The sequence below is a fragment of the Phragmites australis genome, chromosome 15, assembly GCF_958298935.1.
Source record: "Phragmites australis chromosome 15, lpPhrAust1.1, whole genome shotgun sequence".
NCBI lineage: Eukaryota > Viridiplantae > Streptophyta > Magnoliopsida > Poales > Poaceae > Phragmites > Phragmites australis.
In genome coordinates, this window is record NC_084935.1 from 3,524,650 (window position 1) to 3,581,973 (window position 57,324).

The 57,324-nt window shown below is 43.7% G+C and overlaps 9 protein-coding genes and 1 pseudogene across 14 annotated transcripts in view; 4 read left to right on the plus strand and 6 right to left on the minus strand.

Moving 5' to 3' along the window:
- The first annotated feature begins 495 nt into the window (after window positions 1–495).
- On the plus strand, window positions 496–4,932 carry LOC133893549 (alcohol dehydrogenase-like 2). 2 transcript variants are annotated; one of them, XM_062334598.1, is made up of 10 exons: window positions 497–672; window positions 752–888; window positions 1,415–1,461; window positions 1,546–1,874; window positions 1,957–2,039; window positions 3,268–3,343; window positions 3,470–3,534; window positions 3,639–3,734; window positions 3,893–4,054; window positions 4,554–4,932. In XM_062334598.1, exons 1-10 carry the CDS (start codon window positions 630–632, stop codon window positions 4,686–4,688), a joined length of 1,173 nt encoding a protein of 390 aa, XP_062190582.1. In that variant the 5' UTR covers window positions 497–629; the 3' UTR covers window positions 4,689–4,932. The 2 variants fall into 2 exon arrangements, with proteins under 2 accessions (XP_062190583.1, XP_062190582.1); XM_062334599.1 differs by lacking the exon at window positions 3,639–3,734 and having other exon boundaries at window positions 496–672.
- On the plus strand, window positions 2,737–2,830 carry LOC133894196 (U6 spliceosomal RNA; annotated as a pseudogene).
- Window positions 4,933–12,498: 7,566 nt separating the features above from the next.
- On the plus strand, window positions 12,499–20,251 carry LOC133892640 (ATP-dependent RNA helicase DEAH11, chloroplastic-like). Of its 2 annotated transcripts, XM_062333532.1 has the most exons (4): window positions 12,499–13,464; window positions 13,884–17,016; window positions 18,920–19,096; window positions 19,190–20,251. In XM_062333532.1, exons 1-4 carry the CDS (start codon window positions 12,625–12,627, stop codon window positions 20,134–20,136), a joined length of 5,097 nt encoding a protein of 1,698 aa, XP_062189516.1. In that variant the 5' UTR covers window positions 12,499–12,624; the 3' UTR covers window positions 20,137–20,251. The 2 variants fall into 2 exon arrangements, with proteins under 2 accessions (XP_062189516.1, XP_062189515.1); XM_062333531.1 differs by having other exon boundaries at window positions 12,500–13,464; window positions 18,920–20,251.
- Window positions 20,252–21,737: 1,486 nt separating this feature from the next.
- LOC133892642 (GEM-like protein 1) lies at window positions 21,738–23,855 on the minus strand. Its single transcript, XM_062333536.1, has 4 exons — window positions 23,539–23,855; window positions 23,320–23,421; window positions 22,684–22,958; window positions 21,738–22,191 (listed from the first exon to the last, which is right to left on the minus strand). The coding sequence occupies exons 1-4, from the start codon at window positions 23,720–23,722 to the stop codon at window positions 22,009–22,011; spliced, it is 744 nt and encodes a 247-aa protein (XP_062189520.1). The 5' UTR covers window positions 23,723–23,855; the 3' UTR covers window positions 21,738–22,008.
- Window positions 23,856–24,357: 502 nt separating this feature from the next.
- Window positions 24,358–27,683, minus strand: LOC133892641 (pentatricopeptide repeat-containing protein At4g28010-like). 3 transcript variants are annotated; one of them, XM_062333535.1, is made up of 4 exons: window positions 25,385–27,683; window positions 25,029–25,160; window positions 24,715–24,791; window positions 24,358–24,626 (listed from the first exon to the last, which is right to left on the minus strand). In XM_062333535.1, the coding sequence occupies exon 1, from the start codon at window positions 27,338–27,340 to the stop codon at window positions 25,439–25,441; it is 1,902 nt and encodes a 633-aa protein (XP_062189519.1). In that variant the 5' UTR covers window positions 27,341–27,683; the 3' UTR covers window positions 24,358–24,626; window positions 24,715–24,791; window positions 25,029–25,160; window positions 25,385–25,438. The 3 variants fall into 3 exon arrangements, with proteins under 3 accessions (XP_062189519.1, XP_062189518.1, XP_062189517.1); XM_062333534.1 differs by having other exon boundaries at window positions 24,358–24,791; XM_062333533.1 differs by having other exon boundaries at window positions 24,358–25,160.
- Window positions 27,684–41,448: 13,765 nt separating this feature from the next.
- On the minus strand, window positions 41,449–43,891 carry LOC133893189 (cyclin-D2-2-like). The gene is made up of 6 exons (XM_062334160.1): window positions 43,329–43,891; window positions 42,928–43,014; window positions 42,711–42,809; window positions 42,418–42,619; window positions 42,177–42,301; window positions 41,449–42,082 (listed from the first exon to the last, which is right to left on the minus strand). The coding sequence occupies exons 1-6, from the start codon at window positions 43,608–43,610 to the stop codon at window positions 41,852–41,854; spliced, it is 1,026 nt and encodes a 341-aa protein (XP_062190144.1). The 5' UTR covers window positions 43,611–43,891; the 3' UTR covers window positions 41,449–41,851.
- A 2,497-nt stretch (window positions 43,892–46,388) lies between these two features.
- Window positions 46,389–46,808, minus strand: LOC133893002 (uncharacterized). The gene has a single exon (XM_062333982.1). The coding sequence runs from the start codon at window positions 46,806–46,808 to the stop codon at window positions 46,389–46,391; it is 420 nt and encodes a 139-aa protein (XP_062189966.1).
- A 3,248-nt stretch (window positions 46,809–50,056) lies between these two features.
- Window positions 50,057–50,389, minus strand: LOC133893191 (dolichyl-diphosphooligosaccharide--protein glycosyltransferase subunit 4A). The gene has a single exon (XM_062334164.1). It carries the CDS (start codon window positions 50,387–50,389, stop codon window positions 50,276–50,278), a length of 114 nt encoding a protein of 37 aa, XP_062190148.1. The 3' UTR covers window positions 50,057–50,275.
- A 2,361-nt stretch (window positions 50,390–52,750) lies between these two features.
- On the plus strand, window positions 52,751–56,256 carry LOC133893190 (uncharacterized). 2 transcript variants are annotated; one of them, XM_062334163.1, is made up of 7 exons: window positions 52,751–53,058; window positions 53,277–53,406; window positions 53,891–54,031; window positions 54,737–54,845; window positions 54,993–55,054; window positions 55,348–55,451; window positions 55,753–56,256. In XM_062334163.1, exons 2-7 carry the CDS (start codon window positions 53,314–53,316, stop codon window positions 55,853–55,855), a joined length of 612 nt encoding a protein of 203 aa, XP_062190147.1. In that variant the 5' UTR covers window positions 52,751–53,058; window positions 53,277–53,313; the 3' UTR covers window positions 55,856–56,256. The 2 variants fall into 2 exon arrangements, with proteins under 2 accessions (XP_062190147.1, XP_062190145.1); XM_062334161.1 differs by having other exon boundaries at window positions 52,751–52,997.
- Window positions 56,257–56,498: 242 nt separating this feature from the next.
- Window positions 56,499–57,324, minus strand: part of LOC133893188 (AP-4 complex subunit mu-like) — a 4,641-nt gene continuing 3,815 nt past the window's right edge. Inside the window, exons 11-13 of the mRNA XM_062334159.1 lie at window positions 57,318–57,324; window positions 57,152–57,225; window positions 56,499–56,827 (exon numbers count right to left, since the gene is read on the minus strand). The exon at window positions 57,318–57,324 is cut by the window's right edge and continues 54 nt beyond it. Of these exons, the coding sequence (XP_062190143.1) occupies window positions 56,729–56,827; window positions 57,152–57,225; window positions 57,318–57,324 (180 nt within the window). The 3' untranslated portion in view covers window positions 56,499–56,728. The remainder of the gene's footprint in view (window positions 56,828–57,151; window positions 57,226–57,317) is intronic.

Genomic DNA, 57,324 nt, shown 5'->3' on the forward strand with positions numbered 1-57,324 from the left:
CAAGCTAGAGAAAGACCCAATTTAACGGGCCCAACTGACTACTACTAAGAGGCTTTCCTTCTGTTTCTCAAGGAAGCTATGGGCCCTTTCCCAAGGCTGCAAAAATGGGACGAAAGGATGGACGGATGGTAATTGACAGGCACGGCTCCAAGGCTACAGTTTAATTTTAGATGAGATTAAAAAATAAATGAAATTATTCGTTAATTTCTCTCATAATTTTTTATAATTATTTTTATTAGTAAAGAAGATCATATATCAATAGTTGGTACCAAAGTAGTAAAGCTAGGAACGAATGTGGATAATAAAAATAAATAAATTATTCAAATTTTAGAGTTTTTTTATTAAATGAAAAAAGAGTAAAAATAGATAACGTAAGAACTAACTCATATTTTATTAGAGGTTTTTAATTACGCTTCATCCAGGACTTTCATAAAGTAGCGTGGATCACTTGCCTTCGTTTTCTAATCACGTAACGAGCCTGCTATTTGGTAGTGGAAGTTCGTAGGCAACCAACCTCAGCACAGCAGCATCGCGATCCCCATTATATAATCGACCAAGCTGCGCCCATCAGATCACACTCGAGCGACCGAGCGAGGGCGGGACAGGGACAGCGAGGGACTTGCTGTGCGATGGAGCAGAACACCGCGAGGCCGAGGCCCATCAGATGCAAAGGTGCGTACAAATGGCCGCTTTCGGCTTCAGCGTCTCCTTTCTTGGCCTGAACGCCATGTGGTCGTCGTCGATCCCGCAGCGGCCGTGAGCAAGGCGCCTGGGCAGCCGCTGGAGATGGAGGAGGTGGAGGTGGCGCCGCCGCGGGCGCACGAGGTCCGCATCAGGATCCTCTGCACCTCGCTCTGCCACACCGACATCACCTTCTGGCGCATGAAGGTACGCGTGTACACGCTCACCGCCGGCCGTCGGTTCCTTCCGTTCTCGCTTCATCGCCATTCGCGTGCTAGCAGCTAGCTCTGACCCATCTCATAAAAAAGCTGAATGAAAAGAATTCGTTGATTCAGTATCATCTACTACCAAACGCAATCTTTAATAAACAAAACCAAATAATAGTTCGATCGTTTTTACTTTACGAAAGCACGAGCATAAGAATCTGTTCCTGGCAGGGCCGATCCACTTGTGTCCATATGCTGCATATGATACCGTTCAATTTTCGTTTTCAAGTGATTCATAGTGCACATGAGACACTGGATTCTAACAGATCAGTCTGAGACACCCAATTATTTTTATTGTAATTCCACCACTGGTTCCTGACTATCTCTACGTAGAATGAGCATGATTGAGTTCACTTTGCTGAGCACTTGATGTGTTCAGATTTCAGACGCAAAAAAACAAGGTACACACACTTTATATATCTCGCAGTTTTTCAAGTAACGTGTCCTCTGTTTCTTCCTTCTCGCAGGATTTTCCGGCCATGTATCCGTCCATTCTGGGGCATGAAGCAGTCGGGTAAAAGAAACCATCTCTGCTTTATAGGCATAACTAATGGATTAATGGTGACTGATGGAGCTGTTAATCATGCCATGTTTCTAGTGTGGTGGAGAGCGTGGGGGATCATGTGCAGGAGGTGGCCATGGGGGACACGGTGGTGCCGGTGTTCCTGGCGCAGTGCGGGGAGTGCGCCGACTGCCTCTCCGCGCGCAGCAACATCTGCTCCAAGCTGACGCCCCGCGCCGGCGCCGGAATGCCGCGGGACGGCACCACGCGCTTCTCGCTCGCCGCCACCGGCGAGCCCGTCCACAACTTCATATACGTCTCCAGCTTCGCCGAGTACACGGTCGTAGACGTCGCGCACGTCGTCAAGGTCGGCCCCTTCATCCCGCCGGAGAAGGCGTGCCTGCTCAGCTGCGGCGTCTCCACCGGTACCAAACGTGTCGAGCTAGAGGATGGGCATCGATCGTCAAATGGATTGTTGCAAGCAACAGATGCTGATGCTGCATGCAGGGGTCGGCGCAGCTTGGAAGGTTGCGGCAGTGGAGGGCGGCTCAACTGTTGCGGTCTTTGGACTGGGCACCGTGGGATTAGCGGTAACAACCAGCAAATCTGATACTACCGATTTATGAATTTATCGTATGTGCTGTTTAATCTCTTAACTGTCCGGAAGTAAATATATTGTAGTATGTTCCATTTTGAAGGAATACAGTTGGGTTAAATATACTAGCTAAGTACGCGTTTATTGTTAAAAAACATAAATATTAAACACGATAATATCAAACACAAACTCAAGTTATAAAGATAGGGATACACCATGGAAGCACCGTCAAACGATTACGTCGGGAGTGATGCCGTAGTTTGATTTCAGCATCCGAAAAGGAGGAGGAGATTATCTGTTAATTTTTCTTCTAATTTTTTATTTATTTTTATTAGTAAAATATATTCCATATCCGTAGCCGGTAACGAGGCGGGAAGAATGATGGTAGATGGCAAATATGAATAAATTATTCAAAATTTAGAGGTTTTTATCAGATGGAATGATAATAGAAAAAGAAATGATAAAAAATCAACTCGTGTTTTATATAACAAATATTAAGAAAGAGGAGGAACAAACTGTACAAAAGAAAGAAGAAAGTGAAACTATACAGATGAGTTAATCCAAGCTGAGAAAAAAATCTCTAAGAGGGCTACTCATTCTATGTTTATGAAGATTTACAGTTTTAGATAAGTTACTTTCCTAATTAAGGAAAGAGGGACTAGCCTTGTTGAAGACATTAGATTTTCAGATTTGTCTCTTCGGAGATATTTGATAAATTGGAAGGATACAGAGAAGATTAACATATCTCTGAATGACACATACAAATCCAAAAATGGTTTTTTTTTTCTTTCAGAATTCCAGATTTCGATGGTTGGTTTCGATCGATCAAAGTCATCACACCGACTGCTAGCTACTCGATAAGTCGATAGTGACTTGAGAACCGAACGTTGGTTCGGTTGGGGCTTGGAGCGACGTGTTTGTCCAGTTAGTACGTGTCGCTATGTCTTTTTTCTAGTAGGACCCGCCGTCCGGACGAGTTCGAATTAGATTAGGATATATACGCGTGTCTATTCTTGTCTAGTGGAGGTCTCAATTCTTTTAATTCTTCTTAGTGTGTATAGATACGTATACGTGTGCATGCATGGTGTAAATGTGGAATGCGTGAGTATTGTACGACCTCTACTTAAAAAAAGTCGATAGTGACTTGATATTCTGGTGGTCGGTTCAGACTTCAATCGCCGGAGATTCTGTTTTCGTGACGGCGACTCCTGAACTAACTGTAGGTAGCGCAAGGGTCGACGATGCGTGGTGCTAAGAGGATCATCGGGGTCGATTTGAATCAGGACAAGTTCGAGATCGGTATGTCACTCGATAATTGCTCTTGCATCCTCAGTTCTTGGAAGAAGCTGAGCAATTTCAGTGCAGTTAGCACAAGCGTCTGAGCCTGAGTAACAGGCCGCACTGCTGTGTTTTCATTCCTTGCAGGTAAGAGACTGGGGATCACCGACTTTGTCAATCCAAATGATACCGAGGAGAAGACGGTCAGCGAGGTCTGAATCTGAACCGACGCATACAACTCCATCTCCGCGCGACTAATCATGCCATTCCTGCTCCTTGACGTACATTCGGTTGTCGTGCTTACCCGTCTCCCCAGGTCATCACGGAGATGACCGGCGGCGGCGCCGACTACTGCTTCGAGTGCGTCGGCTCGGCTTCACTCATGACGGAAGCATTCAAGAGCTCTCGGATGGTACGAGCGTAGGCTCGTGCCGAATACCTGCATGCGTATCACATACAGGCATCCGGCAGCTAGCTGCTGAATCCTGTGCAATGCCAAGTGACCAACTAACCAATGAATGGTTCAGTTCTTTTGTGCCCTCTGACTGGCAATTATTTGGCACGATGCAGGGGTGGGGGAAGACGATCATCCTCGGCACCGACGGCGGCGCGGCGCCGATCAGCGTATCGTCGTCCGACATCCAGAAGGGGAGAACGGTCGTCGGCTCGCTCCTCGGCGGGATCAAGCCCAAGGACGACATCCCCGTGCTGGCACAGCTGTACATGGACAAGGTAACCAGCCACAGGATCTGTGAGCTTCGTGCATGTTTGGAAATTGGAACGCGATACGTACGGCAGCTGCTTGATGGGAGAAATTTTGTTGCGTAACCAACAAACCAAAATCATATGTTAGGAGTCATAAAAAATTCCGGTAAAAATATAATAGTAATGATGATGCTGTCATCTTATAAAAATTGAGTTAAAACAACAAATCGTATATGAAGGGAAAAAAACAGAAAATTCAGCGATTCATACCAAGGTACTATCACAGATGATTTTTTTTATTTCTCCTTATATAAATTATCATTTGAGCTTAAATTTTATAAGATGACATATGAGAGCATGCTCTATACTATTATATTTTTATCGAAATCTATACTATCATATTTTATCAATTTTTTTATTATCCTAACATGGGATTTTTATTGATTGGTTACATAAATCAGTTTTGTGTAACGGTTGCATAATAAAATTTCTTGCTTGGTGTTTTCCCGTGTTGCTTTTTCCGCAGGAGCTGGAGCTGGACGAGTTCATCACGCACCAGATGGGCTTCGACGAGATAAACCTGGCGTTCGACCTGCTCACGCAGGGGAGGAGCCTCCGATGCATCGTCTGGATGGACGGCGCCAAGGAGAACGGTGCGTGATGCATGCCGCCGCCGTCGCGCGCGCGCAAGATTACGTACGCGCCGTGGCAAAAGGATGAGCGGGACATGCCGTCACCTGCTTGGTGTTAGTCTTCTTGTTGATTTGGACGTAAGATGAAGTGACACGTGCGCGTGCCCGTGCTTGAGTTGATTATCCTGCCATGGAGCCATTAGCTATGGAAGCATGTATTGTTGATTTCATTGTTTGTATTGAATATTGATGTACCGTGACTACAATTACCTACTTCTTGAAGACACGTACAAACGGTGATTGTTAACATTGTTGTTGCAATTGATGATCTCAAAGAGAAAAAAAAAATGTGCGAGAGCAAGCCACAGTAGAAAATAGAAGAGACGAAAGCATTACCTCCACTCAAGTAAACTTGACGTTTTAGACAGGAAATCAGGCTCATTTTATGTCTGAAACGTCAAGTTTAATTTCCTATCTAAAATTAAGTCTAAGCTCCTGAACAATTTTTTTGAGCAAGAGTATAAAGGTGTATTTGGTTAGCCTTGTCCGCATAGATCGTATATTTAAGTTGAGAGAAAGTAGGCTGAGTAGAGTTATATTTGTTTAAAAGAATAGTGTTTTATTGGTGGTATCTGTCTGAACAGTCCGAGCTAAGTTTCGTTTTGGTTGATCGAATCTAAAACCACATGAGCGGATACAAAATTTGAGATTGTGATAGGTTACTCACATAAAGATGATTTTATAACACTGTCAAGTAGGCTCGACTGCATTAGCAGATACAAGTACTTGCATCCGCCGGACCAGGATGGGGCTATATATTTTGGATGTATTTGGTTCTCTGCACGAGGTTTCGTAAAGCTATTTCGTATAAGCAGGCTAAGAGAAAGCAACCTGAGTGAAACTATATTTATTGAATAGAAGAATGTTTGATTGATAGAAATATTAGGTTGATATCATTAAAAAAAAATATATATTAAAAAATAACATCAGGAGTATGACATATAAATGTTGATATGTCTAGATCAGGATGGGTAAGATGCGAGAAACCAAACTAGAGATGACAACAAGACAAGACAAACCGGGATGACACCCACTCCTCACCCAACCCCCGAACTTGGAGCCCCGCCCTGACCACGAAACACAAAACAGGGCAAAATAAGCCCGTGTCCCTGGCCCCGTGGGGGAGACGACTGCAGGCTACGGTCCTCTACACACCGCCGAGGACCATCTCTGCCAGCTGCGTGCACACCTCTATGAGGACACGGTGTTGCCTCCTCACAAGGCCGACGCGCTATGCCCCGACAAGTGTGTTGAGGATTCGAGGGCCCGTGGAGTCCCGCAGGAAAATTTCTATCCCCAATCTCGCCTCGATATGGACTCAAGGGCCCTGCCCTGTGAGCCCGGTGAGGAAAAAAATGGAGGTATTGTTTTTTAAGGAAAAAATAGATGTGGGTTATTGGGCGTCCATTTATTCACAACCCAACTCAAAAAAGTAAGAGGATCTCAGCATTGTCGTAGGGGAAGCTGCATCTATCGGCTCCGCCTGAACTTGAGCTATCGACGTTCCCTCTAGATCTGGCCGTCTGCATTCCGAATCTGACCGAATAAGTTGCGGTCCACGCATAGCAGCCGCTGGCTCATGACTGAGACCGTGCTAAAGAAGCTCAAAATCCCGCCCAGATAGAAGAAGATGGTTGGTGGATCCATTGTGTTGAGGGGTGCGGATGCGGATATGAGCGAGGGAGGGGGAGATTGAGGTTGAATCTAGGGTTTTTTTTGGTAGTTTTTGGCTGTGGGGTGTCGAGATTGTGAGAGATTCCTAACGGCTCCATCTGTAAGAAAGTGCTTACGAATCCTTCATAACCTACGGTTCAAGATGATCTTGTTGGTTGCATAATAAAGTTTGAAATCTAATAGAATTGTTTTTTAAAAAAATGGATAAAAGCATCCAACTTTTACATTGTGAAATGCATACAGCTAACAGTAGGTTATTACAATATTCTAGCTACGTAGCCAACATCACATGGGTATAAATATCCTACTGGTTCTTGCAGTGTATAATCTCTAAAGGAAGTATTGCATGCTGCTTTCCTGGCAGCGTGGACTTGATTAGTCAGGGCGTTATACGCCCAAATACTTGAATGGTGGAACAGCCTACGCAATTCAGGCAGCTCTTTGATTTTGGAGGGCCCTTGAACTCTTGGTTCACTCTTTGTCATGGGATCCTACCATGATTTAGTAGCTCGGCTCCGATTCAACCAGAAGCCGTAGCTCCGCGGCCGCCAGGTCCCAATCCGACGCCGGGGCCTCGGCTCGTCACGCGCACGGGCTGCCGGTGTACGCGCCAGAAACATACGAGAGGCCGAGCCACGCCTCTCCGTTCGCGTCGTGCGATGGGGAGTTGGGAACGGTCGGGCCGGCGGCGCCTTTGCCAGCACGTAACACATCTCCGGTTTCCCGCCGCCCACTCTCCCGTCTCGGCGGCCACCAGCTGCCGGCCCGGCATCTGCTGCTCCCGTAAATGCCTTGCCTGCCATCGAGAAAAAAGGAGCGCTGCATTCAAGGCTCGCGTGGTGCCATCCGTCGTCGGCTCGAACGAAACAAGGGTACTGTGTCAGGCCGCCGATCGCTCAGTTTTACCTCGAGCGCTCAACGAGAACACGGGGAGGTACATGCAGCGGCACATGTAGGATGTAGCTGGTCAGGCCTCCGTGTCGTCAGCGTCGCTGCCTCGGCGAGTCTCGGTGGACGGTCGCCGAGCCAGTCGCGAGTTCACGGGCGTATGTGAACGTGAGTGATCCGGGCCCGACTACGAGACATGACATGATGCGTCGGTGTTCCACCAAGGATGGTTCCGGTGGCTCCGGTTGGTGATGGCGTCTTTCTAAAGGGGCTAAAGTGGAATTGCTGGTGAATCGGATTATTGGGTGTAAATCAGTAAATCTAAGGTACCTACTAACTTTTTTAATTTAATCAATAACATTGTTTTTTAAATTAAGTATATTTTTGGAAAACTAGTGTAATTAATTAAACTAAACAGAGTCAGTGAATACTCTTAAGTTCATCAATTTATACCCTTAAATCGAACCTAATTGATGCTTATAACCTTTTCACGCTCCGCCGCACCATAAAGTGCTTACACTGGATTGGCAAAAAGGCTCGCGTTAGCTTTATCAAAAAAAGAGAGGCTCGCGTTAGTGTGGTGGGATTTTAGGACAGGCAGAAAGTGGGCGGTGATGTTGCTAATGGTAGGAGAAAAAAGAAACAGCGAAGATGTGGCATGCCGTTCTTGAGACGCTTGTCCTGATTTTTTTTATGATGTTACTATTGTATAAGGAATTTATTTCAACCAATGACCAGGAATCGCATCTTTATGATGTGTACATGAGTAAGACGGGCATAAAGCAAACTTAGAAACTGACACTGGAATAATCACCACAATCCGGATCAAGACTTTTTTTTCCAATAAACCGAGTGTTAGTTTGGTGTGGGAGGATCATTTGGTTCATCCTTCCTGTCCTAGCTTCGATTCCTGAGCTTAGTATTTTTTACTTGTCTTTGTTTTAAGGTAGAGTCAGTCCATTCATAACTTTCGATGAAGTTCGGAACGGTCACAAATATTAGATTTTTTTTTTAAATAATTTTTTTTTTTGCAAAATTGCCACCAAACGTTTACCTGTGCTTATTCAACAAACACCCGATCTTTTTCTACTTACTCCTTCACTTCCTTTTATCTTTCCGAGCAGCAACCAGGTTATATTTTAAATTCGTCCCTCGAATTTGTTGCTTGAGCGTGGTGCCGCCCTCCTCTCACCGTGGCCCCACGCCCGCTCACGCGACTGACGGTGAGAAACAAGCTCGGGGAGGTCAATTTGGCAGGAGAAACCGTGAGTGGGCTCGGCAAGTGGTGGTGGAGCTCGATGCGGTCTCGAATAGATTTGCGCTAGGTTTGGGACTGGGAGGAGAAGAACAGCGGCTGCTGCTGTGTTTGGCCAGAAACAAGTGAAAGAGCACATCGCATAGTAAGAAGGCCGGGAGGGGATATGAGAGAAAAGAGATAGCAGAGAGCCTTCGATCGAATTGTGTCTGGACTCTATGAACATGTCTATGTTGTCCAACGATTAAGTAAGTTTCCTTCAAAACACCACTCATTCTCCCCACTTTCATAAATGTAAAAGGTGAACTTCTAGAACTCCAAAATTCATGCCAATTTTTGTGCTTGAAGAGCAATTAGCGAAGAACCCATTTTAACAGCTTTCAACTCAATAGCTCTTACATATTTTACATGTCATACATTATTTGTACATGCTAATTTATTTGAAATATATTAGATCTTCCGGTGGTTGTCTGAAAGATCACATGTTATATTCATGAAATAAGTTTTAAAATTTTTTGGAGCTTAAGCTGTGAGTATATTGGGACTTTTTGGTTTAGACATCTTACTCTTATTTTGAATAAAAATAGATATTTAAATCACTTTATTTTATCCTATAAATTTTAAATCCTAAATGAATCTTAGAGTTAGAGCTCTATCAAATATCATGGTTTTATTAAATTAAAAAACAAAGACTGCACGTGTAACTTACAAATATGATTAAAAAAAGTTTGTAGGAGTCATGGGCGGATCCATAGTGAGGGTGGAGGGGCTCAGGTCCTAGGGGCATTTGGGAGCCTATTCTTCAATTTTTTAATATGAAAGAGTAATAGAAAAAGGCACTTAACAACCTTAGATTCGCCATTAAGTAGAAGTAGGCAAGGGTATAGAGATGCAAGTAGTACCAAAAATACAAAACTTTCATCCTACGTGAGCATTAGTATATATTAAAGTAGCGTAGATATCTAGCTAGCCGGGGCGTCCACGTCGGCTAAATCGTTTCGCTCCGTCCGATCCAAGATCGTGTGGCCCTGCTGCCCTCGGGAGCGATTCGCGGAATATTCTAAAATAACTGCGTCTCGAAAGCTTGAAAACCTCGGAACTCATCTTGCCGTCCTCGCCTCGTCTCGCTCCATTCACTTGCCTTTCTTTTCTCCTTCCCGTTGCAACCAGCCGCCGACTCCTCACCTTCTTCCTGTCATGCCTCCACTGCCTCCCACCCTGTGGTGGCCGCCATCCCCGATCTACGCTACCCTTCTTGGTGTCGCGTGGGTAGACGTGGCAGTCGCTACCTCTATCTCCCCACACAAGTCCGCCATCTCTGCCTCTCCTCTCGTCTCTCAAATTTGTCGCTTCGATGTGGTGCTGCCCTCCTCTCACCATGGCCCCACGCCCGCTCTCGCGACCGACGGTGAGAAACAAGCTCGGGGAGGTCAGTTTGGCAGGAGGAACCGCGAGTGGGCTTGGCAAGTGGTGGAGGAGCTCGCTGCAGTTTCAGATAGATCTGCACTGGGTTTGGGACTGAGAGGAGGAGAGCAGCGGCTGCTACTGTGCTTGGCGAGAAACAAGTGAGAGAGCATAGCGCAGAGTAAGAAGGCTATGAGGGGATATTGGAGAAAAGAGATAATAGAGAGCCTTCGATCGAATTGTGTCTAGGCTCCAGGAACATGTCTGTGTTGTCCAACGATTCAGTGAGTTTGCTTAAAAAACCACTATTTCTCCCCACTTTCGTAAATTTAAAAGGTGAACTTCTAGAGCTTCAAAATCCATGACAATTTTTGTGCTTGAAGAGCAATTAGCGATGAACCAATTTTAACAGCTTTCAACTCAATAGCCCTTACATATTTCACATGTCATACATTATTTGTACATGCTAATTTATTTGAAGTATATTAGATCGTGGTTGTCTGAAAGATCACATGTTATATGCAATTAAGCATATTGATGCAGAAAGAGATGCATTAATATGCTGATAGCCTGCAAGTCTGATGATTTCTTTTTTCCTTTTATTTTTTATATTTTTGTGATCTAGATTCTGAGTGATAACATATCATTCTTCGATGTCAAATTTTAATGTTGGTCCTATGCTCCTATTAGTCCATCCTTCATTTCGGCATTATATTTGGAGAATGATATGGTCGAAGTTGAAGTGGAACTATTTCTTCTCCATATGAGAAGTCTCACTGTTGCTGGCGAAAATTGGAATCATTGTGTAGTGGGTCCCATCAGATACTAAAACTTTTTATTCTACGGCTTTTCCCCCAAAGAGATGTTGGTATATTCGATTGTTTTTTTTACGACGACATATCTGATTGTTGAAAATGAAGTAGAACATAAAAGTGGAAGCAAAGTATCATTTAGCTAAGATGACAGATATTGGTAGTTTCCTGAGAGTACCTGATATTCTCAATATGGATGGTTACACATACATACAAAATATATCATTTTTTGAACTAAACAAAATTTTGTTTCCTTATTTCTAGTCCAATTTTAAATATCATTATAGGTTGAAGGTTGTACCTTATATGTTTGTTTTCAGTTTTCATAGTAGGGTGGATGTTTCCTTTTGTACTTAATCTTTAGACATGAAGTTGATAGTTTTTTCTGGGACAAAAGAAATGGTTCAACTTCATAGGGTCATGTCTCAGGTAAGGCATCATAAGTGAAGCAAATTTGAATAAGATATGTCTCCACACTTCACAACAAAAGTAGCTATTCATTTTCCTATTTTCCTATAAGAAACTGAGCAACATTATCTAGTGATCCTATTAGCCCATTGTTCATATCTGCATTAAAGCATTTCAGTTAATTGTTTCAAAACATAGATGTTTAACTTGGCAAATTATATTGCAAGGTGCTCCTTAGGTTCATAATGATAATTCATTTCCAATGACATTGTGGAGAAGCATCACCTTAGATGCAGCTTAGAATTTATACTTTCTATTTATTAGTTATTTATTTTGGCTTAACAATGTTCTCATCACAACCTTCTGTAATGTTTACCCATGGCTAGCTTTTCATGCTGATAATTTTTATTTAGTGTTGGTATAGCAATACTTAATAGATCAGGAGAGAGGGAGACCGAGCGCACAATGTATTACTCTTTATGGTTGTTAGTTTGGAAACGAACTGATGGTCCAAAATGACTGTGAATCATGTTTTTCATAGTTGTATGTATAAGGATCTTTTTTTTAAGGAGTTCTAATATTATAATGTCGTGTTGTTCTTAGAAACACTAAATGATAATAGAATATCATTAGAACGTGGTCACTTCAGCTAAGATTACATCTATACCCTAAAAGGTATATAGCTTGCCGTGTTGTGCTAGTGTTCTTCATAATATTGCTACACAGCGTAGTGTTTCACAAATACTTCACAGAGAAGAAATATATAGGTAGAGGTATCTATATTTGTGACCTTTTAATTAATTAGCTAACACTTGCTGGTGTTTTTTCTTGTGCTGCTGTCACTCTCTCTTGACATGTCATTATGTGATTTATATTAAAAATCCAATATCTTGCTATAAACAAGCCCTATCAGTGGGACCCACGATAACTTCCCTCCCAACTCATAGTCCGTTTCCACCGAATTCTGCCTGGATCCTCTGACGGGAGGGAAAAAAAAAGACAAACAGGACCCAATAAAAAACAGAAAATCGCTTCAAAACCCTGCTCCTACTCCCCGCATGCACATATCCTATTTCTTTTCCCAATCCAATCAAACACAATACCCTCACACCACGTTTTATTTAATCGAGTACTATTTTTATATTCAAATTTTTTTTCCACTTCACACTACAAGCTCACCCAAACATCGTTTCACAAACCAAATATATACTTAAATACCAAACCAAAACATTACCGACCAAAATATTTTCGTCCACGTGCAGAGGAGCGCGCGCAAGCCATAGTGATCGTGATCGGACGCAGTCCAGCGGAAAAAGGTACGAAAAGAAATAAAACGCAAAAAAGCCAAAAAGAAATAAATCTGCTTCGTCTCCCACAGTCCCACCTCTCCGTTGCCCGTCCCCACTTCCAAAACCACCCCAAACCCTCGGAACCCCCGCTACCCTTGCCGCTGCCGGCGCAGCCATGCGCCGATCTCAGGACTGCCGCCCTTTCCGCCCGCCGGATTGGGCCCCGCCGCCTCCTCCCTACCACCGCGACCACCACCACTACCAACCCCAGCCCCAGCCCCAGCCCCAACGACACCGCCCCGCGCAGCAGCCCCCGCCGCAGTTCGCCGTGATCCTCCTCCGCGCGGGCCCCGACTTCTCCGCGCCGACCGCCACTGAGGTGGAGGCCCTCGTCGCTGGCCTCCCGTCCCCGCCCCTCGCCAGCCTCTCCGTCCGCTCCTCCGGCCGCGCCGCCGCGCGCCTCGTCTTCCGCTCCCTCCACTCCGCCGCGGCCGCCGCGCGCGAGCTCTGGGCGCTTCGTCTCGAGGGGCTCCACCTCCTCACCCCGCGCCTCCCCGAGCCCGCCCTCGCCTCCCACGCTTCCCCGCTCATCGCCTCGCTCTTCGCCGCCCACGCCTCCCGCCTCCTCGATTCCAACCTCGTGTCCCTCTCGGCAACCCGCTCAGCTGAGCTCGCGGTGTCCATCCGTGATGTGAAGCACAGTCTGGGCTCGCGGAACCGCTACCGCGACTTCGAACAGCTCCATCTCCAGAAGAAAACGCTCGAGGCTGAGAAGGAGTTGGTGGACGCCAGAATTGCCGAGTATGAGGCGGCGATGATGTCGATACGGCGTGCCATGTTGCGCGGGTCGGAGGATGAGGAGGAGGGGGTGGACTTGTTCGGGATTGTGGGTGGCGGGGAGGTGGACTTCGCGAGGGTGCACATGATTATGCTGCGTGAGTGCAGGAGGCTCAAGGAGGGGCTACCGATCTACGCATACCGCAGGAGGATTCTCAATCACATTTTTGCCAACCAGGTAAGGACGGATTGTTGGAATTCACCATGCACTTTTAATTCTAAGGGGATTGCAATGCCATGCAAATAAATTGATGGTTTGTGCTTTTGCGACCATTGACTTTGTTTGAAACTTTGAATGGGTTGTCCAGCATCCTAAATAAACTGAAATCATATCATCAGTTTGGATTTTGATGCGTATTGGCAGAATATTTTTTGCTCGTGCTTTTCGATGATTATCAGAAGAAAGCTTATTAAGTGCGCTTTTGCTGATGATGCATCAAACTTCTGATTATGTAGTCTGTCCAATGTTCGTGTGTGAGCAATTTATTTTACCAACAATTAGCCTTATTTACTTTTATTCATTGAATTTACACCATGACATGTCGGCAAGAAGGAAACAAATCTTGCTCTAAATTTTACAAGCTCTATTTTCCATAGGTCATGATCTTAATAGGGGAAACTGGTTCCGGGAAAAGCACACAGTTGGTTCAGTTTCTTGCTGACTCAGGTCTTTCTGCTGATGGTTCTATCGTCTGTACTCAACCTCGAAAAATTGCTGCTATATCTTTAGCACATAGAGTAGACGAAGAAAGTAATGGCTGTTACGGGGACAATTCCGTGCTGTCATATTCAACATTTTCAAATTCTCAAGATTTTGGTTCTAAGATTATATTCACCACAGACAGTTGTCTTTTGCATCACTGCATGAGTGATATGGGCCTGGATGGCATTTCGTATATTATTGTTGATGAAGCTCATGAAAGAAGCTTGAATACTGATCTTCTGTTAGCTATGATCAAGAAGAAGCTGCTTGATAGGCTGGATTTGCGACTTATTATAATGTCGGCCACTGCTGATGCCGACAAACTTGCTGAATACTTTTATGGCTGTCAAACATTTCATGTTAAAGGGCGAAGTTTTCCTGTTGAAATTGAATATGTTCCAGATATATCAGCAGATGTTCCCTTGAATACTGCGCCAAGTATTTCTCGCGTTGCTTATGCTACTGCTTCCTATGTTTCTGATGTTGTAAGAATGGTAAGCGTCATTCACAAGAATGAAGAAGCTGGCGCTATCCTTGCTTTTTTGACATCTCAACTGGAAGTAGAAATGGCCTGTGAAACCTTCAGCGATCCAAATGCTGTGGTACTTCCTATGCATGGAAAGCTTTCCCATGTAGAACAGAGTCTTGTCTTCAAAAGCTATCCTGGAAAGAGAAAGATCATCTTCTGCACGAATATAGCTGAAACATCATTGACCATAAAAGAAGTAAAGTATGTTGTTGATTCTGGCTTGGCCAAGGAGTGCAGATTTGTGCCTACTAGTGGTCTCAATGTACTGAAAGTCAATTGGATTTCCCAAAGTTCTGCCAATCAACGAGCTGGCCGAGCTGGTCGAACAAGAGCAGGGAAGTGTTACAGGCTTTACTCTGAATCTGACTTCGGTATGATGGAAGTGCATCAAGAACCTGAAATCCGGAAAGTTCATCTTGGCACCGCTGTTCTAAGAATACTTGCTTTGGGTGTTAGGGATGTACAAAATTTTGAGTTTGTCGATGCCCCAGATCCAGAAGCCATTGATATCGCTGTGAATAATCTTGAGCAATTAGGTGCCATAAAATATAAATATAATGGGTTTGAGCTAACTGATACTGGGCGCCACATGGTCAAATTGGGAATTGAGCCGAGGCTTGGGAAAATCATGCTTGATTGCTTCAGTATTGGTTTGAAAAAAGAGGGTGTAGTCCTAGCTGCTCTTATGGCAAATTCTAGTAGCATATTTTGTAGAGTTGGCACTAACGAGGAGAAATATAGAGCTGACCGTCTGAAAGTCCCATTCTGTCATCCTGATGGTGACCTTTTCACTTTACTCGCTGTTTATAAGAAGTGGGAGGATGAGCATGAGAACAAGAATATGTGGTGCTGGCAGAATAGTATCAATGCCAAGACCCTGAGGAGGTGCCAGGAAACTATATCTGAACTCGAAAATTGTCTAAAGCATGAGCTGAACATTATTGTTCCAAGTTATTGGTGTTGGAACCCTGAGGAGCCTACTGTGCATGATACTTTGCTGAAGAGGATTATTATATCATCTCTTAGAGGTAATCTTGCTATGTTTTCTGGACATGAAAGATCTGGGTATCACATTATTTCAGCAGATCAGCCAGTGCAACTTCACCCGTCATGCTCATTGCTCATTTATGACAACAAGCCTGAATGGGTGGTATTTGCAGAAATCTTGTCAGTCCCTAATCAATATTTGGTATGTGTTACTGCTGTTGATCATGATGACTTAGGTACAGTTCACCCCATGCATTCTATTAAGCAACTGAAGAAGAGTAAATTACAGATGAAAGTGATTACTGGGTTTGGCAGTAAGTCGCTGAGAAAATTTAACGGCAAATCTGCCCAAAATCTGCAGAAAATTATCTCACTTCTGAAGGAAGACTGCAGAGATGACCGTATAACTGTTGAAATAGACTTCACAAGCAATGAAGTTCTGCTATTTGCTAAAGAACATGATATGGAAAAGGTCTTTTCCATTGTTAATGATGCTTTGGAACTTGAAGCTAAGATGCTGAGGAATGAATGCCTCGAGAGAAGACCGGGCAGTGCTGCTCTTGCACTATTTGGCTCAGGTGCTGAAATTAAGCACTTGGAACTTGAGAAGAGAAATCTAACAGTGGAGGTTATGCATCAAAATGCTCGTCAATTATATGAAAAGGAGCTTATTTGTTTGGTGGATACTCTTGTCTCTGGTATAGCTAGTTTTCACTATCTTCTTGGGAATATTCAGGCAGTCTCAGATGAAGTGAAGTGGGCAAAGTTTACATTCCTCAAACCAGAAAAGGCTGAAGATGCTGTTTCCAAATTGAACGGGATGGAGTTTCATGGTTCCTCACTTAAAGTGGTTCCCATATGCCCTTACGACAATCGAGGATTACCGTTTCCTGCAGTTAGAGCCAAAGTTTCTTGGCCACGTAGGCCAAGCAGGGGAATTGCACTTGTAACATGTGCTAGAGGGGAAGCTGAATTTGTTGTGAAGGACTGCTTTGCCCTAGGAGTTGGTGGAAGGTATGTCAATTGTGAGGTTAGTAAGAAGTATGAGAACTGTGTCTTTGTCACAAGGGTCCCATTGCATATAACAGAACCAGAATTGTATGATGCTTTTTGTGGTGCAACAACTAGGAGAATCCTTGACGTTCGCTTGCTTAGAGGAACGCCCACAGCTGGCCCCTCTGTTTCCAAATGTGAAGAAGCACTGATGAGAGAAATCTCTCTGTTCATGCCAAATAAGAATTTTCCTGGCCAAAATTTCCGTGTGGAAGTGTTTCCTCCTGAAGAGAAAGATTCAATGATGAGAGCAACCATAACTTTTGATGGAAGTCTTCATCGAGAGGCTGCAAGAGCACTAGACCATCTTCAAGGAAGCATTCTTCCTTTTTGTCTTCCTTGGCAGATAATACAATGCCAGAATGTATTTCATAGTACTCTTTCATGTCCAGTACGCATTTACAATGTTATCAGCCAGGCAGTTGCTTCTCTGCTTGAGAGCTTTCGAAGCCAAAAAGGTATGGATGTATTCCTCATCTCGTAAGAAAATTGGATGCTTCTAATTTTTCATACTACCCTGTTGGTTGCATCATACTCTCCTTTTCCCTCATCGATGCTTTATTGTTGTTTGTTAAAAGGTCTGCTTCTGATGCTTCTTACTGTTATGTTGGTTGAATCATACTCTGCTCTTCCCTCACTGCGTTCTGTTCTTGTTTGTCTGTCTTCACTCTTCACGTTCTTCAGTCTTATATGAGCTACTCACAAACTCTTAGTCATCCTTTCTCGCATTTCATCTAACCCCTTCTCTTTCTGTTTCAAAATCCTGTCTCCCTACATTTCTCCATAAGAAGCAACTTCTTATTGTTGTCTGCTCAGCTTTGCTGCCCTTTTGTGTTTTGTGGAAGAATTTGAAATTTGTCCTATGAAGTGGTTCAAGAGATGATTATGTTAGGTTGTTTCTAATTATATTGTTCCTCATGTCTTCAGTTGGTGCAGAAAGAAACCTGTGATAAATTTTGGCTTCAATGTAAATAGAACTCACAGAACATGAGTATTTAGATAGCTATCTTTATTTGAACTATTTCTGTCTGACAATAATAAACTTAGTAAAATGCACCAACGGTCCTTAAACTTGTCCCTCAATGTCATCTAGGTCCCTAAACTCATAAAATGCACATCTGGGTCTCTAAACTTGTTAAGTATGTCACTCGAGGTCCAAATTACAATAATTAGCATAAACATGCGTACATGGCATGCCCTCAGTTGATTATAGACCGCGAGTTTATGCTGATTAGAGTGATTTGGACCTCGTGTGGCACATTTAACAAGTTCAGGGACCCACATATGCATTTTAAGAGTTTAGGGACCTAGATGACATTGTGAGAAAAGTTTAAGGACTGTTGGTGTATTTTACTCATAAACTTATAATATAATTTCTTTCTAAAGCTTAATGAAAGGGTAAAATCATTGAAATGCCTTCAAACCAGCAAAGACAGTCCAATTTTTCTGCCAGAAGAGCGTGTAATATTAGTAAAATACAATGCCCAGCGTTATGGTTTTGAACACTGAACTATGATACCATGATACAGGTTCCGAGCTTTTTCTGTACTGAGGAATGTGCGTATTGAGGCCAGTAGGGCAAACATATACATAGGAGAAAAAAAGAAACCCTTATGTTATGTGATAATACTATTAGTCGATTACACTATTGATAGCTCCAAGCCTAAAAATAACCTCCCTGCAAGGTTCTCAGTTGTTTCCAATTGACCAACGCCCAGGAGGTATGACCATTTAAATTAGGCAAAAATTGCTGTGGGACACTGTTAATTCGTGAAAAATTGCTGTAGGACACTGTTAAATTTTTTCTTTGCTGCAGGGCACTCGTTTCTAGTGTCCTACAGCAAAGAAATTTTTTAACAGTGTCCTACAGAAAGAGCACTTTCTAAGAGTGTCCTGTAGCAAGATTGCCCTTTTAATCAAGCAGTAAACATGTCATAAGTGATATGTTACAGTTAACTTTTTCTTCAAGAGCTAAAATGGCAAGTAATTCTGAGTGGAGGTAATATTCTTCAAGAGCATACATACATGATACAAATACTCTTTGTCTGTATTCTCGATATGTAAATTCAGAGGTGTGTATTCATAAGTGAATTTTTCAGAACCACTGTGGGCTTTGCTAGCAGATCTAGTATTAAATTTTGAAACCAAGTGATCTATTGCAGAAAACAAACCACAAAAGATCAATTGCGACCACTAACCATTGTAGACGTGCTCCCTGCGGTAAACCCTAAATGTGGTGCTGCCAGTCTTATGTAGCTCCTAGTCGGTCCACCACTGTATTGTTTGTTTGTTTGAGACTGCAAAGTATTTGAATCTGCTGGTGAATTATAAGTCTTAATCATTTGCTATTTCTGCATGCAGGTGTGTCTTACAATTTAGAAAAGAATGAGAATGGCAATTTCCGGGTTAAACTCACCGCAAATGCCACGAAAACAATAGCAGATTTGAGAAGGCCTCTTGAGCTTTTGATGAAAGGCAAAACCATAAACCATCCTGATCTGACGTTAAGCGCAGTTCAGCTGCTCTTATCCCGTGATGGTATGGCACATTTGAAATCAGTTGAACAGGAGACTGGTACTTACATTCTGTATGACAGGCAAAGTCTGAATATTAAAGTCTTTGGACATACAGATCAGGTGGCTGCAGCAGAGGAAAAATTGGTCCATGCACTTCTACAGCTCCATGAGAAGAAGCCTCTTGAAGTTCGTCTTCGTGGCCGGAACCTCCCACCAAACTTGATGAAGGAAGTAATAAAAATTTTTGGAGCTGATTTAGAAGGATTTAAGAAAGAGGTCCCTGCAGTAGAGCTTCAGTTGAATACACGAAGCCATACACTTTATGTTCGAGGAAGCAAGGAAGACAAGCAAAGGGTGGAAGAGATGATCTCCGGGCTGATAACCTCTAGTGACCACAATGCTCTGGTTCGACTGTCATCAGAAAATGCATGTCCTATTTGCCTGTGCGAACTAGAAGATCCCTTTAAGCTTGAATCCTGTGGTCACATATTTTGTTTGGCTTGTTTGGTGGATCAGTGTGAATCTGCCATAAAATCACAAGATGGCTTCCCTCTTTGTTGCCTCAAAAATGGGTGCAGAAAGCTCCTCCTCCTCGTTGATCTGAGGTCTCTCCTTCCTAATCCTGACAAGCTGGACGAGCTGTTCAGAGCTTCCTTGAATGCATTTGTTGCATCTAGCGCAGGATTATACCGTTTCTGCCCCACACCTGATTGCACATCCATTTACCAAGTGTCTGATGCAGATGCAGAAGGCAAACCTTTTGTCTGTGGGGCTTGCTCTGTGGAGATCTGCACTAAGTGCCATCTCGAATATCATCCTTTCATATCTTGTGAGGCATACAAAGAGTACAAGGAAGACCCAGATGCAACTCTGCGTGAATGGCGCAAAGGGAGGGAGAATGTGAAGAACTGCCCTTCCTGTGGATATACAATTGAGAAAGCTGAAGGTTGCAACCATGTTGAGTGTAGGTGTGGCAGTCACATTTGCTGGGCATGCTTGGAGAACTTCAAGAGCAGCGATGAGTGTTATAGCCATCTCAGGTCTGTGCACCTATCTTATTAGAAAATTATGTAGAATCTAGATGTAAATTTGTACATATCAGCACAAATAATCAGATTTGTGTATAATATGGGAAGCTGATTTCCTTCCAACTATTAACCTAGTCAAAATTGTCTGATTCCATGGGTTCCCATCTCTTTCTGTGTTTATAATATGGTAGATGCTTTATCCTTTTTTTTTTTTTAAAAAGTACAATCTTATTCAGAACATTGTCACAGCAAATTATTCTCATGAAGTTGATTCTTGATTTGACCGTTACCACAGCAGATTGTTCTCAGGAAGTAGATCTTTGCACAGAGAAACTTAGTCATGGAAAACACTGTTACAAACATATTGCAGGCAAATAAACGTATGCGAAGGCATGAATCTATAATAAAATGTTTTAAGTTGGGAGCCCTATTAATTTCTTTTGCCGTCTCCATCATGACTATGTGTAGTGAATGAAATGTTGTATTTGTTCTGATTGATACAATATAGTTTCCCTTTGAGTTTCGAGTATCGCAAGCGGACAAATGAATGAAATGTTGTATTTGTTCTGATTGATACAATATGTTTTAACTCAACATTACAGAGTCTGGGATCTCTGTAATATCTTAAGTATGCTGTATTACTCAAAGTATGCCATATTATTCCCGAGTATACTGTATTATTCCAAGCAGCTATATTTCCTGGGTTTTGTCACATTGGACAGATAGATACAGGATAGAAAAGCTACGTGATTGTGATTTGTGAAGTACCACATTACATCCATATATTGTTGAGACACTTTATTGTGAGCTAGCTGTAAGGTTTTTCATTCAGCAAGTTTCTTATTGTTGAATACATGATTCACGACTGACGCAGTTATCATTAACTCCTGTTTTGAATGAGATTTAAACTGGACTTGCTTTGCACCTATCATTTTGTTGTTATTCATATGACCGCACATAATCCGATTTGGATATTTCTCCTATTCTAACACCCACTTTAATCTTATAATGCTCTATGATTTGGTGGAATGGATGCTTGGACATCGCGGAGTAATACTGTGGCATGCTCAGAACTCTTCATGATTTCCTTGTGATTGTGTACTCATAGAATCATAGTACTGCACTATAGCTTGATTATAGCAGCTCGCTAGTCCAGTTTATGTCCATGTAATTGACACAACCTACGAAATAGATCTTGTCCCGGTTGGGATAGAGTTTTTCCCGGGTTCGATGTGCAATCTACTCTAGCAAGTGAGGAATCACTCAGTATGGCGGGAAGTGCTCGGCAAGGTCACTGTGTTTACTTTTCCTTCGATTTCATTTACTTTTAACCTAACCCAGATGAAGCTTAGATTCTTCTTCTTACTAAATCAATCAAATTGATCCTCGACTGGCACCCTCTGCCTTGCCTGGCGGCATCGCGGTTGGCCACCGACCTCACCCCAATTCGTGAACCTAGACGGCAATGCGACTCAATTCTTCAGGACGGGTATAATTATCCATTCACAAATTACTATAGACAAGTACAAGATACAGACGAAACCACTGCAGCAACTAGTGCAATTCTTCGCTCTAATCGTATCAGGTAATTCCGGGAGGGTCGGCAAGAATGGATGTTTCACCCGTGACACCAGCTAACAAAGGGTAAAACACGACATTGGCTTCGATCAACTTCATTCGGTATTTACACACCCACACACACACCTAGCTGCTCTTGAAGTCCCATCTCTTAATGGATAAGGTTTTTCTCCACTTCTCCAAGAGTATCAACATGCCATGGATACATGAATGCACTTCTTAGTGATGTCCAATGGCAGAAATTCCGATACAAGATATACAAGCACCATGCGAGAACACATTTACACGGGCATATTACATTGAGATGAGGATGAATACACGAGTGATCTTAGGCACCATGGACACCACCAACAGCTTCCTGAAGATGCTTCACAGCGCTGTCGTAGTTCACGAAACCCATGAACCAGAACTCGTGGTTGTCAACTGAGACGACCTGAATGTACCTCTCTGCAGGGTTTTGCTGACTTGCCGTGGGAGTGACTGATCTCAAGTGAAGAAGGGGTAAAACCACCTGTCAATGCGTACAGAACTGATCAGGCGCAGTAGGAACTAGGAAGCACAAGAGCATATATCTTTCAACGGCCATGGTTCAAGGAACTAAACAAAATGCAAACAAGGGCAAATCCATGTTTCCCATGCTTTTGTCAATACTATTAACTTACATCAAGGATGAGACTAACAAATGTAGTATACATATCAAGCTGTAGAGTGTAGACATAGAACTGCAGATAATTACTGTGAAATCAAGTACTTCCAATTTAGCAACCAATTACAGGTCGTGTACTCTACAAGTTCACAGCTAAGTCTATCGCAACAAAGCCCGGAGTTCTAATCAGTGCCTATTACAAAGACATGTGGAATGGCAACGAGTATCCCTCTTTTAGCACAAACCGGAGTACCAAAAAATGAGAAGTGTTCATTGACAATCTATGCTCAATGAAGAATGAAATACTATTGCACACGCTGAAGAGGGGGAAAAGAAGAAGCGGGCACCATACCCTACCTTATAAAAGGATGACGCAGTTTTGTTGTCCTCGGTCACATATGTCACGGGGCTGTCACTGCCAAACGCAACCTTGGCAGTTGATAGGTACAAGATGCCCATGATCGGTCCATGAGATGTCGATAGGTAGCACACATACACCTTCTTGAGCTTCTCATCTGGTGAGCACTCAAAAGTCTGCTGAAAAATCTTGTCGTAACCGCCCTCAGATATGACCTTTGATATCTGAGCAATCCTCCCCATTGCAGTATCAGTGATGCTAGGTCCAGTTTTCACTGCAGAGATGCACATGCATGGAAGGCACACAGCCACACCATTAGAAGTCATTTGCATTGCTCATAGCAATGTGAAACAGATGTAGGCATGGAACTTGGAGCATGACTGAACATAGCATACTCGGTATGTGTCACCATGTGTGTGTACTATGCCTTAGAAGTGCCCTAATAAGCAGTAAAGCTATAACCACATGTAGTGTGGCTCTGAGATCAACTCACTAAATGCTGTGGATTTTCATATTGCAAATTGGTGAACCTAAGTATACCAGAATTTTTATGTTCAGTTATTGGTGTTATTGGTTGAATTAAAAATTGTGGGTGGGTTCAATTTACACACTGGCGGGTAATGGGGACCACTCACGGTGCTGCCAGACGTCGCCGGCGATGCCCTCGGTCTTGCGCGCGGCCTCGTTGAACTTCTTCCCCACCATGCCGAACATCTCTATCAAATTCTCCCTAGCGCCTGCGGTGACCAATCCCCAAATGTTGCCAAACCAAAACCACAACGATCAGAGCACGAAGCAAGCACCGGAAGGACCTGAGCGGCAAAGAGCATGAGGCGAGGGGGGCAGGTGCTCACTCTTGGCGGGCGGATTGGGCGACGGGGCGGAGAGCACGTAGGGGTTGGTGCCTCCGCCGGAGGCGGCCGGCGGCACGATGGGCGGCGGCGCCATGTCCTCCGGGGACAGGCGCGGGTACGCCGCGTGCTCCAGCGGCGCCGCGTCCGCGGAAGCGGGCGCGTGAGCTTCGGGCTTGGGATCCATGGGCGATCGGGGGTAGGTGTCTCGGTGGGATGCAGAGGAGACTGCCAGGCTGGGGCGAGGTGGGAGATTGATCGGGGAGAATGAATTGACAGTTGAGGGGGACGCAGGGCGCGACACGTGGATGACAGAGTACTGGAGCTAGGGTCAGCGATTAAAATTTCGCCGAAAATTCGGTGAAATTTTACGAATTTTGAGGAACAATACGTAATTGGGGACGAAAAATGATCAAAATTTCGGTAAATTTTCATAAATTATAGTTTTTTTTTTGCTGTGAATAAAAAAATTGTAAAACTAAATTGCGCTACCCCAGTTGACTCGAACGCCGACTTCTGCATTGTGCCCTCGCGTAGGGGTCGTCGTCGAGTCGATCCCGTGGAGCTTGCCCGTCCGGCTCCGAGCGTTTTGCCGTCGGCTGCTGATCATACTGGCAGCCTGAGTAGAGAGTACCTGTGCAATCACGCGAGGCTGCAAGCTTGCAAATGGCAAAAGGTCACAGATCGCATCGCACACGGTAGTGTCGCTCTCGTGTCGAGTTTGCGCAAGAAACTAACAAGATGAACCAATCAGAAATTACAGCAAGATTAACCGGCGAAGGTTCCTTCAAAGGAAAATAAATGAATTAATTCAAGGTGTGCTGAGAAGAAAATGAGAACCTTTTTATTTAAACATCAGATGCAATGTCTCAAAGTTACATCTTACAGACCACACATGGCAACAGTAGCTCAGAAGTAGAATCAAATTTCTCTTTAATTTCTCTTCATACCGACATGAGACTACCAGGTTGAGCCGTGCCCCAGATATACTTTGACAGTCAGTCCCAAAGTGATGTTTTATCCTCATAAGCAAGTCCTCAAAATGGCATGCTGGAGTGCCATGAAGCATGCCAAGCAGGCAAACACCATCTCTGCAGGTCAAAGGCATCAATAGTTGAGAGGTTTCCCTGACACGGAGAGCTCCACTGCTGCCATAACCAGATATGCGACAATATTGACCTTACAACCATGGCTAATGTGGTCATGCAGCCACCACTTATCTGTGAATTTGGTGAAAATGGATGGCCCTTCTCCACCTGGATCAATGAAGTATCCCATCTCGATAACAACATTCCAATGCAATACATCACTGTACAAACTTTTCTAGGAAACTCAAAGAATTTACATCAACCAAAGAGCATAGCAAACATATACTAAGATAAAAATTACATATTGGAGGGGAGAGGGGATTGAAAAAGAAGAAGAGAACTTTCATGTCTTTGTATCAGAGAGAAATCCTACAGAAAGGATGTTTGCATTACCTAGTAAGATACCTAGTAAGATTCTCTAAGATACCTCTCAAATGGTTTGACAGATTAGTTTGCACCAGGCTTCATAATTAGAACAGATGCTCTCGCATGCCGTTGGTGGAAGCTTGCTTAAATGATATAGCCTGCACCTGTACACTGAGAAATGAATAGTATGGTAAGCGATTGTTGCAAGAATCATGAGAAAAGGGGTGCATGACATGCTATTGCTACATTTTTATGACCTAGCAGTGTGATTACCAACATATTCAGGGTCATTGCTAGCTGACAACAACTTAATAACAACTCTGTGCATTGACAGATATAACACACATAAAAAATGTAAAATAAATTGAATGGGGATCTCAAACATAAGCACATACATTAGCCTTCAAATATGCAGGCTATCTAAACACAAGCACATGGATTGGGGCTCATCAAGCAACACCAGGTTCAAGTGCAGAGCATGTTTTATATAGCAATTTCATGAACTCCTGAGGCGAGATAGTGTTGCCTTGCAGTAATTCTTTTGAAAAATCGGGCAGCCCCTCCAATAGCTTTTTGTCTTCATTGCTTGCCATCAGAGAAGTGACAATAGTAGAAATAACTTTTGAATCAAGAGCTACATTCTTGGTTCTCATTTCACCGATCAATTCCAAAACCTTTCTTGTCTGGCCTTTAGCACTATAACCTCGGATCAGTGAATCAAACACAACAACGTCAGGCACAAAGCTACTGGCAATCATCTGTTTAAGAACCCTCACAGCTTCTCCAAGGTCTCCTAATTTCGCAAACATGTTGATTAGAGTAGAATATGTCACAGCATCAGGAGTCAGACCCTCATCAAGCATATCATTAAGCAACTGTTTTACAGTTTTCATGTCACCAGATCTGCAAGCACCATTGATCATTGTGCTATATGCGACAACATCTAGTGTGCAGTTCTTCTCCATCTCACTGAACAAAATCATAGCCCGCTCCATCATTCCCTGTTCACACATAGCTGCAAGCAAAGGAACATAGTGAGATAGCTCAGGCTTTATCTCACGGTGTTGCATTGTACACAAGAACTTTTCCGCACGGTCAACTTGCCACATCTTGCTGAAGCCATTTATCAATATGCTATAGGTGAAGGAATCAGGCTCCAATCCAGAACTAGCAAGCTCATCCATCAGCTCCATAGCCATCTTTACCTTGTGAACTCTAAGGAATCCACCAATAAGATAATTATACGTCACCAAGTTACACATACACCCCTTCTCAGCCATCAATTCACGAACTTGGATTGCTTGTCTCATCCGACCAATCTTACAAAGTCCATGTATAACTGAGTTGAACGTCGTCACATCAGGCTCAACCACACTATTTCCTTGAATCATCTCTTCAAGCAACCCCATGGCCTCATCCATCTCGAGCACACTGCAAAGACCTGTGATCAGGGTGTTGTATGTGACAACATCCGGTGCCACCCCCTTCTCTTCCATCTCCTTCCTCATACTGACCGCCTCCCTCACCGACCCTTCCTTGCACAAGGAATTGATCAGCACATTGTATGTCACCACATTTGGCTCCAGCCCCCGCTCCACCATCATGTCCATCACCTTTGCAGCATTTATTGTCTTCCCCTCTTTACACAAGTTATCGATTAAACCAGTGAACATGATCACATCCGGCTCAACACCTCGCCGGGACATTTCTCCAAACACCTTGCCTACATCCTGCCACCGCCCGGACTTGCAGTACCCACGCAGCAAACAACTGTACACAACCACGTTAGGCTCGATACCACTCTCACACATCTCATTCAGCAGCTCCACGGCCCCGTCGACGTCCGCGTAGTCGCACAGCCCATGAATGAGCGTGCCGTACGTGACGACGTCGGCGCGGACGCCGCGGGCTTCCATGGACCGGAGCATGCCCACCGCTTCGTCCGTGCGGCGTGCGGCGCAGAGCGCGCGCATGACCGTGGTGTACGAGACGGCGTTGGGGCGGGAGCCCAGGTGGGGCTCCTGCGACATGTCGCGGAGGAGGGAGAGGGCCCGGTGCAGGTCCCCGCGGCGGCAGAGGGCGGCGAGGACGGTGTTGTAGGAGACGGCGTCGCGGACGGTGGGGAGCGCAGAAAGGAGGGAGCAGGCCTCCGAGCAGGGCGCCAGGCGGAGGCGGCGGTTGAGGAGCGCCGCGGCATCGGCGCGGCCGCGGCGGAGGAGCACTGCGAGGAAGGGCGCGGCGGGGCGAGGGGGCTTCGAGGCTGGGAGCTGGGGCGGGACGGGCGCGGCGGGTGAGGCGGAGGTGGTGGCGGTGACGGCGCGGACGAGACGGGGCTCCGGGCGCTTTCTCATCGCGGCGGGGAGTCGGGACGGTGTCAAGGTGGGAGCAGGAGCACGCGGCGGCTTGGTTTCGGCAAGGGGTTTTTACGAGTTTCCCCCTCGTTTCCTGCCGTATTTCCCCGACGAAATGGGATAAACACGGCGCGGCGCGCGCTAAGCTGCCCTGCCGGGCGGCAGGCGTTGGGCTCCGCGGTGCGGGCTGCGGAGTGGCGCGCCGCCGCCTAAGAACCGCGGCCAAATCGACGCGTGAACGGGCGAGGGGGTTCTGCCGGCGCACGTTGGTCAGCGCCGCGCGCGCGGGGTGCGGACGACGTCGGCCGTGCGCCGCCGATCGATCTGGATGGGCTCCCCAGTGGGCCAGGGAAGGAAAGAAAGCTTAGGGCTAAAAGAAATTGAAAAAATAACAGAGCTCCTTCAGGCGACGCCTCACGATTGTTCGATCTTCATTCAACGCGTGAAACTTTATCTTCAATCTCCGGATATTTCTTTTATTATGTATTTCTCTCTCCTGTTGTTCACCCTCGCGTCGTCAGCCTACACCCATCTTCGTCGGCATCCCCTCTCTCCTAATCTATCATCATACTAATCAATCTATTTTTGAGCTCCTCCATCAGCTCACAGCCCACAACTCCGACGGCATCACACCGTAGCCCAACGTCGGTCTAATCGTCACTTTAATCTCTCTCTAACCTTTCTGAGTCACCGATGAACTAAAAACTTGTCGGTGTTTAGATAGATGCCTGAAATCAAACGTGCGATTTCAGACGCCATAAGATTAGGAAGTTTGTATATTAAAACATTAAAAACAAAATATTACATGGGTGTAGCAATTGCTACTGGAAATAAAGCTTGAACTCTCGTATCCACTCAAGCCAAATAGCAGAAACTAAACAACATAATGTTGAGAAGAGTTTCCGATCTGTTATCACTGGGAAGTGGTGGATGGTCTCGTCGATGACCCGCAGTACAGACGACAAAGCTAGGCCTCTTGCACTTTGGCGCTGGAGATTGACGGTTGTTGAGCCGTTGATCTGTTATAAACTTCACCGGGCTCGAGCAGAAAACACTTATGCAGTAACAACAAATCGGAATTACAGTGATGCAAGATGGAACTAAACATGTGTTCTACGCAAACTTGGATATCGAGCCGTTCCAGGCCTTGGGTTGAGTCGGGCGCGCGTGCGGACCGCCGCCTGAGACTCTGCGCGCGGTGGGGTGGCCTCGGCCGTGCGCGTGGGCCGCTCGGCCGGGGTCACTGCTGCGGGCGTGCGGAAAAGGACGGACGCGCGATCGCATCCCGGCTTGACCCAAGAAGGAGATTGGCCGGGCGGGCCGTGAGCCCGTGATGGTCTTCGCATGGGAGGGGGGGCTCGTTAATTTCTCGGCGCAAATGATAAGCTTGCATGGCGTTGATTTTAAGTAAATTTTATAGGATGCTATTTATATTATCTATTTTTTATCTAATAGCTAAGTTAAAGAGTAGAGAATGAGTATATATATATTATTATAGGAGAGAAAGTTTTTTTTATAAGATAGAGTTTTATAAAATTTGCTTTTCTGTTTGGTTGCTTCAAAGGGACCGACACGAACATGTTTGACGTACACGAACCTGTCACAGTCACACCGATCACCAGGTCAGTGTGCTGCTCTGCTGCACCAGCCTAGCACTAGCAGTACGCAGGCGGTCCCATGGCAAGTACATGGATAAAAAACCAGCTCGATCGATCGGTTGCTGCCGCTGCACGCATTACATCCCTCACGAGTACTAAATGAACATGACCCCCTTCCAGTTCTTCCTACGCGTTATGTGCATACATACTCTGCTGGTACACAGGGGGTCTGGGACACTGGGTACTGATTACTGAAGTGTGTTGCTCATGAAAATTTAATACTCTGCCTTTGTCTTCTGTGTGTTTTTTGCTGCCTCTTAGCAGGTTCGGTATGGCCTGTGCGTACGGATATACATGCTCATGCGTCATGTGCCAAAGCATGAATCAACGCGGAAGTCGAGCCCATGCAACCGCACTGGCAGCTGCATCACGTTATTCTCATCACGGGTTGTTGCACGTTACAGTACACTACACCGGAAGGACCAATGTTGCCTGTTTTGCTCAAGAGGCGAACCGCCTGGCGTGAAAATCGTATCGAAGGCTTACAAGTCATGAGTCGCTGGTCAAAATCCTGCGGTAGGAAATTCACCTGAACATATAACACATTCAGATCAAGCCCTGTTAAAGATGTGCCATACGTACAGTATCGCTTTGAACATCGACCCATCTATACTGCTATAGCAAGGTTGGGAGTTGGTTACACCATATTACGCTCCTCACGAGCCATAACTTCCCAGCGCTCCTTGCAAGCACATGGCATGGAGGCCCGGCTTTTCCATGCAACTCTCAAGTCCAGTGGACGAGGACTCAACCAGCCCGATTTGCCAATGGACCAGCAGCTGCTCCCACTCCCACGCAGTTGGCCAAATCCAAGCAAGGCTGGTGGTTGAATCCCTTGAAGCCCCTCACGAGCAATAACGCATCAATCTTGCCCCAAAACCGCAAGAAAACACCTCGCCCCCCGAAGGAACGCCGAGCCCATCAAGGGCCGGTGGGTGCATCGCATTACGCTCCTCACGCGCGAGTGCCTGCCAACTCGACCCCGACGCTGTCCGCACTCCACAACGATCGAGTTGATCAACCTGACCGGGACGGTGGCCCGGACCGATCACCCGGCCACGGTCGGCAGATTCACGGCGGCGTCGGCCGTTGGCTCGTCGCGTCACAATAACCGCGCGTCCGCACCCACCACGGCGAGCTAGGCCGACGGCCAGCCCTGAGGCCCTCCTCGCCCGGCCCGCAGGCGAGCGTGAACGTGGCGCCTCCCCCACCCCCCTCCCTGCCCATACGCGCGCGGCCACAATCATTTCCACGCTCCGCGCGTCGTCTTCCCTCGTGCAGCGTGCGGAGGGAGCTGGCGGCCGCATGCGCTCGGCGGGGCTGCCTGCCACCTCTGCTGCTCTGCATCAAAAGTCGACGAGGAAAACTGCTGACACCGTATACCTCATATTGAGAAACCGAAAAACCAAGTAGATAAAAGTTTGTTTATACGTGTGATGAGTTATTGATAATATTTAAGTTAAATTGAATTTGGTTAGTTTATGTTTGTTGATGTTTATTCTTGTTCACGACTAACTCGAGTTGTAGAATGAAATTGGCAAATTTTATCTAAGTTTAGGAAAATAAACTCACCAGAATATCCGATGTTCAGAAAAGTGATTTCATCGGATAATTCGGTGATCGATTGAAACTGAACACCAGAGTGTTTATGTCCAGAGGCAAAACCGATATTACTCATCAGATGGTCCAGTAGTGTAAAGTGTGAGCGTCGGAGCAATATCTACAGTAAAAAAATTTGCGCCAAGTTTAAAGATCTACACTAGATGGTCTTAACACCGAACAAGCCATCGGGGCATTTCTTACAGAAGGTTTGCGAAATAGAGGTTTGGTAGAGTTGGAAGCACCGAATGTTTCAGTGTTGAAGGCAAAAAGAACATCGGACTAATTTGTCCAAAGAGATTGCAAAATATAGTTTGATGTTTTTGCATGCACCGGATAATCTGATGATGAAAAAATTATCATCGGAATATCGCACCAGACTATTTCATGTAGAAAGCAAAATCTTTAGTCCGCGAAAGGGATTACATTCACTGAATGGTCCGGTGTTCAGAGGATGAACACACCGGAACATCCAGTGTTCATGTTTTTTTTCAGAATATGCTTTCATTTGAGGATTTTTTTTTGTTCTGAGCTAAGCTAGAGATGGTTTAGAGTGAAAGAAACATGTTTGCTTGTTCTATGGTGTACAAGTGATGGATACATCTTGACGATCGATGGTGGGATAATCAAGGCTAAGCGGGAGGCTTGGTGTCAGACAATCAAGGAGGCCAGACGAAGTCAAGAATGATCCTAGCGGTACATGTGGAGGTCAAGCAAAGCATGTTAACGCAGTCAAGCGAAGGGGATACCGGTGCAAGTGACAAAAGTGGCCTAAGAGATCGAAAGCGGGAGAGACTTGACGGCAGTCAAGATCGCAAGACGGAGTATGCAAGTCAACATCGGAGCGGTTGCTTGAGGTAAATCAAGTGACGGCTAGTCATGCTTTGAGAAGCGTGCTAGGGTTTCACGGTTTGACCATAAAATCGTAGGAGGACTGGAGGGCCACATGGTATCATCGCGAAACTTGCATCGATGCGAAGCTAAGTCGTGAAAAAGCTGAGATCGTTTGATGAACGAAGCGAAAAATAGACTAAAATGCTCTAATAGTAGGTAGGAGTGCAGTATCGGTGAGGAGCATCTGGGAACAAAGAAACTTAAGGGTTAAGACACCTCTCTAGATCTATAAATAGAGGAATATGAATGTAGAGAGAGGTTAAACGAGCCATTTGAAAGTCTAGTGATAGATTTTGAAAAAGACAAGATGATAGACTTAGTCTTTATAATATGCTAGAGTTTTTGTGAGATGAACAACTTTATAATCTATCAAAAATAGAGCTGACATATGTACTTATTGAAGATTATTTTTTTGTATATGCTCGTTTTTCTATTGGTAGTCTCCTTCTTTTGACTTCACTCAAGATCTTTCTAGTCTCCTTCTTTTGATTTCCTTGTCTTTCTTGCTAGTTTTTCTATTTTGTGTTGTTTTTCGTTTTTGTCTTTGAGCTGTAATTCTTTCACCTTGAGAAATTATTCTTCTGGTTACTAGAGGTATAAAATTCATACGCTTATATATATGAGAGGGTCTTAAGTTTCCTTACCTTTAGATCATCAACCTTAAGAGTTTATTTACCCAGTGATCATTTTCTTCAGTTTTTTTACAAGTTGCAAGCTTTTAAATACTAAGACATATGAAATGATTTTAAAAGTAAACTATATTTCATATTTCATCCAAGAGTCATGTTGTCTCAATACTGTTCTTTTTAACTTTTTCTTTATTTTACTTCCGTTTAGTTTTGATGTGCTTTAGGTGAAAATACGAGAAGACCACTAATTTTAAAGAAAAATTATTATAATGTCTAATTACCTCATATCTAACCGTCATTCTCGGTCGGACCCATCTCGTTGTATTCTTTCGGCCCGTCAAAAATTATGAGGGTTCTCCCCTGTTTCCGAGGCAAGGTTACAAGGCAACTCCTGTCTCGTTACCAGTAGTTTACACTCGAGTGAAAGACCAGCTGTGTGTAACAGGGGACATTTGTCCGTTACGAAAGCGTATGAACTACGAAGCGACACTGTAACAGAGGCTTTAGGAATTATACTCAGCAGTGGTACGATGCCAGCGGCCGGGAGCACAGCCTTTTCGGGCTGGCGGCTTGTGCGCTGGCCTGTGCTGTGCCCCGGGCAGTCGGGCACGTCCCCATCTACGCACTAGTCTCAGCAAGTGGAGCCAAACGGCGCCTTTGCCTAGCTTTGCCGTCGACGAGACAGACCAGTGCAAACGACGAACGGGCGCCTTGAGCCGCTCTGCCCCTGCATTTTCCACACGGCGAGCCACCGTGCCGGCCTTGCTCGTACAGCTCTCGAGGGATCGAGTCACTGGGATTCTCTTCTTGCTGGGGTGGAATTGGATTAGCTCGGCTCGGAAACTAGTTCATCTTCCCTTCTAGTCGAAATGGAATGGCACTTAGAGAGGCGAGTGAAAAATTGAGGGAGGTGTGTAGCATTTCTTGGGAGAGAATGTGCAAAAAGAAAATAAAAGGCATTTACTTTGCCAATGGTAACGACAACGATGTACGCACGACTCCTCCTTGAAAGCAACATTGAGCTAGCTCGGTTAGGAAATATTTGTTAGTCTGGCAGCTTGGAGCCATTTAGAGGACCACTCGTGCGCAGGAAAAGGTCACGAGGGTATGTATAAAAAGTTTGTTCCTTCGTCCCTGTTCCATCTATAGATGGAGACTGGAGAGGAATCCTATGGTGCAATCGGTTAAGTAAGCAGGTTAGTGTTAACAGCTGGTTTTATTTGGCGTGAGATTTGAAGAATCGTGATGCTGCCGCCTTGCAACATGAATATAGTACTACTTCACTATTGAGGTCCCGTTTGGATAGTATGCGGTTTCTACAGAAGCAGCTGCTGGCTGGTTGGCCAGCGAAGCGGCTATGGCTGTTGTGCTTCTGAGCTAGGTAGAAAGTTGTTTGGATAGCTGGCTTTTGGATAGACTGGATATCTGTTGTGGCTGAATGAGAAAATATTTAAAATACCCTAGTTTAGTTGATTAGTTGTAAATATGTTGTTAAAGCGTAATTGACCTGTTTGAACTCTGATAAAACTATAACGACATATGTACGAACAACGACATCAAATAATACATGCATTCATAACATAGAATATTCGACAAATAGTAGGATATCACGTTACAATACCGAAGTCTTATTTGACAAATAGTAGTAGTAGCCTGTAATAGAAATATTTGACAATTAGTAGGATATGTCTCGTTACGATACCGAAATCTTATTTGGCAAATACTAGTAGTAGCATGTAATGAAAATATTCCTAAATTCTACTTGCCATCAAAGAGGTAGCAATATTGTCACAAAACTGGTTCATGTCTTGCTCATCGTGCTCTATAGCGATGTCGCCATCACCTCCCACTTGAGCAACTTCCGGAACTAGTCCTCATCAGTGTCACATTTTTCAAAGTCCTCATCATGTAAGGCACTGTCACATATGAAATTATAAAGAGCCATACATACAAGAATTATTTAAGTTTGCTTCACCATTGGGTATACTGGTATGCCCAATAAGATTCTTCATCTCATCTTTAAAACACCGAATGACCTCTCAATTACATTTCGAAGAGAGGAATTGGCATGATTAAACACTTCATACTTCTTTCCCTTGTAAGGTGCAAGGTATCTGTTTGGATATCCGGAATCAACTAGATAGTACATACCTATATGCAAGATCACATGTCAGTGGTGAGTTAAAAAAAAAGTTGAACTGTCAATGGATAAGTGAAAATGGTTACCTGCAAGTGGGTGAGGGAAATTTATCGCATATTTCCTTAATGAGTCGTTGAATATATGCATATCATGCGCTGACCCTGGCCATCCGGTAACCACAAAGGTAAATCTCATATCGAAGTCACAAACATCCATCACATTATGCGTTGAATAGCCATGTCGACCGGTGTAATTGACAATCTCACCGTTAGATACAATGACACGTATATGTGTGCCATCTATTGCACCGATGCATCCATTAAAATAAGATAAAAATCTACCATCTTGCAGTCTGGAATGAATGATGGTAAAGTATGGATCCCTAGGTCTAATGGTTTGTGCAACTAAGGCATTGATATAACGTAAGACATGTAGAAATTTTCTACAAATTGTTTCTTTAGACCTCTTGAACTTATTCTTTGCTTGCTTAGCTGATTCTCCTGCTCCTATCATCCATATAAATATAGCCAAACTTTCAACTAAGGTACATAACCTACTTGATTTAAGGTTATAGTTTGCAACTAAAGTATCATGCAATGCATAGAATACTTCTAGAGTCATCCTGAACATTGAGTAACAATCTCTATCATTAGCTAGTTGTTCCATTATCCACTCATAACCAGTTTGTTGTGGTATCCTAAATGGTCTTTTGTTATCATATATTTTTTAGTAAAAGTTACTTGCAAAACTAGCCACTATAACATATGGAAGATGCTACCTCATTGGAGCCACAACCTCTTCCACATTCTCCTCTTCAACTTCAAAATCCTCCCAAGATAAGTTGAACATATTTTGAGAGTCATCCACATGAACTTGGAAATTAGGCCATGATATTTCGTGCGAATAATCCATCTACACATGACAACACAATAATTCAACATCCATCTGAACAACATATAAGTTCACCATAAATTTAATAACCCAAGTTCAAAACTCAATTATTACAACAAAGTCTAAGTGAATTAGCAAGACACATATTAGTTCAACAGAAACGGCAATTGTTTAAATAGTGGTACAATAGATGGTTCGAAGCATCACTTCTCGCTCAACTCATTGTGCATCCTCTAAAGCCAATCAAGTTTCCCTGCATTTATCTCGAAAGAAGCAACAACTCTCTGTAGTCCGCCTTCATAAGAATCTTTGTGAAGTGTAGTTCAATCCCTTCATTCACACCACATCTAACAACCAATCTCAAAGAATCTTTGATGGTGGGAGGAGTTGCAACTGGTGACGTGTTGGTCAACCTTTCAGATGTGGCACTGCTCAAAAGGATGACCATCTTCGCAAACTCCCTGACCATACAACTCTTGTCATTGCGCTTCTTCGCATTACTAGGACCACTAGAGGATGCATATCTCTTCTCTTTCTCTGGGCTCTTCACCATATCCTTATTGGTGGAGGACTCCTCGTCACCAACTGCACCAATCTCATGGTCCTCTACATGCTACCTAGGTATGGCAGAGGATATACCTATGGCATGGACCTTGTTGAATATGACCTCCATGTCATCCAGATGGCCAGGAGGCCCAAACCTAAAGTTTGCTACTTTTGGATGGACCTGTCATGGAAACAAATTATGTAAGCACCACGTAATAGTACTGCAATATTATAAGAAAACGATATCAACTACACATAAGCATTCACCTGTATGTACAAAGTCCACCATTCATTGTCAGCAATGACCGTTCCCACATTGTCATCCCACCCAAGACCTATAGTGGCATGTTTCAGCGCTAACCAACACTCAATACTCTTTTTTCAAGAGTCTCACTTATTCTTGAATTGCTTCTGTGTGTAATGTCGGCCTATTTTCATGACAAACTTCTGCCCTAAGTTTGCATACCCATGCTTGCTTAGTGCTCCCAATGGTCTATTTCCAGCTAGCACTTCCACCTTGCACACCTCACAGAATACTCGGGTTGCAACTGCATCCCAGATTGCCTTTCATGAACCTTTATCCATCTACTGAATGCAAGACAATATTACAACAACAACTCATTAATCAATGCATGCATATCCAATTCACCCATACCCTAATGCATTGAAATCAAGCTTATTTATAAATAGCCGCATGGACAAAGCTTATGTATTAGAGCCTAATAGTAAAAAAAATGAACTCTCAGTACCACTAATCATGTGCAAAATATGATTTGAACAACAAGATGAATTTACGAGTAAAAGTGCTTAAAAAACATAACAACAATTGACCCCAGAACGGTTACAATGAGCTCATAACAACACATACACAGGGATCAAAATAACATGTATTGCACTGGAGTACAAAACCAACAAAGATTTCGGTCTACAGAAACAGAATCAAGATACAACCCAAACAACCTCCAGGTGCAAGGTGCTATATAACAAAACTAGATTCAACAAAGGCTAATGCTAGTGTACTTAGAGACATGCTCAATCTCAACAAATACTTATCGTCATCGAGCATAAGTGCTGTCTAGAACATAGAAAGAAAGAAAATCTTAAATACTCACATTGATATGCAATCAAATGAGTCAATTCATGTCATCTATGCTTTGATGAAAATGCATCCGTCAAACAATCAACTAGCACGCATGTAACCTGCAGATGTGAAATGAGGCTACAAGTACTAAAATCAACCTCATCACATCTATCCTTTGATGTAAATGCATCCAGAAAAGATTCGACAACAGCACATATAAGCCGTTTGGATGCGAATTGAGGGTACAAGTACTACAATTGAGGGTAAAATGCATCCAACAAAGAATCAACCACATCCAGGAAAGGGGGTGGAGGCGCACCTATGCTTCTCGGAGTCTAACACGTCGTGCCATTGAGGAGGTGTCCAGGCGGCCTCCGGGTGGTCGGTCCAGTAGCGGCGATTGAGGAGGCGTCGTGGAGCTGTCCGGGCGTTTGAGGAGGCGGCTATTGGGCGGCGTCCGGCGGTCTAGGGGTGCCGTGATGACCCGAGCACCAAGGAAGGAGGGGCCCGAGCGGTGATGAAGGAGGGGGCCGAGCTGATGGGGCAGTCGACCGGCGACGACGGGGGGCTGGTCGTGTAGCCAGATCTAGCTGAGGAGGGGCGATGGGCCTGACCAAGCAGGGGCCACGGGGGACAGGATTGGCTGGGTTGCTACGACGACACCAGCCGAGGAAGGCGAAGGTGAGGGCGGACATGCGAGCAACGGCGCTGCAGGCGAGCGGGTGAGTGACACCTCTGGGCGAGTGGGGGAGAAATGGAAGAGCCTGGAACCGAACGGGAGGTGGGGGAACCGTATTTATACGATGGCAAACGTAGGTAAATAACATGTAATTTTGAGGGTAATTTAGTACATTCACAGCGAGAGAACCTCGGGAAGCCAATTTCGATCGGCTTCTACGGTACATACAAAAAAGCTAGACGCGTTTGGAGAAACCATGATTCGCTTGAACGCGTTTAGATAGGCTTTCAGCTTTGAGGAGGAAAAGCTAAAAAAACTGATCCAAAACGGGGCTGAGTCACATCGGTCACTTGCTGATCAGATGGATCAAGAACCATAAGTTAAGAAAGGGTCTTGAGCATTTGCCAATCACATTTTGAGTATATTGTATATATGATGATCAGAGCCTAATGTACTGTAATGCATAATAACTACTGCAAATTTCAGAGTAATCAATGCTGTTATGTGAGAATAGTTCGATTAATAGTTATTTTAGTTCTGATGCATCAATCCCGAGTCACCTGACAAGATAATGTGTAAACAAAATTACAGGCAAACGTACAAAGTACAAACCCATTTGATAATCATGTGCTAATTTATGCAGTGCGCTTACATGTACGCATAAACAGCCGAATGCGATTCGGCTTAAGGTTTCAACCGAGTGTTGATCGATGCTGCCATGACTATATAGCCAGGGATATGTTACCAACAGATCCATTAATATACGACACGTTTGTATCAAGTTCCCGAGGGAACACAAAGAAGACAAAGGGTGAAAAAACTTTTGTGAAAATTTCTTGCGTGCATAAGTACAGCCATACTAAAGAGACAAAAATATTGCAGTAATGGTCACTTAACTTGTTAGGTTGTCAACTATAAATCACTAGATTAATATTGTAGTGGAAGTGGATTACACATTTAAACATTTGCAAGCAGTGTAATTACAAAACGAGGGGCTCCTCTAGCTTTTCTTTTCTTCCTCCTTAACCATGTTTCCTTCTTTTTTGTATCCTCTCCAAGCCAACAGTGACTTCGATGGAGTATTGGCGACAATAGCTAGTTAGCTACTACCGACCACCGCCCATGCCCCCGCCCTGCAGCCACGTCCCCACGCCCACCTACTCTACCATAGTCAGTTGCTAGGGACAGAACCAGATTGGATGATAGGGCTGGAGGAGAGAGAAATATAAATCGTTCTAGAAGCTATTAAATAGATTCTTATATAAAATATAATTTCTCTTAATATTGGTTAATATATTTTTTATTTTTAGAAAAATATAATACATGTGTTGTGATGAAACTATATTCTATAATCGACCTAAAATATCTTTTTTCTTATTTATACATAAATTCACTCATAGTAACAAATGTATCCTATAATGGATGATGATATATATCCATTCAATATCTCAGCGTTGCTTTTTTCAAGTTGATATTGGCCTATCATAGAAGTTGCTAAAAAACATCTATAACAGAAAATAACTAGAGCTGAGGTCAATAAAGAGTAAGCAATGTAATATAAATCATGAGTATTAAGGATAAATCCTTTAAAATTGATAAATTTTGATAAGAAAAAACGTTTCATTACATGCATTTGCAATAATTATATGTAGTAAATTATACTTTGTGACATCTAATACCTAAAATATGTTATAAAAGAATACATAATACTCGAAACATATATAGCAATTAACTCTTAAGTTATTTAGTTTTTATATACTCCTAATTACTTTATATATATATATATTTATATTTATATAGTGTGAAACTACATAAGCATAAGGGGCCTGGCCCTGTCCCCTTGTCTCCACCACCCATGGTTTGCGGTGAATTAGTTGCACTATCTATCCTAAGTTATCTTCACTCTACTCTCTCGTTGCAACCCATCGACACTGCTCTCTCCTCCCTTCCTATTGGACAAGGATCCTCTCACTTACCATACAGTTGCGGTCACTTAGAACCTAGGCCTGAACGTCAGCAACTGTATAGTAGTTATGCAGTAAATTAGAGGATCTGTATCTCTTCTTCCCATGGTCAGGCCAACTCTAGCCGATACGCCAAATCTTGCCGTATCACTGTTCCCGCTGAAAATGCCACCCGACGTCGTCTGTATGTGCCTCCAGCGGAATCGGCAAATGCGATTTTCAAATTCTACAGGGATGCGGGATCGAGCAGGTTTTGGCAAATTTGCCAATGGATACGGGCTGCGGTATCATTGTGCATAGCGTATACACGTGGGTCCGAGGAGAAAAAGAGAATAATGAAAGGGAGAAAATAGAGTAGCTGTTGGAGATAAAAAAATAGAGGATACTATAATAGTGTTAGAGGGTACTGTAATAATATTATAAGTGATGTATTTTTAGAGTATCTGCTGAAGATAACCTCAAGAAGCGGCACTGCAACACCCTACCGCTATCATCTCTCACTAAGCTGCCGTCATCCCTGACTTCCCTCTAAACCCACTAGCCTGTGCTGTGAAATTCCACAACTAGCGCTAAGCTCCAACCCCAACTCCAACCACATCATAAATCTATATATATTTATCATTCCGTAAGTGTGGACGTACCAAAAAAAACTAGCCCCTCGGTTGAATTCTACACGAAGTGCAAAGTATGAGGTGAAATGAATGCAGCTGCGATTTGACACTCGATTGAGCAAACTGACAATAAAATCATATTTAAATTCCACTGGATTAACCATATTGTCAATGCAAATACATGTACAGTGCTTCTACTATGGATCTCTTGGCATATGCTCTTTTTTTTTTTGCGATCTCATATCAAAGTTTTTCTCTTAGTAGTACTCGGTAACTAAAAGAGGAAAATTGTTAGGTAACTGTAGCAATTTCAGTTCTTATATTCAATTTTATTGGTCTCAGTTGGTACTCTGGCCTGTGTCAGCACCTTCATGAGAAACATGCAGACATGTTAATCATGGTCCCACAGCACAGAGACCATAGCAGGTATAAGGCTGAGCCCCCCAAGAACCATTGCACGTAAAGGCGGTTGTCATGGCTGCAGTGCGTGCAGCCTGCCCGCAGCGACCTCCGCTCTACTTGACCCATTCATTTCCTTGAACAGCTCGCTCTCAGACACTGTCAAAAGAGCTGCAGGCTCCAATAAATTTTCAATGCAGGCTTTTCACCAGCCTTTCTAGGTGAATTTATTGAATGAATCAACCTTCATCACTTTCGTTAGCAAACATAATAACAATATAAGTAACATTCTTACTAACAAAAACTACTGGTTTGTTCGTGAACATCAGTGTCCCAGACCAAACAATGATGTTTGAGTTTCATATGGAGATGAATCACATACTACCTCCGATCCAAAATGTAAGTCGTTTTAGACTTGACACAGTAATGTGATTCATCTCCATGTAAGATTAGAGTGACCCCTTTAGCATTCGTTTTGTTCTTGCGGACGACATGACTGATTTTGAATTTTACTGTTTCATTTGAGATGGCTTATGGTAAAGATTCCAGGTGTAATTCTGAAAGAAGACTCCAGGTGTAATCCTGAAAGCTCATCAGATGGCAATGCTTTCCTTCGTTGTCTGTTTGCAATGTTAGTCAGGGAAAAGGGACAAAGAACACAAACAAGATCCAAAACATTGACAAAGACATGGTTGGGCATGATTTGTTCAAAGTTTTGGGGTTTAAATAATCACATTGCTTTTCATAGCCATGATTATTAATGGCTTCTTTTTCTTGGAGGGGGAAGGCATTTGCCTGTACCTTCTCCTCCATTTCACTAACAAACAACAGCTTGCCTTTTTATGTGCAAAGGCATACCAAGATCTGTACTTATGATTGGTTCTCTTCATAAAAATATGAGGCATGGACAAGTACCATGCACAGACAAGCAGTCAACCAAGACAGAATGCATAAATGAATCGGAACACCTTTTTTTTCAAAATAGTGAAGAAAAATCAATTGAAACAAGAGCAAGGATTTCTCACAAGAAGTTTTCTTTTTTATATTGACGAAGAACAAAGGAGCAAAACTGAAAATCTCTTTTTGTTGATTTCTCTCATTCATCCTCACATCTCCAATCTCATATCCACAAAGATCCCTTCGGATAGGGTAAAAATAAAGGAATAAAACAAAGAGGAGGGTGAGGAAGGGAATTACAAAATTGCTAGAGGAAGAAGCCTTCCTCCTCTCCTCTCTCTTTCAGAGTTCAAGAAGCTGGTAATAGCTTGTTTCTGCCACCATCCTTTGCTTGTTACAATGCTTCACTGGATCCTTTTGTGACACTACTTGTTACCCCTGACGAGCTCCGAGGTTAAGATGATCACTGCATAAACAAGCGCAATGTGACACTGACGACTGATATGTACGGTATATGCTCTAATCAGATTGTTGACATGCTTAGCCTTCTCCTCTTGGAAGCTGGACTAGAGGCCTGACTGTTGTTGTTTGACTGTGATGATCCTAGTGTTGCATCATCACTCCTAAAGCTGAAGCATGCTGCATCCAGCACGCCAATCGGGCTATGTGGCACTGAAGAGCTTCCATTGATGTGCCCTCTCTTCTTCACCAACGCCCGCTCTTGCATCAGCTCATAGCATCTCACAATCATCTCCTGCAAATGTAAGATGCACGCTTCACATTTTCAGAAATATGTAGATAGCAATGGTCAATTGATCAATCATTGGCACAGGTCAAACGACACTCACATTATTTACAGGGATTTCAGATGCCGCAAGAACACTCTTAAAGCCAACAACCTGATTCTCAGAAACCGCTGCAAGTGCCACCGCGGCAGCAATCTCAGATGGTCTGAATGAAAAGAACGTGGAGCCTGTAAAACCATTTCACACAGATGTGGTAGTCAGTACACCGAAACATGCTGTCATTGGCAATGTAGGTAAATCTATAGATCAGATCATCAAGCGACATGGTCAAGGTCGATCGAACCTTTCAGAGTGCCGATTATGATCTCGGAGCACCGTGAGACCAGCGCAAAACTCGGCAGCCTCCCTTCACTGAACTTGTCCAGGAAGTAGCTGATGAAAGCGAACGGGGTCACAGCCTGCATTCTCCATTTCAGGGTGGTCAGCACAAGGAGCTCCATCCTCCCAATAGTCCTTGCCTCAAACACAAACTTCGCATCACAGACCTATGGTACATCAATCACATTTTTAGCAAATTCATCGAGCGATGATAGAACAATAATTATCGATATTACAATGTCGTAACATATCCTTCACCTGAAGGTCCACAGGAAGAGGGACTACGGTCTCCTCCACCTTGACGGCAAGAGATAGACAAGCAACTGACAGCAACTGTTGCATCCAAGGCATGTCATGCTACAACAACAAGAACAAACAAAATAGAAAAAAAAAATGCATCGGTCAGTATGAGATAAAAACTGGACACAGTAAGCGTAACTGCGTAAGCAACCAATGTACATGTTCAGATTCCTACCGGGAGATTATATGATGAGAGGAATCTATCCAGGTAATTCACGGCGAGGTAAAGGCTGAGTGGTCCAAAGTTGTAGTAAGAATGGACCTGCAGCCCACATGAGAGAAGTCGAGAAGATAAGATCAGCACCTCGTCAGTTTCTACTTAAAACAATTTTGTCCAGATAAAAAGGGCAGAGAGGTTGCCAGGCAAGCAGGCTCATTGCTATCTCGTGGTTGTTTAATTGGCAATGAGCCACAGGATGCAGGACACACAGGCACACAGCCAAAATTAGGTTCACACAAAGTCAAAGAGATAATGACATAATGCAACAAACTTCCTAAAATGAATTAATCCATAGTAAAAGGAACTGGAAGAACCAATAAATCCTAGAGATTTTTTTTTTGTTTCCATTCTCTCACCTTGCAAATCCAATCCATGGCATCTTTCCTCCAAGAGGACTCCAATCCTCCGTGCTCCAGCCTCTCCGCATAGCCCGGCGGAGGCAGGTGATCCGTCTCCTTCTCCACCAGCGCCCTCACGGCCTCATCGGTGTCCACAGGGAACACGGCGGCGGCGGCGGCCGAGAGATCGAGGCCACCCCCGACCTCCGCCAACTCGTCGCAGCCGCCCAGGCCGAGGACGCTGTTCCTGTCCTCCCCACAGAGCAGGGTGGAGGAAGCGCCGAAGCCCAGGATGCCCATCTCGGGATCGCAAGGAACGGCGATCTCTTCTGCCCCGTCGCTGCTGCTACTCCTCCTATAGTCCTATTCCTAACCAAGTAGCAGTACTGGTGGAATTGGGTACTGCAAGAACTGGTCTTCTTGACTCTTTTCCTTGCCGTGGCAAGATAAAAACGAAGGCCTCTCTCTCCTCTCACTCGTCGTGTCTTGGAAAATGGCAGAGGAAAAAAAGATGAGAGAGAGAGAGAGAGAGAGAGAGAGAGAGAGAGGAGAGAGGGATCTCCTGGGGAAGAGAAGGGCAGGGGGTTTGGGGTGTTTTATAGCGATGTGCGGTTTTAAGGGCTGGGTGAAATGATCAGGCAATAATCTGGTTCAGTGGCAGATCCTCGGCGATGGGCGTGGCTATTTGCTTCGTCCACCCGCTGCCCGTCCACACCGTCACATGGAGACATGGTACATGTAAACCCTCTACTATTGAGGCGTGGCAGATAGCTACTTAGTTAACCGTTACCGAGTGAAATAGGATTTTTCTCTGGATAGAAACCGATGAATTTAGAGTTCCATCTAACATAGTCATAGTAGTAATAAATCAAAGCGGCGCATCAGATGGCTCATCAGATGATCGTTGTCGTGTGAAATGAGGTTTTCGTTGGACAGATACCGCTAAAAGTTTGTCAACTCATAGACACCAATTAATAGTCTTATTTAAATGCATAACTTAGTGAATCTTTCGTTGGATATTGAGTTTATCTTGATGATCATTTCGTCCATGATCAATAGCGTACTCTAAAGGAAAGATTGGTTGTGATGGACATAAGCGAACAATATATGAGCCAATGTGACTATGTTGCCTTGTTTTTAATTTGTCATACTTTTCTTAATTATACAACTTGACATAAAAAATGAGCAATTCGTTTCCATTAACTTATTCAGGAGTACTAAAATCCAAGGTTGCGGACGTCATGCAGAACTGAGAGATCCATCTGGTGGTTTTGTCGGTTGGGAAAATCTGTTTACAAAGTCACCTTTGGTTGTGGAATCATCCATGGGATTGTAGAATTTCACTCCAACAAGCTTATTGTGCTAGATATTGAAGCATTGAACAATAGATGGATGATGAATTGCCAACTCTGCAAAAATCTTAGTATCATACCCAATAAAGTTAGGAGTTATGTATAGGGATGCAAGCGGACAATCCACTAGCCCATATAAAAACTCATATGCTATTTTATTTTTCATCCACTAAGTATAAAAATAGATGGAAAAATATAACTATATTTGTGATTAAGCGAATCTCAAAACCCGCAAACCCGTCCCGTTTGCATCCCTAGTTATGTATAGGATTCTTAAAGCTCCTAGAGAAGTGTACAGAGTAAAAACTAACGCACTGCCAGAAGTGCATAGACGTAGACGTTTGAGGCCTTCTCGCATGCGTGCCAAAGCGCACTCGTGCTTGTTCTTTTTTCCATAGAAAATGCTGGATCAGTTGATCCGGTGGTGGAAGCTACGCACGGTGCATGTCACCACTCGCTCACTAGTACAGGACCACCGTGGAAGTGAACTTGAGGAGGGATTTCAATTTCGTTTTATAATTTTTTTCGTTTACCAACAAAAGGATCGAAATTTGTAAAATTTTATCGAAATTTCAATTATTTTTTATCTTTTCTCTGTTAGTTTCACATATCTGTGAAAAAACTTTTAAAATTAGATATTTCATTCTTATTAGAAAAATCACGAAATTTCGACAAAATTTTAATCGGTAGACTTGAGTGCACTGTCGTGAGTGAACGAAAACCGACCCCCATGGCGAGGGCCAGGATGAAGGCGAAGACAGCAATGGATGATTTCGCGGCGGAGGCGGGATCGGTGTAACCGAGGCCGGAGGCCGACCAAGAACAGCAGCTGGCTGCCAGAGATGCCCGATCGAGGAGGCCGCGCCTTGGCGGGCGAGCTGTGATGGTGGACAGGTGGAGGAAGGCGAGGACGGGAAGAGGGCACAGGGCACAGGGCAGGGCTACCCGCGGAAAACGCAGAGGACGTCGCGGCCGACGCCGGTGGAGCCGAGTGCCTGCTTCGCGCGATCACGTGGTGCCGGGCCGGCGTTCACGAGCTGCACGCCCACCACCGTCGCGTTGCGCCCGCTTCGGAACCCCTCGCCGGCCGGCCGCCCGTCCCGCTCCCGAGCGACACCGGCCGCGTTCGGTCGCCGTATTGGTGTAACCGTGTACGTGGGCTCACTCAGCGTGCTCGGCTCCGTTGCGATGGCCTACTCGTGGGCTGGTCTGTGTCAATGCCAGCAAGGTCGGTACCGACAAGCCCAGACTCTCCGTGTATTCTCCTCCAAAAAAGGGTATTTTCTTCCGGCTCAAATCGGGTGCTCATTTTAGGAGGGGGTTTCCCCCTTTGTTTTATTCTAAAGAAGAAGAAGAGACAGGCAATTGGGGTGAATGTTGGGGGTCTGTACAAGATGATCTTGGTGTATCATCAGGTTGGCATATTACACGATGTCAGCAGTCTAAGATTAGTACTTCACATTTGTGCGCGGAGAATGTGCTAGGACAACGCCTCTAAATATATATGAAGAAATTCATAGCAGAGCTTTCATTCAGAAAAAATTTAAAAAATAAAGACATACTATAGGTTTGTATGAATTAAGCTTGGTGTTTTGCTCTTGTATGGATCTTTCGTACATCACGTTAAAGATATAACTGAATTGTCTATCTTTTCTTGTGAGTGGTCTTTTGGATGTACAACTCTGCTTCCAAACCCAAAATGGTCTTCCGTTCCACTATCTCTCTTTTAGTTGTCAGGTAGCTGCAGCGCCGCCTTCAACGCAGCGAAAACGGCGGCAACGCCGCCGACCTTGAGGACGCGATCGACGAGGTTGAACTCCACGCCGTCGCTGTGGTCGAGGACGAGGTCCATGGACTCGTCGGGCATCGCTAGGAGCTGCACGGCGCTGACCGGAGCGACGTGGCTCTGCTCAAGAAACGGGAGCCACGACCCGGCGTCACCGAGGAAGACTGCGCGCCCGCCGTGGTGCAAGTAGCCGCGATTGTTCAGCTCAGTGAGTAGGATCGGCAGGTGGAGCTCGTTGTCATTCGCCAGTGCCGGGGCCAGCGCAAGCGCTAGCCTGAGCGAGGCGAGTGACAGCACGAGGACTCCGAGGAGCACCGTCCGTGCCACCAGCCGGAGAATCCCGCCACTGCTGGCGTCCATCGTTCTCGCCGGTCTCTTTTTAGACGGAATGCTTAGTCATGCTTTTTATAGAAAGCATAAAAGAGTATTTATACTGGGTTATCAGCTTACAAAAGGCGATTAGACCACCGACCAAATAGATAAGTCGGAGATGATAATCCTCTAAAACCTTAACAAGTTTCATCTAATAGACAAATAGCCTCTAAGCAAAAACACTATCAGTATCAACGAACACGAGTTCTAAACACATTTTTGAGCCATGGTGTCATCCAATCCCGACAGGAAGACTCAAATTAAAACAATAACGTTAGTGAACATCCACTGCCCCTTTAATCTCGAGCGCCATCACCTCGACTGCATCATGCCCCCTTGTTGAGCTAAGCAACTTTCACCATCGCACGAAAAAGATTATCCTGTAGACAACCATCTGAGGAGAAAAGTAAATTTTATTATAAAAAATGTATTCATTTAGAGGGACCAAACACATGTCACTCAGGAGAATAACCATCAAATTATTGTCTCTATTTCTAGTTAACCAGAGGGACCAACACATGTCACTCAGGAGAATAACCATCAAATTATTGTCTCTATTTAGAACAAGAATCATTTCGACAAAATCTCTAAAAGAATTTGGTGCATGTCACCATTAAAATGTATATCTAATTACACACCAAGAAAATTTTGCTAAAGGGCATTGAAAAAAGATATGGTCAGAGTTTTCTCTCAAACCACAGAGCTTACACCATTCACTTCCTCTCTAATTTCTTTTTATTAACTGATCAGTAGAAGGAACTTTATTTTTGTGTAAAGATTAGAGAAAAAATTTGATCTTAAGAGGAATTTTTGCGGCCCAAACTTCCATTATTCTAACATCTCTAACTTCAGAGAAAGTAATATGTTTATATAAGGAGAAGGTTGAAAAAATTCCAGATCTTTCCAACACCCATCTAACAGTGTCTGAATCACTGGTCAAGGACACCATTTCAAGTAGATTGCTCGAAAATTTCCATTCCAACACTTCTTGTGACTCGAAAGATCTTCTAAAAGATAGATTAATATCACCATTCCCCAAAACGTGGTTAACTGTAGCCTGTCTCTCATAACAGATATTGTAAATGTGTTCAGATCTAATCTTCAAAGGACAATGGTCAAACCAGACATCTAACCAGAATCTGGTTTTTTTTCCCATCCCCCACCACATACACTACGCCCAAAGCAAAATATTTTTTTGATGGAATCAAGATCTTTCCAGAATTATGATCCACCAGCACTTGTACTATTATAGAAGCTTCCATCACTAAGATACTTGCTTTGAAGTAAATCATAGCATGAGTCAGAATCACATCTTTCTAATTTCTTGGAAAAGCAAACATTCATTACCTGATTTCACATCAGATCTTTAACGTATAGCTTACCATCACTAACAGTGATACCTAAATACTTTAAGGGGAGGGACCTCACTTTGTAATTGAACATGTTAGCAACTGTATTTTGATTCACTTCAGAAGCTCCAAAAACAATTACATCACTCTTTTGGTAATTAATTTTCAAGCCTGACATACTCTAAAAAGAGTAAAGAATGAATTTTGTATAGGCAATTGACTGGTCATCTAACTCTAAAAAAATGATAGTGTCGTCAGCATAGTGTAAATGAGTAATACCGCTAGAGATTAAGTGTGGAATGATACCTTTAATCCACCCTTCTCTCTTTGCATTGGTAAGTAAGGCATCTAAAGTATCTCTAATCAAGTTAAATAGAAGTAGGGATAAATGATCCTCTTATAGGTTCTAAAAAATTCTCTAGAGAACTATTGAAGTTTATCTCCACTCTATCTCCTTCCATAACTTATTTAACCCCAACTAATCCATTTCTTAGGAAATTTTTTTCTTCTCCTCTAAAAAAACTCCATTACATTTTATCATAAGTTTTTTCAAAGTCTAATTTAAAAATCACACCAGCTTATTTCTTCACTCTAAGCTCATGTAGAATCACTACTCCATCTAAAACCAGTTTGAACTTTGCCGATAAGGAAACACACAACACGGACAACATCTCGCCGGTCTCTTCATCGTCGACGATCAAGGAAACGCACAACACGCACGTTCGTGCCAAGTATCGTCAGGTAAACAGAACGGAACAGACGAGACGAGACGATCTCAAGAAAGCGAAGGACAAGGCAGGGGAAGGAGAGGAGGTACAAGGGGAGACGCGGGGCCGGGGGCGGAAATGGATTAGCGGGTGCAGAAGCGGGCAGCGGTGTGGTTGCCACCCACGAGGGCCATGTGCTCCGGGAGCCAAGGCACAGCAGCATCAACTCTTCCGCGCGGCGGGGATCCATCTCTGCCGCGCCAACTCCGGCGACTGTGCTGTCCGGTCAGGTGCTCATAGCAAACGAACGCACGGGAAAAGGACGCCTATGGTTATAGGTTTGTATCTAGTATCTACAACTCGCTCTCCTTTCTCTCTGAGAAAAGATTGATCGTTCGGCAGCTCCAGAGGGATCGGTGAAAGGAGAGGAGACAGAGCTAGGCTAGCGAGAGATGGCTGCTTTGGGCTTGAGTTGTAGGGCCTGAATAATACTTAGATGTTTATAGCTAGGTATTTAAGATAAATGAGAGTTAAGCATCTACATAGAAATTATATATTTTTAATACAAATGAAGATTATATTTGCTTAAACATGATTAAGTATCTTGTTAGTACTAATATAAACACGGTGTTTAAATAAGCACAGTGCTCTTTACATAAGCAACTGTGTCTGTGCTTTGAGGAAAAAATGTTTTTTCCCATAAACACCTCCTTTGGACACCCTATTGTGTATGCTTTATACGTCTAATAGCGCTTGAGGATTGGCTTGGACTAACCGTTGGCGAGCTATTTTCTGACGTGAAGCCCGTGAATGGCGAGGAGCCAAGCGTTTCTGCGCGTGCAGTTGGTTTAGGAGGTTGCCGGCAGCACGGCGCGTGGCGAAGGGGAGAACCCCAGCGAAGCAATTGCGATAGCTGCCCTCCAAGCTTGGAGCCCTGGACGAGCAGGATGGAGAACTGCTGCCTTCTTAAGCAGACGAACCGGGGCTGCAGTGCACCTCGATGTTTCCCGGGTGCTTGATTTCTTGAACGTTTCGATCTCAGAAAACATGAAGGTTCGTATCTCTTTTCTCAGGTAGAGCATTCCTGTTAGATGCTGACAACAGGTAAAACGATATAAATTGATAATAAAAGGCAAGCATCCAAGAAATGTCATCAAAAAGCACCGAATAGAGACTAGGAAACAACAAACCAACTGCAGTACTCGAATAATCTTTAGAATTATAAAGGATTTACTAGTTCAGCAGATTTAACACATTGGTAACGCCAAAATGCCAGAAACTGAACGTCCAGCTTCCACGATGTGCACTCAAGAAATGTCAAGTGATCTCGCTAGCATTAACAGTACTGCTCTATTTCGATATGCAGATCATAAGTATCTACTTGCCCAACAGAACGGCATCAGTTTCCCTCGTACTTTGGATCTGCCATCACAAAGTGGTATGCAATAACCAGGACAAATATGAAGATGCCCAGGAAATTGGCAAAGAAGCCCAAGTCTTGATCGTCAAACATCTGCAATTAAGATCACAAACAAATGTTGGTTAATATATAAACACAAGTAATCCACAGTATTTGTGAGATTAGCAATCCAAAATATTAATCAAATGGACAGATCTTCACTTGTCCGCAGCACAAGATACAAACATATATTATAACCCAGCTGCGTGCATAATTTCAAAAAGGAGAGCACGAAACACTGGAAGCTACTATCGAATTCTGGCAACAACTTGTCGATATTAATCAAGGTAAGTAGATGTGAACAGCCCCTGCTTAACCATCTAGTGATCCTGACAACTACAAACATATGTCTCTGAGCTGTGAAGGCAAACACATATTCCAATAGATCTAAATTGATAAAAACCGCCCTATCATCAAGTCAGTATCACATTGACAAGTGGTAAAACAGAAGCAGGAAGAACTGATAATGTGTGCTTAATTGCAGTCATCTGTTCTGAAATGCATCTCATGTTCAAAATAAAGCTTGGTTCATCCATGTAGCTTAGTAAGGGCGTCCTTCTACTTCATGTAGCTTACTGATGTAGTAGTGTGAAAAACAGCTACATAAACAGCTACTGGTTGTGGACTATAGGGAGCTGCTGGAGTAGTGCTCCATGATTAAGAGCAAATGACCATGTTGTGGGCTATAGGGAGCTGATGGAGTAGTGTGGAAAACAGCTACTGGTGCTCCATGATTAAGAGCAAATGACCATGTTGTGGACTATATAGGGAGCTGATGGAGTAGTGTGGAAAACAGCTACTGGGAGCATACTGTAACTACAGTATATATTGTAGATTACACAAGATGATGCTAATCAACCTGCAATACTGTGGGTGCACTATGGATTCTGGTAATTTAGAACTATGAATATCCAGAGGAAACTTCAAATATAACAGGAGGTCAGCAGCCTCACTAATCGAACATGTATTTTCCATAACCACACCCTGCACTATTCGTGAGCACGAAGCATTGTCTAAGTAGTGGGATTTACCACACGAATGAAGCAGATTTCAATCAATAATTATAAACCATGAACACACTTTCTGCATTAGAGCAGGAAAACGAGAATTATACTAATCCAACACACATCCTAGTAAAAGTAAACGATAATTACTAGTGCACCTGGCAACTGGCTAAGCTGATCGCCTTTCACCCACCTATGGCATGCGTACGTAAACTTGGCCTCGGGTGACTTCTAAAGCATATCAGCAAAAATTACACTGATCCAACACACATCCTCAAACGAATCCAACGAACTAGTCTGAATCACCCCTCGGGTGTTTTTACCATACAGAGAATATAATTCCTAGATTTAAGTCGCACGAGATCTCATGAGATGCAAAAGTGACCTAGCCGCTAGATCTCAACAGGGCAACGCGTTCCATCTCGCGATTTTCACGTCAGCGACCATCGATCCAACGTAACAACCATGTAAATCTACCAAATCACCAGGCAGAAGCCGCGGAGGAACAGGAAGCCAGAAGGGCACAGGATCCTTCGCGTGAAACAGATCGGCGGACCTGACTCCTAAGCCGAGGCGACCTGAGAGAAGAGAGCCGCACCTTCACCGCCGCGCGGATCTCCTACGAGCTCGCCGCTCGCCGCGCCTGCTGTGCGCCTGTGCCGCAGTCGCTCGCTCGGCGTGGTGTGGTGAGGAGGAAACCGGAGAAGACTCGAGGAAGAGCCGGTAGTAGTACAAACGAAGTCGGTCTAGGGCCCACTGGGCCTCTGGAGGCCCATATTAGGTCTGCGTTACCGCTCCGCCACTGGCGAGACACCATTGGGCCTGATGTATTAGTAATGGGACGGCCCATGTACAGTTTTCGAGGCCCCATTGCCGACTCAGGATTTTTTTATTCTGATGTTTTTTAAATCGAAAAATCATAAAATAGATCTTGGGAGGGCGACCAGAACAAAAATAAAAAAATACTATATTTCATTGTTCTTAAAATTAAAAATATTATTAAAATAGACATGAAAAATTCTAAAAAAATTGGTGGTGTAGAGGATATTATGATCTAGTTTACCAAAACTTTTCAGGTAAAAATATGATATGTACAATAAAAACATAAAAGATAAATTTCATTGTACAATTTTTTTAGTGTATAAGTAATTATTTCTCGTTGTATAAATAATTATTTAAGTTGAACTTTTTAAGAGCTAGATTATAACATATCTACTTGTACATTTTTTAAAACTTTTTATCATTATTTTGATAGTATTTTGAATTTTAAGAGTATTAAAATGTTGTATTTTTTTAACTTGTCGCCTTTTTAAGTGGCCACATTCTAGAGGTGCGATTTTTCGATTTAAAATATATAAAAACTCGGTTCGACCCAACAGATAAAATATAAATTATCGGTTCGAGCCAACAGACCGGGTCCATTCGCCGGTCACCAGCCGAGTCCACCCTGCACAGCGCACCGGGAAGGAACCAACCGCCGGCTCTCCCTCTCCAGTCTCCACCGCCCTCCGCGCCGGACACGTCTCGATCCAGATCCAGCCAACTGCGCCTCTCTTCCTTCTCCCCTAGGCGGCGTCGTCGTCCTCACCCCATCTGGACGCCACTGCCGTGGAGTGGAGATCGTCCATCTGGAATTGGGCTGGTCGCTTCTTCCTTTGGTAAGCCCTGGCTTGCTTGGACGGATCGTTCGTTCTGTTTCTGCAGAATCTTTTCTCTACCGTGAGTCCGCAAATCCAAATCTTTCTTTATGGGATGTGGTGCGCTAGTCCGTTTACCCACTTTGTTCAAAGTATGGGAGGGAAGTGTGTTGATGTTTCTTTGGCAAACCTGCACGGCTGCACCTGCTCACGATCAATTGTTCAATTAACTTACGAAATAGCGCCTGCAGATCGATGGGTGGGAAATCTGTGTGACATGACATGAGATTGGTTTTCCAGGTCCTGGATAGCTGATTGAGGCGAGAACCCTAGCGAGATGTTCTCCTTGTTCTATGGTCTGTGGAACCACGTCTTCAGCAAGGCGGAGTTCCATGTGCTTATCCTGGGAGTGCATAAGGCTGGGAAGACGGTAATTCTTCTGATGCTTACATTTACATTTACTATTCCAACTATGTTTCCTTTTCATGCTATCATCATCCTACCAATTGGTACATGGAATTCTGGACCTGCAACCATCCTACCGGTTAATACATGAAATTCTCACCGCGCAAACACATTTGTCACTATAGCTGCGTTTGCTGTCTATATAAGAGTTCAAACTATATACTATTGATCTGAGTACTACTACTGAGGTCCTCTCTATTATTTAGGTTTGAGTACTGTGTGATATCATAAGCACAATGGACAACCTCCCATGTTAACTGCTGACGAAATATTTCTGCCTCTGTCCCTTCATCAGAGATAACTTGTATGGCATACCTGTATCCTGCCAACTTTTGTTGTCTAGTATTCTTTACATTTCCTGTGTGTTGAGATAAGATTGAGTTCCATTTGTGTTTGCCTGGACTGTAATTGTTCCAAAGCTTGACTTGCTTCTAAAAAAATATATGTAGACCTTTCTAGAAAAGTTGAAGTCGATCTATTTGAAGAGAGAAGGGCTCCCACATGATCGTATTGTTCCAACAGTTGGGCTTAATATTGGACGTATTGAAGATGCAAATGTGAAACTTGTTTTCTGGGATCTTGGAGGTCAGGTATGGTTTCTCATGCAGAGTTATAGACCAAAAGTTTCTTGCTGACAACTTTTCGTTGAAACTTCACCATTCAGCACAGGATTAGTTCCACTATCGTTGTTGTTTGCTCATTCAATAGGTTGTCAATTAATTTAAGTTAGCATCATGCATGTGCATTTTATATGTTCTCACTATAACTATAATGGCTGGCGATAGAACTTGTTGCGATCTGCAAACCAAAATGCATGGACCAGGTAAGTAGAAAGCAAAAGCCAGTTTTCACCACTTAATCAGCAGGCTCAACACATGATGTTTCTCAGTGGGTAGGTACAGTACTAGCATGTTAAAACACGTGATTATAGTGAAGGCATTTAGTGACCATATTTTTAAGTTGTTCGACATCCATGGAAAATTTGCAACACAGATCTTGATCGCCAAATGATTGTGCAAAAGCTTCCTCATTTACTTCTGTCATCATCTTTTTGGAGCCTCGTAAGAGCATAGGCTTGATCGTGACCACCAATTGACATGTTACACTTCGCTATTATGTAGTTTGTGCTTTACCCAAGGGATCACGAGATATGTTGTCCAGATGTGTTGAAAAAACCTTCTCTCCCTAACAAGAAGCAGAAATTGACTCCATATGCCACAATTTCATGGACATGAGTCAGATAATGTTCCTTTTTAGTTACTGCAAGATCTAATAATAATACCATATTTTGATAGCCTGGCCTACGAACAATATGGGAGAAATATTATGAAGAGGCTCATGCTATAATATATGTTATCAACTCTGCTGCTGCATCGTCGTTTGAAGATGCCAAATCTGCTCTTGGTAAGTTGCTTCCATATGTTTAATCATGAAACACCAGTTCTCTTTTGCTGTTACCTGTACTGTTTGTTCTAGCAAACATTAAACTAGGACTAGCAAAATTAGGATCATCACTGTAGTGAATGATGACTTGAACTTTTTTTCTTGCAGAGAAAGTTCTTCGTCATGAGGATCTGCAAGGAGCGCCACTACTCATATTTGCAAACAAGCAGGTAGAGGTTCCTTATAGTTCCGCCATAGTAAATTCCGCCTAGGTCTTGAATCACACAAGCATGACACGGGGGAGAAACTGTGAATGTAGACTAGGGGAAACAGGCTCTAGTCATGTACCTTCTGACTTATGATAACTGAACTTCTCTAACTACACATTTTCCTTGCACTATTTGAAGTTGCAATAACTCAAAAATTGAGAAAGGTTGAGAACTGATTACATTAGTCCTAGTCTCATAGAGTCATATCCAGTTCATATTATTATGTTTGGAGGCTTATCTGGATCTGTCAACAGGATTCACCAGCAGCTGTCACAGAGGAAGAATTGGCTAGACATCTGCATCTTAAAGAGTTAGACGAAAGGCCATACATGTTCCTTGCTGGATCTGCCTATGATGGGTGAGCAAAGCATTTCCATGTTGTTCCCAAACTTACTTGCCTAAAACTTAAGTGCTATAAAGTTATTCTGTTACTGTGGTGCATATTTTTGTTAACTTCTTCCATAATTAAAGGATAAACTATTCATTGTGAGGGATGGCTTTAACTCATCTTCATATAAGATGAACAGATACATTATCCAAGTATATCATTGAACTCGCCGCCTGTAGCCTCCACCCTCCGCTTGACCAGTACTCACAGCATTCGTGTTTTGACAGCATGTTTTTTTTCTTTAATGAAATACTCATTCTTTTTGTGGCAGGAAGGGGATCAAACTTGGTGTGGACTGGTTGGTAGAAGAAATGGAGAGGAGTAAACGCACGGAGGCACTGAGGGCACGTACAGAAGCAGCTGGGAAGATTTAACACCTTAACCCAGGCGATCACATGTGATTATCCGGAGTGCAAGGCATTTGAGGAGGATTGCTCCTATTAATTCCGTGAATATACATACCTGGCCTTCTCAATGGCCAAGCCTCGTTTCAATCAGCCCCAGATTGGCCCCAGAAAAATTTCCTTGGTTGTGCGACGCTTGCGGTTTTATACTGCTTGTAGAAAGTCCGTGGTAGCAATGGCAGAGATGACTATTCCTTCAGTTCAATTGATCTGCAATGCACATAAAAGTGTATCAAAGGATCTAAAGTCGTAGGGATTCATGTTAATATGATTGTTATTTTTTATATACTGAGAGCAACAGTGTGGAGCACAAAGAAGTTTTGTACATCTGTCATGTTCATCTAAAGAGAGAGAGTTCCATTGTACTTTAATCAGGAGTTCCATTGTCCTAAAATCGTTATTTCCGTTCTCATTGTGAATGGGTGCTTTACTGCATAACATGATATAAATCATTCAGCTTCAACCAGCAAGACGAAGGCAGAAGCAATTGGATGATTCCTTCAGTTCCGGGAATCCAAAAGTACCATGAGCAAAAGTGGAATACAACAAGAAACTGCAAGTGCATTTCCATCGCAAATAATGCTGAACAACTAAAATAAAGATAGCTCCCACATGACATGAACAAGAACTTAATTTCACATCGTTTTAACATGAACGTTGTATCTTCTTCCTATTGCACAAAAGCGAGGGGGCAATGGCCCTAGAAAGAGTTCAACTGCAGGACAGGCAGGAGCAGAGTGATCTTGAATTCCACTATAAAGTTACAATACACTCCACCCTATCCGAGTTAACCTCAAGGAATACAAAAAGTGGACAAGAAAAGAAGTGTACAAGCATCATTCCTCATAAACGAGCTACGTAGGAATTGGCCTGCGTTACATATCGCACCCATCTAAAAGGGTTGTATGTCTTGGATTTCTTTGCTATCTGAAGATATCTGACCTGCAGGAGAGAAAATGATCTTGTGGATCAGAAACATTCTAAAAAGCATTCTGCATGTCAATATTTTTTTACACTTAAGGCCTTAAAGAACATATAAATATAATAGCTACATAGAGGCTAAAGTCTGCAACTTCCTCTTGAGAACGAAGCTCAGAAAAGACACAGGGCTGCCGGGAAAAATGCACCCAAAAGACAACGCAGTTATGAAGCAAGAAACAGTGGGTAGACAAATAATTTTTCTAGGGGAGAACCAGAACACTCCCAAGCCCTAAGTGCCATTTGGTTCATTCCAGAAAGGTACCATACTTGAGCAGATGGCCTTACCTGCAACTTTGAAGCATTGTACATCGATATAATGAAATTCATGTTCACTGGACCAGCTTCCTTTGTGATATTTCCTGCATGCCCCAAAGAAGAATGCACAAGTTACATAGAAGGAATGCACTCATGGTTGGGCCATAAACAAGTTGTACTTGGAATAAAAATTTACCATGTGA

What these genes read in the sequence shown, in the direction of transcription:
- LOC133893191 (XM_062334164.1), bottom strand. Translation starts at nt 50,389, where the DNA reads ATGTTTGACGATCAAGACTTGGGCTTCTTTGCCAATTTCCTGGGCATC.
- LOC133892640 (XM_062333531.1), top strand. Translation starts at nt 12,625, where the DNA reads ATGCGCCGATCTCAGGACTGCCGCCCTTTCCGCCCGCCGGATTGGGCC. An exon ending in ATCACATTTTTGCCAACCAG is followed by an intron (nt 13,465 to 13,883) that starts GTAAGGACGGAT and finishes TATTTTCCATAG; the next exon opens with GTCATGATCTTAATAGGGGA. An exon ending in GAGCTTTCGAAGCCAAAAAG is followed by an intron (nt 17,017 to 18,919) that starts GTATGGATGTAT and finishes TTCTGCATGCAG; the next exon opens with GTGTGTCTTACAATTTAGAA.
- LOC133892642 (XM_062333536.1), bottom strand. Translation starts at nt 23,722, where the DNA reads ATGGATCCCAAGCCCGAAGCTCACGCGCCCGCTTCCGCGGACGCGGCG. An exon ending in CGGCGACGTCTGGCAGCACC is followed by an intron (nt 22,959 to 23,319) that starts GTGAGTGGTCCC and finishes GCATCTCTGCAG; the next exon opens with TGAAAACTGGACCTAGCATC. An exon ending in CTGCGTCATCCTTTTATAAG is followed by an intron (nt 22,192 to 22,683) that starts GTAGGGTATGGT and finishes ACGCATTGACAG; the next exon opens with GTGGTTTTACCCCTTCTTCA.
- LOC133893190 (XM_062334163.1), top strand. Translation starts at nt 53,314, where the DNA reads ATGTTCTCCTTGTTCTATGGTCTGTGGAACCACGTCTTCAGCAAGGCG. An exon ending in AGATGCCAAATCTGCTCTTG is followed by an intron (nt 54,846 to 54,992) that starts GTAAGTTGCTTC and finishes TTTTTCTTGCAG; the next exon opens with AGAAAGTTCTTCGTCATGAG. An exon ending in GCTGGATCTGCCTATGATGG is followed by an intron (nt 55,452 to 55,752) that starts GTGAGCAAAGCA and finishes TTTTTGTGGCAG; the next exon opens with GAAGGGGATCAAACTTGGTG.
- LOC133892641 (XM_062333535.1), bottom strand. Translation starts at nt 27,340, where the DNA reads ATGAGAAAGCGCCCGGAGCCCCGTCTCGTCCGCGCCGTCACCGCCACC.
- LOC133893549 (XM_062334598.1), top strand. Translation starts at nt 630, where the DNA reads ATGGAGCAGAACACCGCGAGGCCGAGGCCCATCAGATGCAAAG. An exon ending in GAGGCCCATCAGATGCAAAG is followed by an intron (nt 673 to 751) that starts GTGCGTACAAAT and finishes TCGATCCCGCAG; the next exon opens with CGGCCGTGAGCAAGGCGCCT. An exon ending in CAGCTGCGGCGTCTCCACCG is followed by an intron (nt 1,875 to 1,956) that starts GTACCAAACGTG and finishes TGCTGCATGCAG; the next exon opens with GGGTCGGCGCAGCTTGGAAG.
- LOC133893189 (XM_062334160.1), bottom strand. Translation starts at nt 43,610, where the DNA reads ATGGGCATCCTGGGCTTCGGCGCTTCCTCCACCCTGCTCTGTGGGGAG. An exon ending in CCATGGATTGGATTTGCAAG is followed by an intron (nt 43,015 to 43,328) that starts GTGAGAGAATGG and finishes TGTGGGCTGCAG; the next exon opens with GTCCATTCTTACTACAACTT. An exon ending in CTCTTCCTGTGGACCTTCAG is followed by an intron (nt 42,620 to 42,710) that starts GTGAAGGATATG and finishes GATGTACCATAG; the next exon opens with GTCTGTGATGCGAAGTTTGT.
- LOC133893002 (XM_062333982.1), bottom strand. Translation starts at nt 46,808, where the DNA reads ATGGACGCCAGCAGTGGCGGGATTCTCCGGCTGGTGGCACGGACGGTG.